Source organism: Pezoporus wallicus, unplaced genomic scaffold (assembly GCF_028554395.1).
Source record: "Pezoporus wallicus isolate ANWC-B61680 ecotype Strahan unplaced genomic scaffold, APGP_CSIRO_Pwel_v1 contig_13614, whole genome shotgun sequence".
In the NCBI taxonomy this organism is placed as follows: Eukaryota; Metazoa; Chordata; class Aves; order Psittaciformes; family Psittacidae; genus Pezoporus; species Pezoporus wallicus.
This window is the reverse complement of record NW_026642178.1, coordinates 68,297-138,665: the sequence shown is the minus strand read 5'-3', so window position 1 is coordinate 138,665 and position 70,369 is coordinate 68,297. Positions and strand designations below refer to the sequence as shown.

Genomic DNA, 70,369 nt, shown 5'->3' with positions numbered 1-70,369 from the left:
AGACAGGATAATTAAAATTGCTAGATTGTTTGAATGTGCTTTTGCAAGGGCAGAACTGTGCCGTGATTTATCACTCATGACCATATGAAGACAACAATGCAAAAACAAACGTATTAGTGCTGCTTTTTGGGGGAGGTGGAGGTGCTGCTTTTTGTCAGTCAGCAGTTTCCTCCGCGCTGTAAGATCCTGTTTACTACCACTCTGCTTCGGAGCACTCGCCTCACTGCTCTGACTCATAAATAATTATGAAGCCTTGGGAATACCAACTTTGGTTGCAGCCAGCTGGTTTTATTTATGAGCAGCTCAGGCACCAGTCACTGTGTGAAAGCTGAAGCGAGCTCAGCGCAGCGGGGAGCAGCAGGGTCCCTGGGGGAGCAGCAGGGTCCCTGGGGGAGCAGAGGGGCTGTGTCCGGACCAGCTCACCTGGCACGTGCTGGCCACTGGAAAGCCACTCGGCACCCGCATCCCGGTGGCATCCTGTGGTGACATCCCTTAGCACTCCTGTGTGCAGACACACCGTGCCTGGCACTGGTGGGGAAGGAGGGAGCCCTCTTCAGAGGAGCCAAGCTGCACTGCCGGGCTGGCATCAGCTCCCCAGCACATCCCACGCTGTGAATCACAGCACGTGTGAACAGCAGAGACAGGAGGGGAGATCAACGGCAAGAAAAGCAGCTGGTGCTCAGTAGCAGCAGCCCCTATTCGACGCAGTGCTGCAAACAAGGCTGACTTCATCTACCAGTCTGTCCTATGGCAGAGTTTGTTAATAAAGGAAATGAGTTCTTATGTTTTCATGAGGTTTGGGCTTGGTTTCTCGTTTGTGGATTTTTAAGTACTCCAGGTTCCCATTCTGTGAGGACAAGCAGGTCCAGGCTGCAGAGCCTCATCCATTCATATCCAAACACCCTCAGACCCAGGCTGGGATCCAGTTCACATACCTGCACACACCTACGTTAAGTCCTGACGTGGAGGTTTAAGCGACCCACACATCATATCCTGAGACTCACCTCCTGACGGAGCACTTACAAGGCGAGAGAAAAAGCCACCCACAGTAGCCTGTGCCAGTCTCCTGCAGAAGCCATCCCCAGGCTGAAATCTCAAGACCACAACCAGTCACAGTGATGGGATGGTGCCGCCCAAGAGGGACAGGGGACCCACACCGCTCCAGCATCAGTGCCACCTCCCCAGCCAGGGGTCTGGCAGAAGCATGGAGAGATCCCTCCTGCTTCAGCTCACCTCCACGACTCAGGTCAGCAATGGCCACAACCATCCGCAGTTACAGTTGTACAAATAAAAGGTGCACATGATCTTTCATCAGTAGTTTGTCTTTGTTTAAGCTTGTAACTCTGCTGAGTGCCTGCAACCACCCTGCTCAGACAGAGGAGAAACACACAGCACTTACACACTCTGAACGCAAGGCACCAAACCTGAACACGACAGCCAAAAGCATCCTGCTTTACTGTTACAAGTCTCAAATGTGTCTGGGCTTCACCTTCTCCCTAATAACCAACATTTGATATTCACAGAGCTCTCACTATGTCTCTGAAGTGTGATGATAGATGACAAAGTGCACTGAGATTCTTGTTTAACTTGGTTAATGCACCATTTCAGACCTTACAGGGGAGGCTGCGCAGAGACAGCCAGCCAATAGCCACCAGAAAGGAACTAATTACACCAGAAAGACAAAGCATCCCCCTGGGAAGCTCTGCCAGCCATTAGGGGAAACAGCCATGCAGGTGAATGGGCTCCCTTTTTCACACCTGGAGGAGATGCATACATCATACTAAGGTGTTTTTCAGGTACAATACTGCAGTGAAGCTTTGGACAGTTCCTTCTCACAGCCTTTGCGCTGTCGTCTCTACAACAGCTCTTTTCCTTCCCAGTGGTACTGTGTGGCTCCCACTGCACACACCCCAGCTCTTCAAGTGCAAAGGTGCATTTTTAGTACTTTCATGGTAGATATAACAGACTCTGAAGTTGCTTCATACCCCTGTTTTGTGGATGGTGGCATAAATATTCATGAAGCATTCAATGAACTGTACAATGTACCCCAAACATCAGAACTAATCGTGTCAGTAATTAAAGCTGTGCTTTATTGCACCTCTGTCAGTGAAGCTTCACGTGTTGACAGGACACCGCTGCCCACAGAAGATGTGGCAATAACACTGCAACCAGAAGCACCACAGATTTTTATGTTCATCATCATTGCTGCACATTGAAGCTGTCAGACCCAATGCTATTAAAATTAGCAAAGCTCTACAAGATACTCTCGGAATTTCCAGGCTGCCACATTCATTTGAAAATCACCTAAATTGGATATTGCATTTCAGAGCATAAAACAGAGCTGAAATCCTCCAAGTACCTTTCCAGGTATTCAGGGTCTGTCCAGCAAGAAAGGCCATGCAGAGTGAAGCATTATTTTACACCTACTCAGACATGTAATTTACTTCAAGCCATGCAACCAGAGGACAGGTAAGCGTTATACCAGGAACTGCCTTAAGTGTTCAAATTCCCAAGAGATTTGCTTCCAAGCAATTTTTTGGAAGAGAAATGCTTCCAAGATAAACACTGATGGTGGTTCATGACCCATCAGCTACACAAAAACCGAAAGATTCTGTAAGTACAACTCCTTGACAAGTATTTGTTAGAGAAAATCATTTCTCTTAAGCCCTTCACATTCTTTCACTCAAGAGCAAACTCCTTTCACTGCTTGTTTAAATACTGAAGTGCTTTTGTGCTAGAACTGCACTGGGTCACGTTTAGCAGTAGAAGGCAGAGTTGCTCATACTGAAGATGCAGTATTTCCGTAACAAAACCTGGCCACTTGTCTTCCTGTTGCTTGCACACAGGAGAAGAGACAGGAGGAAACCCATGTCTGCACTGAGGGCGTGAAGAACTGCATATCTAAACCAGCAAACAACAAAAGGAACCAAGCTCGGCTTCCAAAGAGGAAACAATCCCCATTCCTATTGGCAAAGTGTATGGGAGGTTTCCACATGGTATTTCAACAGGTATTATTTACATCTGTACACCAAGTCCCATCATTTGAAAAGCAGATGCTCCCGGTGCCCATCATCCACTCATGAAGACCGAGTCAATAAAAGCCTGTGCATAAGAAAGTCAGAATCATTCGACTGTCATTTGCATGCTACAGGATAAAGCAGCCAGCCCATGCCCCACTTCCAGAATGTCAGGTATGGACCACAGGGAAAAAATAAATATTAAAGAAATAGAAATAAAGCCACAGCAGAACTCCCGTGTTCCTCTGCATAAGCTAGGAGTTAAAAATGCAGTAATTCAGACTGTTAACAGCCGGGCTCAGTGGTTTGGGGATTTTGGCTGCTGTTTCTGAACAGAGTTCTAGGGGGATCTGAAGAGATGCAGACAGAGATGACAAGCATGAGCACAGCAGCAGCACAGCTCCAGCAAGGGCTTAATGAAGCCCAGGATCCCCTGGATTACAGGGAACAGCAGGAGGATGGATACAAGGCAGCTACATCACAAGTGTCAGAGGAAGTAAGTAGGGAATTCATTGATTGCTGTTATAATGCAGGAATAAGGAGGCATGAAATGAAGTGACAAGTAGGAAGTTAAACTAACAGATGGAGATCCCTTTAACACTGCTCATGGATAAGCTGCACATAAGTGATGAAATACGTTTATGGAAACAGTGGCCTTTGATGGCCATTTTTCTTACCAACAGGGGAAACAGGCAGAGGAGAAAAGGACACACCAGATCATAGCAGCAGGCACTCAGAAAAGAAGGAAACCCAATTTCATTTGTATAGGCATAGTCTAATTAGTACTGTGTTCACTTAATGGCCGCAAAGAGTCACCAACTGGTTTTGTGTCATCCCCATGGGAAATAAACCCTCTCTCTTTGCACAGGCAGAGCCAGTGCAGACACAACAGCCCAGATCTGCAGCATCCCAACATCCCAGTGCCTGTACAGGAAAAGATGCTCCACACATCAGCCTGGCCAAGGGAAAACATTCACCTAAGTTCACACCAAACTGGTTTCCCACTGGAAAATATTACTGCGTTGAAACTGCTTTGAGAGAACCAAGTGACAACATTGCACCAAGCCCTGCCAGGCGAGCCAAGACAGGGAACTCGAGTCTCAGCTCCCATGTTTGTCTTTAATAACACACGGACTCGGCACAGAGAGCATTCGGGCTGAGCGCAGGTTTTTAAACCCTCACTTATTCATCATTCGAATTTCATGCCAAAACACCAGGTTTCCAGCCCTGCCCGAGACCCTTTATGAAGTGGACGTGAACCAGAAGTAACCAGAAGCAGGATTTTCGGGGACACCTTCCTCTCGTGGTACCATCTGTCCCTGCCATGACCCCACAGCACACCCTCACCTCATGCAGACCCCAGCCCATTTCACAGCAGCGAGACCCAAGGCAGGGATTGGCCCCATTAAACACAACCCTGGCCCTGTGGGTAGATTCTGAACAGACAAAACAAAGAATGAAACCAAATTAAACCCAAACCAGCGCTATCTTGTCACCAGCTGTCCCAGCCCTGCTCCCCCCAGCTACACGGGGGGACTGCTTTTGTCACTGAGAGCCCATGCAGATTTAGATCAAGCTTATTCCGTAATGAAGATGAATGGCTTCTGCAGTTAGAGCTCTGCATTGAAATAAAAACATGAGCAAAAAAGGAATCAGTCGTGCTGTGTGAATGACCTCAGGAAGCGGCTCCTCCAGCCTGCCCTGAGTTAAAGGGTCATCTTCAAGAGCCTGCTGGCACAAATTAAAAGACGAGTTGAAATATAAACCTTTCTTCACATCGCAAAAGCAGGCAAAAAGAAATCATATCCTGGGCTTTCCAGGTAATTGCACAAGGGCTCAATATTAACACGGTCAATGAAATTCAATCAGCTGATCAACACAGGTAGCGCTGAGCAGACCAGGCTGTTCTTTCCTGGGGACATTCTGCAGTGAAATAGAGGAGCATTTATCCCATGTACATCCCCTGCTCAGCAAGTGGAGCTCTTTGGAATTGCATGGCTAATGGGATTGTGAACAATCACCCACCACTGCTGGCAATCACCCCAGCTCACAGCCCTGCTCTGACAGGGTGAGCCGTGATCATGGTCATTAACAGGGGGTTTTGTGGAAGGAAAATGGAAAAATCAAAGACAGGAGAGCTACCGTTTAATCCATGATCTTCCAGGCCCTGGGTTACAGTGATATTAAAAGGCAGGATAATAAATCAGTGATAGAATCATTTAGGTTAGAAAATACCTTTAAGATCATGAAGTCCAACTGTTACCCAGCACTGACAAGTCCACCACTAAACCACATCAATAAGTGCTACAAGTCCTTTAGATACCTCCAGGCACGGTGACTCCAGCAGTGCCCAGGGCAGCCTGTCCCAGTGCTTGACAGCCCTTCTGATGAAGGAATTGTTCCTCAGCTCCATCTAAACCTGCCCTGGTGCAGCTTGAGGCCGTTTCCTCTCATCCCATCCCTTGTTCCTTGGGAGCAGAGCCCAGCCCCTCCTGGCTCCATCCTCCTGTCAGGCACTTGTAGGGAGCCATCAGTTCCCCCCTGAGCCTTCTCTGCTCCAGACTGAACCCCCCAGCTCCCTCAGCCATTCCCCATCACACTTGGGCTCCAGGCCCTGCACCAGCTCCGGTGCCTTTCTCTGGCGCAGCTCCAGCACCCCAATGTCTCTCTTGCAGTGAGCGGATGAGAACTGAACACAGGACTTGAGGTGCAGCCTCACCAGTGCCCAGTGTCCATTTATGTGGAGGTCTGGCCCCTTCTCAATACAGCTCATGCTGCAGGCAGCATCACACCAGCAGGGACAAGGGAAGCAGACAATCCCCACTGCAGGGACCAGGGACAGCTATTCCAATGACACAGCTGAGGAGCCAAGCACAAAGGAGATGGTTTTCACCAGGGTCTCTATCTTTCATTGTTCACATATGCAAAGAACAGAAAAGCTGCTCTGGGCTGCAAACCCTGCACAGTGACACACTGGGATGCTCTAACAAAGCTGGGGCCAGAGAGGGGTGGGGGAGAACCCAAAAGATGTCAACACAAAACTCCCAGACGCAATACACAGCTAACGGGATAGAAATTAAAGCATAAATGAGAAGCTACCAATTATTCCTGTTAAAGCAAACAAACAAAAACCAAGAGAGGCGCTTTGCATTAGCTCTGGTTTGTGGGGTCTCATGGTTATGTGAGACCCAGCCTCCTCTTGCAGAACAAGGCCTGAAAACACATGCCAAACACAACTATCACACAGCTCAGAGCAATTTTAGGGAGCTTTGAGCAGTGTCAGCAGAGCACCCGTTTGGATGCCCTGTGAGGGGCAGGAGCATGGCAGCATCACCTAGACCACAAAACACAGACAGAGCTGGTCTTCACTGCATGGCACGAGGCACAGCTCGTGTCCCCTTGGGTGCCCTTTGAATTGTGTCCTGATCAGAAAGCACAGCAGCAAACAGCTCATCAAGAAATGGCTTGGTTTTAACCACAGGAAGGAATCCACTTGCTGAGGAAAGAGCTGCTCTTCCCTCCTCCTCGCCACTGGTACAAAACACCAATTTAATGTGTTCTTGTGAGTGCTGGGCAGGAAAGGGAGGGATGTGCTCACACCACAGGAGAGGGGCTGCTGCTTGTTCTCAGGCTGGTGGGGAAGGAGCCAGTAGGAATAAGCTATTCTGTCCTGCCTCTCTTCAAAGGTGCAATTCACCAAGTAACCAGCTTAGAGACCTGCTCACAGAAAGATAATTACAGCTGTAGGTTTCACACGTACTGGTTTGCAGCTGGGTGTCAGACACCGTGCTGGGAGGTAACAAAAGGTAAAGCTGGGTTTGGCCTTTTTCACATCCTTTGTTCCCCTTCAGCTCATCAGCAGCTCCAGCCAAACCGAAATCCCAAACAACAGCAAAAATGATCTTTTGGTGATATCTGAAGAAGGCATTTCAAACCACCCAGCAGATCCCATGCAGCTGGGGACCTGCCATGGGTACCAGACTGACCCCTGCCTCTGAGCAGCCCATGCCACTGAAGCTTAGCCTCATCTCATTAAGCAAGAAGTGCTGCTTCTTACTGTCAATGCGATCGGAAGAGGAAGGTATTGAACCTTATTTGTGTCAATAGAAGCACTAAAGAGCAGCCGCTGCATCACACGTGCTGCCACGAGGTTACAAATCACTGCTCACAGGCAGCTGGGTGGGGGGAATAATTATGTACTGCACAACTGATGCTCAGCACAGGCCGCGGAGCCGCTGCCGGGGCCCTGTAAACACATCATTGATTTCCTGCTTCCTCCAGATGGTGCAGTTCAAAATTGGTTTTAAACGATGCCTCGCAGACACCCGGAGCAGCGCAGCCAATAACCGGCATATTTCAGGTGAGCGCTGACCTCCTTTCCTCCCCCATCAGGCTAAAGCACCCAAAGCACTGCAAGCACTTTGTATCAATTACCTGCAGCCTGGGAGCGCGAGCAGGAGGCACTCTAATTGGGACTACAGCCTCTTACCTGCGGCTCGGCTGCTTCCAGCAGGAGCCAGAGATGGCCACGCAAACCAACACGGATTAATTGTGATGTTCTGCACAATTCTTCTCCTTCCTTTTAAAGCCAAGCAACGAAGCACACCCAGGAAAAATTACCTCGAGGGATGAGCCCAGCTTGCTTCTGCTTTAGAATGGTCAGAGAGAGCTCGGCAAACAACAAGGAAGAGCAGCCAGGAGCTGATGACCAGAGCCCTGCGGCAGCCCCCTCACACCCAGAGGTGCCAGAGGGCAGCAGCGGGAAGCCTGAGTTTTGTTACCAGAATTGGGTTCAAAACCAACTGGTGGGAAACCTGGAAAGGCTCCGGGGAGCCCAGGATGGAGGCACTGGGGATGGAGGGGCTCAACCAGCAAGAGAAATTACATTGAAATAATACTGATTATACCAGCATTCCCATGTGCTGCAGTGACCATCCCCGTGCAGACTCTCTCTGCCACGGCCACCATGATGTGACTCAAGCCTCATCCAGCCTGGCCTTGAGCACTGCCAGGGATGGGGCAGCCACAGCTTCTCTGGGCACCCTGTGCCAGCGCCTCAGCACCCTCACAGGGAAGAGCTTCTGCCTAAGAGCTCATCTCAGTCTCCCCTTGGGCAGGGTAAAGCCATTCCCCTTGGCCTGTCCCTGTAAGCCCTTGTCCAAAGCCCTCTCCAGGTTCCCTGTGTCCTGTAAATCAGCTCCTCCCAGAAGAACTGACCACGTAACTCCTGTGCCCAGCTCTCAGTGCATCCGGCTGCACAGGTACAGGAAGGAGGGATGCACTGTAAAGCTGCAGCTCCTCAACCAGAGCATCCCCAGGAGCCCGCTGCAGCCTGCAGAGACAGGCACAGGCTCCTGGGGCAGCCTCAGGGAAATGAAGACTTCACTTTCTGGCAGTTTTCCTGGTACTTAAAGGCCCATCTGTAAAGTAGGTCACTGCACAGCATGGAATTTCCCAGATATTTGCACCTTCAAGTGTAAAGCTAAACACTGGAGAGGAGGGATTGAAACTGTGGGTGAAAAATAGGCTCAGGGCCATCTTAAACCATAACAGCTTCCCACCAAACACCCCCAACCCTCTTCTCTTAATGCCCGGATTTATGAACCTGCTTCCATCATTTTATAAAATAAACTGCTGGCAGGGGTTTTTATAACACAACAAAGGCAAAAATACAACAGGAGGTCAAAGCCTAAAGAAAAAGTTACATAAAATCCACAATTTATTGGCTAATAGTGATAGCAGCCTGCTGCTGTGCTTTGGATACAGTCACAGAACTCTCTCCCAGTGGCTCAAACCGAGTTGATGCAGTAGGAAGGGCTTGTATCTAAATGCACTTTTCTGCCTGGTAGAAGAGCTTCAGCTGTGCTCGGATCCTAATCTCTGCCCTGGTTTACTTCACATTTTCTTGTGGTGAGAGGCAACTTGTGGGCCTCTGCATCACCCCAAACACAGGTGCAGCCTTGCTCCCAACAGGGAGAGGGGGATTCACGGGGCTTTCAGATGCAAATCTGTTACATTTACGTGTTAGCAAGAGTTACTGTAGTGACTCGGTTTACTTCCCATGCTGTGACTCAGCGCCTGGGCAGCCCTCACGGAACAGGTCCTGGGTGACCAGGTTTAAGTGTTTTAAAACTCTTTTTGAAACTGTTAAGGTGGTAAAAACTGAAGGGGGGGGGGGGGGTGGAGAAAGTAAAGTTTCCTTATAAACCTCATACAGAAAGTTGATTTAAGTCAGCTCCATCTCAAGCAAGAATTAGGCTACTCAGGGCTTCTCTCATCTCCAGAGCAACACTTCCCTTTATGATACGCACTAGTGAGCACATGCTGGGGGTGTACATATATATATATTTGTGCTCAAGTCAGTCATGACGTGATTTGCAGCAGCTATAAATTGCCCCCCCAAAATAAAAGGCTTTAAAAGCTGAAGCCCAACTAACTCTTGGTGTAGAGAGCTGGCAGCTCACAGGGTAGTGGGGAACTCAGCTCACATGGACTATGACAATGTACCTTCACTGAAGCCAGAGCTGTAACACCACTTAGAATCCTAGGATGATTTGGGTTGGGAAGAACCTTAAAGATCACCTTGCTTCCTCCATTCCTTCCCATTCCCAGGCCAGGAGAGGCACAGCCTTCCTTCCCCCAGGTACCCAGCCTCCACGCTCACCCAGGGGCTGGCAGGGAGCACCCCAAGCACAGCGTGCCACGGAACTTACCCATCCCCTTCACCCCAAGAGCAGAGTCCTACCTGCAATGGCTGCTGGGGCCCCAGGAGAATGGGTGAGCAGAGACCCACCAGCACCTTCTGACCCAAGCAGGATCAGGCACGTACTCCCCATTAGGGGGCAACCACACTTAATGCAGAGGCTTAAATAGACAGGTGGGTGGGTACCTGGTGATGCTCTCAGGTGTCTCCATTGCAGCCATCAGCATCACCCTGACCCTGCATAGCTGCCCTGCTCCAAGAGCTCCCAGCAGCCCCAGGGCTGCAGCCTTAGGCGGGACAGCATGGGGTCCTCTTCCCTTTGCCCTTGCTGCGGCCTCTGGACAAGTGTGTCAGTGGGTAACCCCTAAACCAACTCCATCTGCCCCTACTTGGATCAGCTGCCAGAGCTACACCCACACAAACACAGTTGAAAATGAGATCATTTGATCAACCTGCTGTGCATACATCTTTGCATGGACGGAACATGGCAGGAGCCCCTGAAGGAGGTAGCCAGCCAATGCCCACACACTCTCCTCCCTCGGGCTGTGGACAATGAAACACATCCTTTAGAGCTTGAAATGAGATCTTTGGCTTTTTTTATTTTAATATATAAGTCATGCTCCTGGCAATCACAGAATCATGGAATCATGGAATCCCAGACTGATTTGGGTTGGAAGGGACCGTAAAGCTCATTCAGTTCCAACCCCCTGCCATGGGTAGGGACACATTCCACTAGAGCATGTTGCTCCAAGCCCCATCCAACTGCTCTGCCTGTCCTACCTTCACATACACCAGTCTGGTTTTTCTCCTGCTAATGAAGCAAATGCTTATAGGAGCCCATCAGTGAAGCCAGGACATGCAAGCAGGGGAATAGATTTGTCCTTCCTGTTGTCTCCAGTTGCTGAAGCAAACGGTACATCCCCACTGCTGTGCCCGTCACCTTGGGCTGTCTGTTACATCTTCCCGCACCCTGGAGGAGGCCATGGGTGTTCCGCAGCATCAGTGAGCTCCACGTGTCACCCAAAGGACAAGGGCCGCCCTCAGCCTCGGGAGGTTAAAAGCTTTTCCATTAGCAACTTCGTCAGAGGCATTTTGTCAGAAAGACAAAGCACTGTGAGAAAATAAAGCCTTGTAATTTACCTCCGCAAACAATTCAGGGCTGATAATGAGAGCGAATCAATCAAGGCAGAGCCATTGGGTTGCGAGGCAATCCAAGCGGCATCAATGGGAAAAGCAGATAAAACCCTGGCACTTTAACAGCCTCTGCACCGCCGCAGGAGCCCTGTCACTGCCCTGGCTGGAGGCTCGCTGGTGCTTAAAGCAAAAGAGAACCAGAGGAAAGTGAAAGAGAGGCTTGAAGGAACCACCACCGACAAACAGAGTTTGTGCTCCGAGACAGAGCCCTGCAGGCACTGGGAGAGCTCAGCTCTGAGCAGAGCGCCCTGGGCAGGAGCTGAGCACAGGGGCAATGCAGAGCCTGAGAAAGCTGCTGCGGGACGGGAGCTGGAGGTGAGGGGCTGTCCGTGGCCACGTGTGCTTCAGTCTCAGCTGGGGACTGAAGCCCTCCGCTCCCCGGCTTGGCCCCAGAACTGAACCTCTGCAGCTTCAGGGATGCTCTTGAGCATCTGCTTCCCAACCGAGGAACTGCCAGCCCAGGGAGGAGGGGGAGATGCACACAAGAGCCGGCCACACAGCGCCGGGGAACGTGCCTGAGGAGCAGAACATCCGACTCCTGCACAAAGCGGAGCCAGATCCTGGCATTTGGAACAATTTGCGGGTTTTGTAACTGTGTCTGGCAGTTAAAATAAACCCCAGTGGAAATGTACTGCCTCTTCCCCCAGAGACAGCGTTAGTGACCCGAGATTGCAGTGACGGCCCTTCAAATGTCAGACACATTTAACATGCCTCCTGCTTACGAGGCAACAGCGAAAGTGGCAGGTTTGCTCTGAGCACATCCTGCCTCCCAATGGCAACATCCCTTTTCCCGAGCCTTTCCTCATTGATCTTGGGAGCAAAGGACATTGTTTTCCCTTTGAAAGGATCAGACCATGGGCATCCTTTATTTCCTCTGAAAATACAATGTGACTTGGTTTTTCAGAAGGCAAATACTGTCCACAGCTCATTCAGCACGTTTAAAACTCCATTTCTAAAGAGTACAAAAGCTGAGCCCCAGTCCCCAGGCCTGTTTATCCGGACCCTTTGTTTCCCCAGCTAATGCAAACCAGAGCATAATGGCATCAGTGGATTTAGAGTGTTCCGTGCTTAATTGGCCTCTTGTCTCCCAGCTCCCGCCTGCCAGCGCTGCTGCGCTGGGCTCCGACCAATCCCTGTTTCCCGGCAGAGGCTGAGGTGAGCGGTTTGTTCACTGGGAATAAACAGAACACAAAACAAAGCTCCAGTGAGACTCAGCAAAGGGATGCTGGCAGCAGAAACAAGCACGAGCACAATGCTGAGACTATCTATTAATAATACAATCTTCTGTAATAGCACAATAGCACTACCGCATAGGACAGTGATAGTGACAGGCCAAGGGGAATGGCTTTAACCTGCCCGAGGGCAGACTGAGATGAGCTCTTAGGCAGAAGCTCTTCCCTGTGAGGGTGCTGAGGCGCTGGCACAGGGTGCCCAGAGAAGCTGTGGCTGCCCCATCCCTGGCAGTGTTCAAGGCCAGGTTGGACACAGGGGCTCGGAGCAAGCTGCTCCAGTGGAAGGGGTCCCTGCCCGTGGCAGAGGTTGGAGCTGGGTGAGATTTAAGGTCCCTTCCACGCACAGTGAGCTCTCACCCTTCCCACACTTCCCCCACCAAATCCACTCATCACTTTCCCCACATTTTTCCTTTCCTTTCCTCCTAAGCAGAATTCCCATAAAACCCTTTCATGACCTGCCGCCCTCCCCTGCTTTAGGGCACTGCTCTGCAGCAGGACAGGGCTCGATCTTCCACTGGAACCAAGACCTTTCCTGGGAAAATATCCCTTGTACCAGCCCAGTGCCGGGGCTGCAGCAGGATCTGCCCCTGAGGAAAGGGACCAAAGGACCGTGGCTCTGCCACCCCTGCACCAGTGTCCCACCTGGGTCCCACATATCACAGACTGAAGGACACGAGTTGTGCCCTGGGCTCCTACAAACGTGCTTTTCCCCAAGGCCTTGTTATCCCTCCCAGTGAGGCAACTGATTAATATTGAAGCAGATAAGTGCTCTAAATCTCACCCCTCTCACAGCAATGTTTGTGCCATCAGCGAGACAAACATGAAACAGAATTCACCAAACAAGAAACAAACACAGCAAACACCAAGATGGGCCTGAGAGCCAGAGCAAAGAGTTTGAAATGACGGGTTAGATCATGGCAAAACTATCCTGAACGTCATTAATCCTTGTATTCCGAGCTGTCAGGAGGGGAACAAGCATCATGGTGTAAAGCATCCCTATGACAAGTCTCACAGTTACTGCTCTACACCCACCACACGATATCTGTGCTTTTTGGCCAAACACCATGAGGTTTTTGCTCAGGAAGTCTATTTTTTTTATCGGGGGGAGGGAACCAAAGTCCCCCCTATCAAGAAACGTCACTTTGGAGAAGCACATGGGCAAACGTGCTTGATGCTGCCAGCACACAGCGCCAAGCTCTTCCCCAGACACCGCACGGCCGCTTCCCCAGCACGGAGCTGCCTAGGGTTTTGAGCAGCTAAAGGGACTCTGCTCTTGCCTGGAGGTCAGTGCAATGGGACACAGCATCCTACAGGTGGCCTGAGAGGAGACATCGGGGTGCTCAGATTACTTTCTGCATCTGCAAATGCTTGTCTCCAGCTCAGCATGAAAACACTCATCAGGGAGAAGCAGACACACAGGGCTCTTTCTGAATGCAATCAGATGGGTGAAGGTAACTGCCCACTGGGATTGACCGTGTGCTCGGTACCATGACACCGCTCACTGGGGACTGCGCCCATCACGTCCCCGTGTCCCCATCACCCTGTGACAAGAGCTCCTCAGACCTCCCCTGAGCAGTGACTTCCACTCCTCACAGACTGCTTCTGCCCTGGGGGTGGGGAGGATGGGAATCCTTTCTACCCCAATTCCAATCCACAGTGACGTGAGAATGAAAGTGCTGGTCCTAAATCTGTGCACAGCAGTTCAAACAGATGCAATGTGATCATTTCCTCAGGCCCACAAAGCAGCCACTCAATAAAAATAAACATGCTAATGAATGTGGTTAGTCTTGGCCATTACATTTCATAAATATTGACTGCTCAGCATCCAGTCCCACCTCACAGGAGTCAGTTAACAACCGAAACAGGAAAGATGAAGGGAAGTGTTCTGCTCTGCTGTGCCAACACAAAACAGGGTCATTTCCGGAGGACCATGTGGCGGCTCTTCCATCACAGGATGGCACTTCCCATGGCAAATCTGCACAAAGAACAGACAGGGAGTGTAATGGGGCTGCTTGTCAAGTGTGGTGTTACCCAGCGCCAGTGACGGATGTCAAACACAGCTTGTGCTCTTCTGAATTTTAAATGAAAAGCTTCCAAGAAAACTGTCCTGATGCGGAGGGTGCAGCAAGAGGAGAAGCAGGAGATGGGCACACTGTCAGGATCTTCACTGGCACTCCATCAGCTCCCCTCCAGGTTTCTTCTGCTGCTCAGAAGCAACATGAGAGAAATGCTTTCTGAAAGACCTCAAGTACATGCAAGGCTTGTATTGAGGCATGTCCTTACAGCTGGAAATAACCCTGCAGGCAGGGGTTCAGCAACCAGAGATCTGCACAGAGCCAGGAGAACCGAAGGAAAGGGGGCTCACGGGAGCAGTGACCCTGCCCCACTGCTGCAGCTGAGCCTCGGTTCTGCAGGACAAAGCCTCTGCCCCACAGGATGATGACATGGACAGTGCCAGCGGTGCTGGCACCTCCTCGGGGCTGACAGGCAAGAGGGACTTCAGAGCAATGAGGGCTATTTCTGGTTTGCTGCTCCAGGTTCCCTCACCCAGTTCTGCGTCCCTGGGGATCACGGCAGCAGCAGTTCACAGGGAGACGCTGCTCCCAAGCCTACTCTTGCTCCTCTGTGATGTTCATGATCAGCATTCCCTCAAGCAATACAATTCCTGAGTCCTTTGTGAAAGGTTTGCAGTCTGTGGTCTTCTTTCCTCCCAGCTGTGCATATTAAACTCTCTTCCCTCAGTAAAATGGTACCAGTTAAGTGTAGACAACAGCCATAGAATTCCAATGGCAATGACAATCCGCGGTTCCAAGGAAACTCTTCACAGCTACATTTTCTCCTGCAGAAGCAGAGAAAATAGGGTTTAGAAGAAATTTATTAGGAGGCAATCAATAGCCATTTGCTCTTGTTTTGAAGCTAATTTAAGAGTTGACCAGATCTTCCCTCACAGATAAACCCTGATGATACTACTGCCCAGGAAAAACCCTTAGAACCAACAGCTTATTACCTGGACTATCACACTCATGAGGAGAGGATGAAACACGGGGTGCAGAAGTCATCTTCACCAGCACACTGCTGAGCAGCTCTGGAGCAGTTGGGCCTAACGCTGCTGTAGGTCACTGGTTTTCTTGATAATTCCTCAAAAGTTGCACAGTTTCTAATGGGCAAACCCCCACATTTATCTGTAGGACCACAAGGAGCACACATGCAGGGGTATCCCAGACTCCAACTTTTCCTACCTGTAGAAGGATGCTGTGCTTCCAGCTGCTGTCCACATCTCTACAGAAAAAGCAGAAAGGACAAGACTTGTTACAGCTGTGAAAAGCAGCTCCTCTTCCCAGCCTGCTCTGTGGAGAAGGCAGCAACCTGAGTTCATCAGCCTGAAGTGGACATACCACTGTTTACAGACCGAGGCACTAACTGACACAAGGCAAGACTCGAGGTTTGCCGAGGGAATGTAAGTGTTACTTATTCATCGATTATGCTCACAGTGTGACAACTGCTTTTTCTTTCCTTTTCCTCATAGCACTGGAGACTTTTAGACAAAATGGTGTTGAGGAGAAGGGGAGTGAGAGAGGACTCCATTAAATGAATAAAATACAAAAGGGCAGGTACGAGTCATTGCCCAGTATCTCTTCAGGAAGAAACAACTAAATCAAAGCCTAATCAATATATTCCCTTCAACTAAAGTTCAAACACATAAATCTCAGCCCCAGGACATCAGGCTTGAAGGAGCTAAATTTACACTGAGTGCAATGACGCACTTAGAATGCAGAGCAAACATCGCCTTCCCATTCCACTCTGCACCTCTGCACCTGCAGCTGAAAACCTTCTCTGATGGACCAGCCGTACAACAGCTTCACTTTTCAAAGGTGGAGGCACTGCTGCAGGAACAAGCATCCCCCAGGCTTTGCTGGAAGTCTATGGAGCATCCTGCCCCTCTCCGAAGGAAGCTGGGCTCTTGCCAGCAGACCCAGCCCAGGCTGTGCTGGGAGCTGGGATTTACCCACACATCTGCTCGACTGCTGAGTTATTCCAGAGGGAAGTGCTGTGGGCAATAACGTGGGTGCACCTCATTCAGTAATAGCTTTTCTGAAAAGATAAGAAAAAGATAGTCATAAATGCTGCAATCTTCATCCAAACACACTGCTACAAACAAAAGGGGAAGAGGACTTTATCTCGGCTATTTTTGGGCAGAGTTGGAATAAAGTAAGATAAACATGACAAATATGAGAAACCATAAAATGTCACTGTTGTTCTGTTAGGCATTAAAAATACCCTACCCACAGAACAGGCTCTTCCCTCAGTTACAAAAATAATGATTAAAAAGATCAGTGCCTCTCGTGTCCATGAATGGTTTCATGAATAGTAACTTTTCCCCCTCATTCTATAAAAGATATTTAATATTGCCTGTGTGGATGCTGAGCTTTATTGTTAGCATTCACCAAATTCCATATTCTATTTTCTCCTGCTCTTCATGTAGCTCATCCCCTACCCTGTTTCCTCTGCCCCCTCACATTGCTGCTTCCCATGGTTTCCCTACCCCCTTATCTCCTCTGAGCCTCTCCCAGGGGATGGATGGAGAAGTGCTCTGCTGTCAGTGTTGAGGAGATACAGCAGGAGTAAGTAACATCCTTCCGTATTCCAACCAATTACTCCAGGTGCAAGAAAAGCAGTGCCTTGCTGGTCAGGCCATTAGGAAGGATGCAGACCAGGCACTGGAAGCTAAGAAGGAAATGGAAGCCTGGAGGCATTGTCCTTCATCCAACATATGTTTGAAAACTTTAAATACCACCTTTGTACTGCCATTTATTGCACTGGGGTAAAATGTGCCTCAGACTACTCCATGGCCAAGCCACAGCAGGAACTCATCTAACAGCTTAGAAGACATGAAACGCACCGCTAGAGCTGCTGCCCTGTGGAGAGGGGGTCGGAGGCAGGGGAGAAACCAGGCAAGACTGTGTGGTTACACCAGACCTGGTGCGCTTGTATTTCCTTTTCCCAGCTCTGCAGGTACAGCCAGAATCGCTAAGGGATTTCTAATGCAGCTTTGTAGAGATACTGTGAGCTGGTTTGTTCTATCTGCTAGCTCTGCACTGTCATGAGCCGCAAGACGCGCTTCCCTCTCTCGGTCACTGCTCACAGTGTCAGAGCTGTCTGCTGCTGTCTGCTTTGTTCTTTTAAAGCCACAGCAAAAAGGCATCAAGAGTAAGCAAATGAATAAACCACGGTGCTGCTCAGAGCACGGCTCCTCTGCAGCTCCTGGGCACGGCTTCCCAAATGGGTGCCTGAAGCAGGGGCTGTCGGCCCTGTGCCAGTGGAGAGAAGAGTGTCCAAAGGGACTGTGGGGCTGCCCAGGCACTGCAGGGGGAGAAGAGACAGGGCACTGCTAATGCCACTGAGGAACCAAACCAACCTCACCTGTATTCACCACCCATGAAGAACGGAAACTGGCACAAGGCATGATCTGAACTGTGGACACCCAAGTTGATCTGAAAAATGAATCCATTAGATAACTAAAAAATGACCTGGCAGCATCGACACCCTCAGCAGGCCATGACTGTTACCTGCCAATGTAACTGGGTAAGAACACGGACGTGTGGAGATCAGGTGCAGGAGCTGGATACCATGAGCAGTTCTCCCAGTCACAGGATGGATGTCAAACAGCCACCGCTGGCCTCAGCTGGGGGTAGTTCTTCATTTTGCAGATTCACCATTGTAGGGGACAAAAAAAGGGAGGCTCAGGGAAAGCATTGATCTCTGATTGATTTCTGTAGCACGCAGCTGGCAATGCAGCACCACTACAACAGTCACAGGGAGAAGTCTATTAATGAGAGCCAACTACTAAATTATTGGCCAGTTAAGTACAGCAAATTTGCTCTAATTGTCTTCATGATGGGAGTTTAATTAAACTGTCTTCCATATAAAAAGTCCAGCAACGCTCCTGTTCAGATAGTGTCAGGGAGAGTATCCAGAGCCTGCACGGCTTTCAGAGCTAAATTAAAAGTTACAGCCAACGCAAGGCTCTTCAAAAGAGGGAGCTATTGTAGGGGAGACCTTTTCCATTCCACCTCCAGCCGCTGACACTGCTCATGCATCATGAGCGTGTCTCCGCATCAGGAGACATCTTCTCCCCCTGCACCCACTGCTGCTGGAACCAATTCCCAGTGTTTCTAGCGGCTGCTGAGACCCACGAGCCTGGGCTGTCACAGAAATGCCATCCACCACACAAAGCCCCTGAACCTCGGCAGCAAGAAAGCTGCTGCCCTGGGGCGGGGAATGGCTGCGCTCCCACTATGGCCCAGGTAACACTTCAAAACAGCTTTACTTTCTCCAGGTCCAAAAGTTAAAAGCCCGTCACTGCGTGCAGCCACCACCAGTTACATCCCAGCGCGCTCCAGGCTACAATCTCCGCCATTCAAGTGTAAAATCAGCGCCTTGAGAACTTTTTTGTCTTGACTTCTCTTTAAAAGCCACTTTTACAGAAGTCTGTTGGAAACGTGATCCCTGCAAACGACATCCACCACAGTGAGGCGCTGGGGTTTCACAGCCTGAATAAACCTCTCTGAGCGGTTACCTTCCTTAAAAACTTCGGGAATCACATCCTGGCACGTTGCGATTCTCCTGCAGTAAATAGTCCCTGCGGACAGATCTGATGATCAAAGCAAACCAGAAGGAAGAGTCACAGCAGCAAGTATTGCCATTTCTTACATAAAACCGAAGTAGTGGTAAGGCTTCAGAGCAAAGGCGCAAGCAGAAACGGTGGCACCTTAACAGAGCACCGGGGGGGGGGGGGAGGTTTTCTTTGGGGGGGGTTAAAGCATAACCCGGTTCTGCTGCTGCTTTGCCAGTCCGAGAGCCGTAAGACTGCTACAGGCACCGCGCACTCTGCCTCAGGAGGGCATCTGCATCCATCACGGCAACCCAAGGGCGCCTTCTCCAGCCTGTGGCACAAACACCTCGTTGGCTGTTGCCGTGGTGCTGTGGGTGGCAAAGCACCGCAGGCAGTGGCAGAGCCAGAGCCAGGCTCCACGCGAGCGCAGGGGTCCCTCCTGCAGCACGGGTGGCACTGGTGCACCATGGCGGAGGGGGAGAAAGCTTGAGGACCCGAGCTCCCAGAGCAGCACACGGCTGCAGCTTTAGTTTCCTTCTGTCCTCACCCCAATTTATATTCTTAGGCTCATCCTCTGGGCAAACACGCTGCGTACGGGCTTTACAGAACAGTCCTGGCTCATCGCACGTTTATTTTTGTATGGAGCTGGGCCCAGTGACGAGGACAAAACTATCTATTAGGAAACAAATTACAGTTATTGAGTATCTCTGGGAAAAATAAAGGTCGTCTTTTAGCACCACTTTGCCTTTTAATATTTAATGACCCAGATCAAGAACAGGACGCTACCGAACACAAAGCCAACTGGCAGGCAGCCCAGGTTAAAGACTTCTCCAGGATAAAAGAGCACCTTCTCGAACAGTGGTGGCATTCTGAAGTGAAAACTTCAGGAGGCTTGGTTTTCAGAACTGACAGACACGTCACATTAATAATATGAAGCATCTCCAGGAAAGAGAGCAGAAAAGCACTCTCTGGGAAGAAAACTTGAAGAAAACAGCAACAGCAGCACTAATGCTTCCTTGGATCTCAGGGCAGCCTCACTAACAACTGAAGAGAGCACAAGTGTGGAATTAAGAGCTACCATTAAACCTCAGCTGCAAGACAGAAGGCTTCTTTAAAAGTATGATAAAGAGTTTATGGACTAAAACTTTAGGGATTAAAGCATTTGGGTCTACGCATTTAAAGCCTCTAAGTTTTTATTTCATCCTAAATGAGTATTTGATGACAGTTCCCATGTTAGGAAGAAAGGGGATTATTCCAACGCAAATCCTATGGTACCCAATTCCCACATGGTGGCATAACTCTTTAATACATCCTCTGCACAGGCACGTTACTGTAAGCACCTAACTGCAATCACCTCCTGCAAGCTCATCACTGGGAAACAAAATCCCGTGTGGTGACAGCAGACCTGATCTGACCCGAGCACATCCATCATCATTATGACTGGCACTTCGGGAGTCCTGACTGATAAAGCAAGAGCCTGAGGATCTGTGACCACTTTCTGACTGTCAGCATCCTGCAAGGCCACTCTGCAAGTCTCTCACTCCCGGAACTACAGAACTACCTCCTCATCTGGAAGGGAAACAGCAAGCAATCAACTACAGAACTACCTCCTCGTCTGGAAGTGAAACAGCAAGTGATCCCTCCAAAGGCAGCGACCATGAAAGCCAAGTAGTGCAATGCCTGTGGAGTGCCCGAGGCTCGACCCACACAGCTCACTGTGCTTCCTTCCAGGGGCCTCACATCTGATCCAGAGAGCACTGCAGATGGAAATGATCACAGAAACAGCAAGAAGCGTACAACAAAAGAATGTACTACAGAGAAACCAGGAGCAACACATCTAACAGCCTCAGAATAAGCTGAAAATTCAAATGCTTAATGCAGTTAAAATACTTAAAGTAGATTTCCTCAGTATTGCCTATACGAAGTCCAGCAGGCAGGAACCCCAGGCATGTCTGCAGTGCCCAGCTTCTACTGACATACAACTATTACACAGCTAATTTTAAATGTTATGAAATGTTTCACTCAGCTCTGCAAGAAAAAAACAGGCAGCTACCTGGTTTACCTGTTTTCTCTTCCACTGTTTCCACAGCCATGACGTGTTTCTCATGGGACTGGGATACTGGGATAAAAATGCATAGCATAGATTACCACTGCTCACGTGGGTGAAAGAGAATTGCTGTCACTTGTCAAGTCAGAAGCATTTCCATAGCTTCTCTCAACAGGCATGAGATCCAGACGTTAACACTTTGTGTTCTCCATTCAAGTTAGCAGAAAGGAAGAATTTAGTAAGATTAGTTTAGTAGGATTAGAAAACAAAGGGGAAACCCTGCATAATGAACTCCAAATTGTAAAGCACAAGGTAATTCATTGTACTCAAATCAGACTCAAAGTTACTGTAACCTCCATGCTGATACAAATGCCAGACTAATGACGACCACCAGACTGATGATAAATAATACATGAAGTTTCAGGGAAGGTGGGGAAATTGCATTTTAAGGCTCGGAACAGGCTGTTCTATAATCCAGCTCTACTATTCTTTCTGGCTGCAGAATACAAGTTGATTTTAAAAGCACAAGGTTTTCAAGTCCTATTCTACACAGAAATTGGAGGCTTCTCCACGACGCTCTGCTTTGAAATGGCAGTAGTGGCATAATTGCATTATCGATGTAACTTACACTCTCTAAGGCCCAATCGTGTGAAACAAAGAGCCATTTACATAAATCTTTCACTAAATAGTAGGCTCTATTACCCCAGTATTTAAACAGAAATAGACTCAATTTCCTACACAGCACAGCAAAAGAACATTACAAGTCAAGCAGATGTAATGGCCATGAGAGTCTAACATCACAAAACCAGCGTTTCCAGCCCGACACAGCCTCCCTGCAAGGTTTCTGCTCCCTGGGGGATGCCAAAGCTCACAGCAGCACAGAACAAAGCTCTCAGCCCGGCGGGTCCTTCAGCCCGCAGTAACTCAGCCCCAGAGCCCTCCTCCGCGGCACCAGGGGCACAGGAGCCCCGTCCCTGTCCCCAGGGCTTCAGCCCTGCGGTCCCGTGACCGGCGCACACGAGGATAATGCCCTGTCCCGCGGGGCAGGCTCACACGGGCACTGGCTCCAGTACGCTCGTGCCCCGCTCCTCGCGCTGGGCACAGGACCGAGCACAGCGCTTCCAGTCTGGAACCGCCCCAGGAGCGGCGGCTGCATCCCACTGCTGACCGCGGCCGTGCCCGACCGCCGCTGCTCCCACCGCGCGCGGTCCCACGCCGCAGCCCGGAGAGAAGCCCCGGTGCCGGGAGCGGTCAGGCTGCGGGCCGGCTGCTGCCCCGTGCCCTGCACACCGGGCCCGGGGGTGCGGCGCTGCGCGGCGGAGGCGCGGGCAGAGGCGCGGGGCGCAGCGCAGGCGGGGCGCGCCTCTGGCGGACGGGGCCTCCGCGCGGAGGGCGAGGACGCGGCGCCACCTCGTGGGCGAGCCGCGATCGGGCCCGTCCCGGCTGGGGCTGCGCTGCCCCTCCCCGGGCGCCGGCCTCCCCCCGCCCCGCTGCGGCGCGACCGGAGCTGCTCCGGGCGCCCCAGGCGCCGGAGCCGGGCGGAAGGAAACGGGTCTCGGAGCGCGCGTGCTGGTCTCTGACGGTGAGACAGTCCCGGTGAGGCTGCCCTCCAGATTTGCTTATTTCAAAGGCGTTTCTCCTCCGTCACACGAAGAGGACTCCAGACAAACCGGTGACAGCGGCAGGCACGAGGCGGACTTTGCCTTTGAGCCATCCGCCGCTTCAAGTGACTGTTTTCTACCCCGGCTGCCAGTCACGAGTGTGCCCTGAAGATGCCAGAGCCCCTTGCACACGTACAAGCAAACAGCAGTTTGGAAGCACCCAGATCCCCTTGCCACGGGGGTACCCAGATAGTTACACAGTCCCCGCTCCTTTCACTCCTAGTAGAACTGAAGCACTCCATTCTCCACTTGCAAAAAACAATGAAAATGAGATAAAAGAATTCCTGCGCTCCCATTCGGTCTCCTGCAGGTGTATCGATTGTTTTCTACAAACAACAACGAGCGGAATTGATTGCGTTACTCATTATTCTGAATCCAGAGAATTAAGACCCCCACATACCTTTCCTAACCGGAAAGTGTACGATCATTTATCAAAAGCAGCAGTTCCTAACCATGGTGATGTTTCTTAGAAGTTATTTGAGGGAAACAGCAGGTCTCTAAAAGCAGCACAGTGTTCAGCAGCACAGAGAAATCACTGCAGGTTACAGATAATGATTTGTATAAAAATGAATTATTCCAAAGCAATGAAGGGCTGGTTTTACATGCAAGATCAAATGCAGCTGACATAAATCAAAATGACAGCCTCAAAGACTTGCAAAAATAACAATATTTCAATTCATAAATATTGCCCCTTTGTTTGGGTTTGACTGCAAGGAAATGAACTAGTGACGCTGCAGCATCAGTGGGACCCTTGCAGGGCCCTCCGCTTGGTCCCTGGTTCGGAAGAGTGGCAGTTGTGAATAAACAGAAACAAATATATCTGCCCTTGCACATATCACCCCTGTGGTGAAGGGCGATGAATACAAACCCTTTCCCATGCAGACACACTGATTTCAAACACAAACCAGTTTGTCACACCTGAACCATGCGTTTGACGCACAGTTCACAGGCTCACTTTGAAGTAACACCTGCACTAAGCCTGGAGACGGTGCTGTGCCAGCACATGTGCTCCACAGCCACCATGAGGGGCTGTGTTCACCAGAAACACGTGGCAAATGCAGGATGTTTTCCAGCATATTTCTGAACTGACATACCCAGATACACACCCCAGCACCTGACGTGCAGGCTGTCCATCAGGGTACCACCCAGCTCTCACCCATTCCATGTAACAAAAGCGGAGCACACATCTCTGCGGTGAAGAGGATGTTTCTAGAGAAGCTGGGTGTAATTCTGCTGCAGTGCAGGGATGCTTTAAACCAAACCTGAGACATGCACCAGGGGAGAGGGGTCCAAAACAATATACAGAAATAAGAAAGCCCGTGCTGCTTCCCACAGTCCAAGTGACTTCCATGCTCTGTTGTCAGAGATCATGAATTGTAGCCCACATGTAAAACAGCACAGTCAAGGCAATACACGGAGATGTCCTGAAACAAGCATGCCCTTGAAGCACCCCAAATGCTTTGGTCTGGTGTCACCTTCCCATCCTGTTCTGCAACATAACAAGATTCAAAGGTTCAACCTGCAAAGTGGCAACAGAAAGAACAAGAGCGGGAGCCCTGAAGTCAACTTTAACTGTGGCATTTATGAGTAACTAGGGCAATTATTTCTTCAATCATATCAAATTCCTGGTTAAAAGCATGCAATGCATTTTGCTGCCACATACAAATGAGGATTATTTTAACCTTCCTGCTCTGTGTCGCTGGCTGTCAGAATTAGCTTCGCTGCTCACCTCCAACTGCCCTTCTCAAGTCATATGGACTCGCATATACTACAGAATACAAGTTCCATTTGCATTTGTGCCCTGGTTCGGATTTTTCACGGTCAAAAGCACTGACTCCACTCCTCATCTCACCTCTAACACTCCAGGAGATCAGCCAAAGGTGCCCTGCTTCCTCTGCTGAGTCCCTCCAGAGCTTTCCAACGAGTCTTTCAGCGCACATCCGCGGGTTTGCCATCGTGTGGCAGTCTAAGCCACACGGTCAGCAGAGCTGGCTGCCAGAGCCTGCCAGACACAGCCCGGGATCCCTGCCGCAGGGACACAGGGAAGAGTTTGCTTTTTTACCTTTCTTTTCGTTCAGAAAACTGAAACGGGTCTTTGCACAGTCCTGCTCTAAGGCAAAAGAGAAAAAGAGTAGCTGTAGATGGCTGACGAAACAGAAGAGAACCAGAAAGACTCCAGAGTAAGCGTCTTTGCCTGCATTTACTGTTCAAAGTTCTGGCACTTCAGTTTATTTGAGGTTCTTCCTTCGGAAGTGAATTTCACAGGCCTGACAGTTTGGGTTCTATCACAAGGCAGGACACCACTGCCGGGATCCAATTCTGTTCTGCACTGAGCCATCAACCACCAGGAGAAAACTAGGCAGCCAACTAAAACAAACCCACACAGGCACATCTTGTAGCAATTTGGGTATCTCATCAGTCATCCCCTCACATGAGGGACACTGAGGACCAGGAGCTGACCCACAGAGATCGCGCGCAGGAGCCTGGTGACTCCAGCAAGCCCAGTGTTGTCTTGACAGGCTTCCAGCAAACAGGAAAAACGTGTTATATCTTGGTAGAAGCTCAACATACCATCTTCCACACCTGCCCTAACCAAGCCAGGTTTAGGACCTGACCACTCTTAATAAAAGGTTACTTATCAGGGGCACTCTCTGCCTCCCAGCACCCGGACGGCATCACTGGGAGCTGCACACCACAGGTCACCACAGCACTGCCCGTGAATTGGAGCTCTGCTCTGCAGCAGTCACCCATCACTCGGCTGGCAGAGCTGGCCGCTCACCTTGCTCCGGGTTCCTTTGGGCACTGCCTCTGTCAAAGCCAGACCGCTGCTAACAGCGGGGCGAGAACTGGCAGTGGCTGAGGCAAAAATCCTTCCTTGTGTTTCCAGCTGGCTGCATCAAGGCTGAACTGGCTCAAAGTCAACACTGGTTTAAACATCTTGTCCTGCGGAGAACATTCACAAGCCCAGGGAAATGCCCTGCTTTATGCAGCTGCTCCCTTCTATCCTTAGTGTTTAAACACACGTGGCCAAAACAAACACAATGGAGCCCATGCTGCTCTCCATCGTGGTATTCGCAAACACCAGTCACAGCTAGAGGGCAAAAGCCCAGCACCAGCTTTAATAAAGATTAGAATTAATTCCTATTTGTGTGCTGCTGTTCAAAGGGAAACACCAGCAGAAAGGACAGTGTCGATGCCCTTTGGAGCTCAGGTCTGAAAGACAGCTGTGCGCAGAATTCAGCAGGATGCCGTTTTGCCAGGAGCAGATGCCCCACGGAAAAGCTGTTTACCTGCCACTAACACAGTCCACTGCCACTGCAAAACGTTTTCGGTTTAGAGCCCACTGAACAGCCTAACAACTGCTGCGCTACCAGGCCAAAAGCCGCACTGCACCGAGCAGCGACACAGGGGCCCGCACCCCGCGGGGGCAGGAAAACAGAAGTCATTCTTTTACCCAAGCATCAAGCGAAAGCTCCGACCGACGGGAGCGCAAGCTCTGAGCTGCAGGGAGGGCCCGGCATCCGCACGGCCCCACAGCGGGACCCGCAGGAGAGCTCGCCAGCGCCGCTTTCCCCTCCCTGCGCCGGGGCAGAGCCACCGGTAACGCTGCCGTGAGGCGCTCCCGCCCGGCGGGGCCGGCCCCGGGCTCCTGCGGAGGCAGCCGCGCACCGCCCCGGAGCGGGGGCCGGTACCCGCGCTGCCCGCCCCGCTCCGCCGCCACCATCTTGCGCGCGGCCGCGGGGAGCCGCGGAACGGGGCTGTTCCTCGCTCCGCACCGCTGGCTGCAGCGGGACTGAACCCAGCAGCGCTTCCACCCATCGGCTCAAGGTCGGCCCCCCCGATGCTCAGAGCTCCTTCTCCTGCGAAATAAGAGCGTTTATTGGGTAAATGGAGTCAGGCGTTAAACCGAGTGCGCTGGATGCGCGGGGAGCGCCGCTCTGACCGTGCCGCTGCAGCCCGGCCCCGGGCACGGACATCCCCGCGGTCCCCGGTGCACTGCGGGATCCGGGGTGGATAAGGGGGAAGCTCGGCTGCGAACATCGCCCCGGTGACGCGTCGGGATGAATGGGAATAGCTGACACAGCCAGGAGGAGTTGCAGTGGTTGAGAAACATCGTGATTACCGAAGAACAATAAACACTGATTTTGTAAATGCATATTTGCATCTGGGTCACTGTAAACAGTAAAACTGCCGGGCAACAATTTCACCTGATTGCTTTTCTCATACCCTGCTAGCAAGCTCTTAGGCCCAGCAAACTGAGATCAAACAGGTCAAATTGGAGGGAGGAGATTCACTGGACCATTTGCGAGGTCTCCTCTGTGAATACCCCAAGGACCACATGTGTTTGTATTGCAGATCCTGCTATGATAAATGAAGCCAATCAAGTACCTGCTGTAGATTTATGCACTTTTCTGGAAATTAAACCCTTGGTACTCACTGAACAGCTGCAGGAGGAGGCATGTGGAAGTCCAGGAGCTAAACCAGCATAATTCCCAACCAGTGAAGTATTGCAGAGAAATCTTATAACCTACCATAGGAAAACAGAAACTTGGCCATAAATTTCCCTGTCTAGGCTTGCAACCTCAGCACGAAGTACATGTGAGCAGGCTCTTAACTCATCAGTCCCAGAGGCAGTACACAAGTTAAGGCTGCATTAACATTGCTTGTGAATATATAATGTAATAAGTCAATGCTTTGGGGAAAAAAATACCGTTTCCCCTGTTTGCCTCAGCCTGGTGAAGCCCCTGTGCTCTGTGCCACCAGTGGCAGCCTGCAGAGTACCCCACATCATTGCTTCACCTCACCTAATTAGAGTTTACCTTCTGCAGATTACAACATGGGATTAATATTAAGCAACAGAAGTGCTGCTCACCATCAGCCTGATCCTGAAAAGTGCTGAGCATCGTGCAGGGGAATTCTGGTTCAGCACTTCCACATAAGTAGGCTAAAAAAAACTCCATTTTGTACTAGTAAAGTATGGTACATTTTTATAGCTCCAGGTTTAGGAAGGGCTTTCACTTCCTTCCCACAAATCAGACCCCAAAGGAACCACTGTGCCCACTAAAGTGTATGTAAGGAAGAAAAGTCTTTGGGAAATGCTTGTGACAGTGCAGGGCAGGGACAGTGTTAACTACAAAAGCCAGTGTAATTCTAAATCATTCAGCAAGTTAAACCCAGGGGAGGCACCGTGCTGCTGTGTTACAGACACACTTCGCACCCTGACAAGTACGCTGCCCAAGCTGCACCTACTGCTGCATTCAGTGATGGTACTGATGGGTCGGAACCCGACCTGGCATACATCCACCCTGCAGCCCCTGGGGTCTGGGCTGATTCAGAGGGCAGGCAGGTGCAGACAGGAGGGACAGTTGGTAGCAGAGGCGCAGGATTCACATCCACAGTGAGATGTGCGCAATGTGCCTTTCCCACCTCCTAAACCCTGCGTTACAGCAAGGCTGTCTGCGGGTGGAACAGCTCAGTCTCCGCAGCAGGTCGCAGCGGCGGTGCTGGTCAGGCAGCACAGATGTGGCAGGGCTGCATGCCGCTTTCCTTGCACGCCGGGCAGCGCAGGGCCCGGTAGGACTCTCTGAACCTGTTTGCCAGCATTGAAAACTTGCTTCCATGGCACAGGGAGCAAGGGGCAGAGCCCGACCCCTTACACTGGGAGCACCCATGTTCGTCATCTCCTTCCTGAAAGAGACAGATCACAAGAAAGATCTGTTACTGGATATCAGATGTCAAAGTCAGTAACACGCTTGAAAGAGAGAGTTGCTGTCTTGTGGTCTTGTAAGTAGTCGTTGCTCCTCACATGCCACTCTGCCAGTAACGCTCAGTTCTCAACAGCAAGATCTTCAAGGGGACAATTTGCGGATACTTCTAGAAGATGAGAAGTTAACGTGACAGAGCTCACAACAATACATTCAAACTCATGTTTCTCCTGCCAGGCTCTGCACAGCACCTGGCTTCCTGACATTTAACACATCCCTCCTCCAGGCTCCGCATCCTCAGTTTGGAGCTTCATTCTCTGAGCATCTGTCCTTGCCCTCTCCCCACACATCCCTGACCACTGACAGGCCCAGCTGCTTTCAAGCTGTCCCTTGTGCCTGCACATCCCTCCGGGGTGCCAGACCTCTTCTTTCAGATCCCAGCTCAAAATCCAGTGCTCCCACAGAGCCCAGAGATATCGAATACCTGCACCAGGAAGAGTACAGCACAGTGCAGGTTCACTCTGTTCAGAGTCCTGCATTGTTCCTGCACAGCCATTCTACTTTACATGGCACTATAGAACGAGGGTTTAACTAAGACACAGGGAATTGGTGCCTGATATGCTTCATATTGGTGCCTGCTTATGAATTTGATCATCCAAATTAATTCAGCTCTCGAAAGAATAACCTTGTTGTGGTTTGGTCATCTTTAAATGAATGCTCATAACACTAGAGTAAGTCCAACATTTTTCTTGAAAAATAGGTTTAGGACCTTCAAGTTTTACTTTTTGTTCCCAAACATCAAGAACATAAGTCCTTCCGAGGTTAACAAGTTTCTCCAGAACAATGCCTTACAGGAGCTGCTGTCCTCCAAAGCGTGCTCCTCAGTGAGGGCGACTGGAGGAAGGCAGTTACCTTATGGAGGTCCCTCTCCACATGTATTCTCTCAAACTCGAGGTGATTTTTGATGGCTCAGATAGGTCCTCAGTAGATGAACCTTGGCTCTTGTTAAAGCTCTTACTCTGAACATGTTTCCTTCAAAGCTGGCAAAGGCCAGTGTTGCTCCTCGGTTTCTCAGGGCTGTTGCGGGGTCTTTATGCATGAAGCCACAGGCAATTTTCAGGGGTGCAGGAGGACCAGGGTGACCTGCACCAGATTGGTCTCAGATCTGTGAAACTGGAATGCTTCATGTTTGCCCTTCACGACAACACAATGTTTTGTGGGATCAAATTATGGTCGGACTAATTGGGATTCTGACCAACAAAGACTAATCCATGAGAAACAAGTGGAAGGCACAACCTTATTTCGACTGATTAAAATGTTAGCCTCCAGCAGTCTCAGCCACAGAGCAGCTGTGTTTAGCCTGGTCAGGCTGGAGAAACCCTGGCCTGCTCTTATTCCAGTGGAAGAGGGTGACAAAGGATGGACCTAAGCCAAGCTACATCAACGTCAGCAGCCTCCAGGGGAAGACTCAAGTAGGAGACTTGAGCATCTGGAAAGAGGACAGTGGCCTCCAGAGCACATGCTGCAGTGCAGCATTGGTCAGTTATCTCCCAAATGGAAACAGGAACAAAGCCACGCTTTTCATCCAAATTTAGTTAAGTGCCAGATGCAGGAATAGATGGGGCTTGGCTGGAAATACTCAACTGTAAAACCCAACAGCCTTAGGAGAAAAATAACACTTGCCATTCTCTTACCTGCACATACTGGTTGCAGACAACCTTTTTTTCCACATCTTTTCTATGTCCACCACCAAATCTTTCTTTCTTTTCCCAGTATATGAAGGCCCAGTCGTTTATTCCCTCAGTCTGGATGATTCTTCTCATGAGCTCTTTCTGGTCCATCGGTGCACGGATGATTTTCAGGTTGTTTGTGTAGATGATGATCTTGCCAAAGTCTAGAACTGGGGAAGGCTGGAGAAGGATCTTATCAGTCTCACCTGTACAAATACACTCTACAACCAGCGGTGGTCCCCAGGCTTCCAGACCAGCCCCTCCATCTGGTCATGGGCTCGGCTGGCACTGTGGCATGACCCGCCTCCCCACCACCCAGAGCAGGGAGCAGGACAGGGCCCAGAGAGATGGGCCACAGATCGGACCAGGACTTTGGTCAGGCCTTAGGAACCTCACTTGAATGTCCCCTTCTGGGTGGGGAAGGCTCTCAGGATGCAAGTTCTCATTCCAACCCATATGCAAGAGAAAAACGAAGGCACAATTCTAAGAGCAGTGGTGTTGGCACCAACGGAAAAGCAACCCCTGAACTGGGGACTGACCTGTTGCTTTGAAGGTTGAGTAGTTGGAGGGTGGGGGAGCCAGAGGGGGCTTTCATGGCTGTTGCCAGAAGTCGAAATTCCCCATGAAAGTGACCTATTCTGCAGCCTTTGATGGGGTTTTTCAGATTTAAAATAAAGCTTTTCTGTGTAATTAATGCTGGAAAAAGGGTCAGATCATAAACCATCCTCATTATCTAATGCTGAACTGTTCCTGATACAGAGGAGCCAGCCTAAACAACCATCCCTGGGCTCACTTGGGTTTGTATTCTAGTGATTTGAAAGCAAAGCGTGGTACGGGTGAGCTCGCCTCTGAACACAGCGCTTTGCTACCTGGACCTCTCCCCTCTAGCACTGAGGATCAGGTGGCAGCTCCCACAGCCTATTGCTTTACACACTCTTCCTATTTCCCTCTTTTTAAGTACCTGTGTCAAGCAGCGAAGCAGGAGACATTCCCATAGGGAAACACCCTGCCAGGGTCGCATGGGCCAGCGGCTCTCTTGGGAAACATCACCCACTGCATATTGGGAATGGGGCCGGTGAGGCCAGATCCTGCCCCTTTAAAGAAGGCTTTAAAGCCTCACTGCTGTTACACAGACTCAGTGTCTCCACAGACCGAATGCATGTTGATACTAAACAACACTGATACTGGGCACTGTGATTACTCAAGGTATTTATGGTTATGGAAGCCAGGGAATAGAGGTGAGCATTCCTGAGGAATGCAGGACAAATTCATGTGTGGATAAGATCACATTGGTGCTCTGGCTGCTGGCAGGAGTCATGGTGGTGTGGTGTTTTCAGTTTAAGTAGATGTCCAATATATCAATTAAATGTAGTTTGAATACACGGGTTTCCTACCTGTGTAAGAAAATGAGCATAACCCATGTGTATTAACCGATTTAGCATGTATTACACATGTACTGGCTTTATAGTAGGAATAAAGAGACACTTCTGTATCAATGGCATTAATTATATGCTAACAAAACATTCAGTGAAACTAAGCTGGGATTTCCAAAGTAGCCAAAGGGGAATTCTGATCTGCCAGGGGATGCAGATGCCTGGCTCAGTCTCACCGGTACACACTGTTGACACTAACCTTTTTGCCAGCTGAAGTCATGCACCTTCAGTGTCTTAGATACAGCTAATTAATATCCACCTTACATTTGCCTGGGTTAGATGCATCGGGATTACTATGTACAGATACTTATATATATGGAAATACTGGTCTGCAAAACGGAGAGACGCAAACGGACCCACTGAGAAGCTGGAGCCCAGCAGATGCTGTTCGCTTGCTGCTGGCTGCTGCCGAGCACACAGCTCCTGCCATTAGCAGCGAGCAGAGCACAGCGTGTGCGGGGTAAGGAGGTACAGACCCCTTAGTAAGGGGTACAGACCCCTTTAAGTCCTGGCCTGACCGAACGCGCTTTGCTTGAGCGAGGCTCAGCCCGAGGCTGCTGTCCCGTGCCGGGGTGGGCTCCCTGCCGCCGGTCCCGGCGGGGCGGCAGCACTTACCTGGCAGGAGCTGTCTGCGGGCGGGCGGTCGAGCAGAGGCGAGGCGCTGCCCAGGCCCAGCGTCTGCCCCTCTTTGAATATACTGACCCGCTGCGCGCTCAGCTTGGCCGGCGGGAGCAGCCTGCGCTCGGGCAGCTCCGCAGCACAATGGTCCCCCGGCTCGAAGCAGTGCCGCACGAAGAGCCGGGAGTGCTCCTTGGCCGGGAGCTCCAGCTCCTGCCCATCCTCAAAGACCTGCTTCAACACCCGGCCGCTGTAGGCAGATGATATTTTGAACCTCACTTTGCGGGGCCTCCCCTCGTGCCGAGCACCGAGCTTCTTCTGGGGCTCTTCCATTACCGGGAGTTCTCGCTGCGGCCCCTGGAGATCAACTCCAAGAGCTCTGGGTCCAAAAGAAAACTCTGCCCAGCTTCCCCCAGCCACACAATGCATAATGCAAGGTTTCTGGTAGTTCCTCTCATCTTACAGCAACACTGACACCACCCTATTAAATATTGATAGATATTCACAAAGAGAAAATATCAGCGGTAGTGAACGATGAGGCAGGTGGGTGAAGGGTGGACAGACCGACTTGCCACAGGAAAGGAGTTAACGTGGGGAGGATCAGATTAAATAGGGAACTCTGCCCATGTTCTGAAACCATGGAAATGGTTCTGCTATGCGCTGCGATAAGAACTACCCCAAATACACCATCCCAGCAGCTTTTCACAGCTTTCTGACAAGGTGAGAAGTTAAAAAGACAAGTTCACAGAAAAAGCAATCCAGCTTCACAAATAGCAAATGTGAATAATTCTTCCATTCTTGCACTGAATCCAGAGAGTACAAAGCTCCGTTTCATTTTAATCCAAATATGTTCCTCTACAGGTTGTGGAGATCTAATTAAGATTTTCTCTCTTTAGCTTTCAGTCCCTGTTTGTAACTCCTGCTTCCTTCCAGGCCCTTTTGACCAATCTGGGTTTGCTTTTCATGTTTAACAGACAGGGCCCTACTGAGAGCCGCCAGTGGCCCCATCCGCAGCTCATTTGCCATCTCTCGCCTGTGCTCAGGGAGCTCAGAGCAGCAATGCCTCCATCAGGCGGAGCAGAGGTTTGCCAGGGGGCAGAGCAGAAGAAGCCGGGCCGCAGCCCTGGTCACCCTGGTCAAGGGGCTTTGCTCTGCACCGCAGGGCTCTACAGGACATGGGTTCCAGCTGCTGCATTCAGCTTCAATTCGGGACTGCATCCCCTCAGCACTCACACAAACCTGCGCCTGCGGTACCTCCCCAGGACAGCCCGTCCCCACTGATCCCCACCAGTGACCCCAGACTGGTACCTTACTGGAGAGTGCCTTGTTCACTCACCGAGCCCAGCCCCAGCTGAGCACCTGTGACTCATCTTTGCTTCCAAGGGAAAAAACAGAGTAGGTTTAGTGCAAAATACATCAGCAGAGTGACTGCATCTCCTGGTACCTGTTTGTATCAGGCACACAGAACAGGAGTTAAAATCCCTCTTCTTTCACCTTCCATGATATCAGTACATTTCCACTATTAGATGTGGTTTTGTTGAGTGGGACTTAATCTAAGCTTTCTGCCTCCATTCTGCCAAGGCTATCTGCTGGTAATCCACAGCCGGTGCTTCTAAAGCTCAACATTCTCGATAGACTAATCTATTGTGTTTATTAAAATTTGCTCTCCAAATACCAGGACAGCAGCTCAGAAGGCTGGAGGCTAAGAACACACAGCACAGACCCCCAACCAACAGAGCAGCCTTCGTGTGCCAAGAGCAATTTCTGTCACGACAGACACTGCTTGTGCAGGTTCCTGGGGCTCACCGTAAGCACACGTAGGAGATGCGTGTTCCTCCATGCAAACATGTATGAGCACGCCTGGGTAAACACTCCGCCACAGAGACGCCCTTTCCATTTCCAAAGCGCTATGAAAAGGTCCGTGTCAGTCTCCCATCCTATCTCAAACAGGTGGAGCTCACATTACACAAAACCCCTGATTTGCATGAATCAAACTGGGCTCTCACTACACTCGGGAAGCTCGATCCACCCCTTTTTCTTGTCAGCCCCATGTGACTCAGGCCCCAGCATTGCTGCTTTTCCAAAGGCACACAGCAGTCTCCATATGACACAAACGCTGCTGTGCCAGATACCTTAATTGAGGTCATTTTCTTTTGATTAGGGGAACAAAGAGGAAGTGAAGTTCAAAGCAGCAATGAGGGAACACAAGTGCGAGCACCATGGCTGCGAGACGAGCAAAGCTACTTTCCATCCCTTACAGTTACTTACAGGTGCTGCCAAAACACAACAGGTTTGCCCTGGCCCTGTAATCTTCCCCTTGGAATGATCCCACCCTCCACTGTGCTCTTGGCTGGGTTTGCTGCTCACTAAAACCCTTGGGGCTGCAGCAGGGGTGAAACTCATCCTTTCACCCCACAGTCCCATGCAAAGCCGTGGTCAGCATGCAGAGGCTGTGATTTAGGCTTGCTGCAGGGGTACCCCACACTCAGAGATATAGGTATGGCCTTCTCTTTATGTCCCTATGCAGATAAATCTTGCAAAGAAAAGACTTCCGAACAGCCTTTCTGCATTTCCTACTTGTTCTGAACAACCCAGGTCAACCTTCCCACACTAAACACCCCAAGCAGGGACACTCCAGGTGGTGTTGACCTGTCTCCAAGCCATACCCCTCTCACTCCAGCACTGGGGGCAGGCAGCAGAGCTGTGAGCACTGGACAGCAGCAGGATGGATGGATGAGCTGCAGCTGTGCCAGCACAGCAGCATTCATGCTGCACTCGCATGTCAGTGTGGGCTTCTTTCCCACAGCTAGCACAAGTCTTGCTAAAAATACAATAATCATTTTGCATTCAACAGTGAAATCAGTAAGTTTCATGATCTGGAGCATCACTGCACTATGCTTTGCTTCAGACTGTTCCACTGTATTATAATGGCATCTGTCTTTCAAGAACAGAGCCTCTCTCCACCCTCCTCCCCACATCAGCAATACCAAGCGACTGTTGGAAGCTGCAGGAGGCTTTGCACAACAAAGACAGTCCTTGCCCTGAGGAGTGTAATGTTGGTTAAGATGTATTGCAACAAGGCAGGGTATGTACAAAGAAGGACAGAAAAGCCATTGGGAAGTGGACAGCAAGGCTTTGAAGGCATGTTTCCACCTGCAAGTTTTGCTGAAAAATGTTTGGTTGTGTTTTGCTTCCTCCTCAAGCAAGCACTGCAGTCCTCCTCCTCATGAAAGCAGAGGGTAGGCGCAGATCAGGATGAGGAAGAGCTGCAGCAATGCCCAAACCCTGCTATTCCCCACTGTGCTGTATTCTGAGCACACACAGAATCTTAAAGCAAGGTCTGTGGGTCACTGCTGGAGAAAAGAAAAAAGGGGCCTGAGCAGCATCAGGGGCCACAAAGAAGGGCAAGAGGTCAGGGATGAGAGGGCAAGCTGGATATGAAGGAAGTAAAGGAAAAAGGTAGAAGCTTAAAAACAAGGACACAAGCATAAAACTTGCTTCTGTGTGGGAGTAGCAAGCAGAAAGATCAGAGCATCAGGTCAAGAAGGTTGGTAACTTAAAGGAGTTAGAGCAGGTGCTGTGCGTGATGAAGAGGCCAGCAAGTAAAGGCAGGAGCAAAACTGTGCTGCATGGAGTCATAAACAGAGCTGCTTGCTTACAAGCTAATGACAAGGTTTCATTTTGGAGCTGCAGTAGGAAAAACTCACTCACATGTAGACACCTCTTGGATGCAGAGAGAAAGAAGGGAAGGAGTTACTAGTTGCAAGACTTAATGGTGGGAAAGGTATTGGCATCACCCCAGTGAACGAGGTGGTGTGAGGAGTACTGTCCTTCAGCTTCTCAGTTGCTTTTTACCTTTGATGTATTCAGAGGTGCTGATCACCACCAGCCCCTGGTGAGCAAACCCTGCCATGAGGGTTCTTAATCATCTCTCATCCTCCATCCAAACTTCTTGTTACAAAGAGGACTGAAACCTGTTGTCAGTTCACCCCATAGAGGCTCAGGGATTGGGACACAGCAGAAATGACGCCGGTATCGTGGCAAAAGCTGTTAGACATGCATGCAGCAGCTAAGGGAAGCCTGATTTTGTGTGGGCTTAGCTCATGGCTGGATTCTCTGATGTCTGTTAAGATACAAACATCCTCCCTTGTTTGAAGCGCATTTAACGTCTCCCATGGGGAGCTGTGAGCATCTAATTAGAGTTGAAGCAAGACGCGAAGTCGCGGCGCATCATCCCCCTCCACCGAGGGGCCGACGGGGCTCCCTGCCGCCGCGCCAGCCGCCCCCTTCCGCGGGAGGCGCAGGACAGTCCCCGCTGATCCCCCCCGCTGACCGGCGCTCACCGGTTACACGGTGCGGGGCTGCCCCCGCGCCTCCCCGTCCCCGGGAGGAGCCCAGCTCTCAGGGAGGCAGCGGGGAGGTCTCGCTGCGGCGCTCGGTGGGAGCGGGGCCGCATTCCTGCGGGCTGAGCTCAGCGCCCCCGGAGCAGCGCAGGTCCTGATGAAAGCGGCTTAGCCAGCACCCACCTCAGCCCCGAGACTCCGACCCGGGCAAGGAAGAGCCCTGAGTAAGCACAAAAGTCTTGAAGTCACAAAGAAACAAAAACCAGGAAAAAGCGCTTCAAAGCGGGGAATTCCCGAGGGCTGAGTTTTACCTGGGGAGGCAAAACTGCTCTGGCTCATCCCAGGCAGAGCAGCCCGAGTGGAGCTGGAACACGTGTGTCCTGGGCAGGGAGCAGAGCAGCAGCCACAGCAGAACTGCCCAAGCACCACTGGACACACACAGTGGGGAAGAAGCCATGTGAGGGCAATGGACCATTCTTAGAGAACAACCACCAGCAGGGATGAGCCTTGAGGGACACTCACCTGGGCCATGGCTCCCAGATGCCTGCAGACATGGAATCTGGTCTGCCCACATGGAGTAGCTACCCCAAGCACTCCAGCTCCACTGTGCCTTTCCACAACACTGCTCTTCACTGGGCTCACCAGCAGCCTGGATCCTGCTCTCCAGACCCCATTCCACAAGGAGCAGTGCTCCACAAGCAGAAGGTGGTGGGAAGCAAACTCAAACCGGCCCCCCAAAGCCACACCATGACCAACCACACCAGCACACAGCTGAGCTAGCTCCTCCCCAGTAAAGCAGAGACCTCCACAGTGGTCTATTACATACCCACACTCAGAGCCCCCGAGCAGTGGTTTTATAGCTGGGTTGTCTGTGCTGGCCAAGCTGTGGGCTCTGCTCTGGGCTGCAACACTGCCAGAAGCACCGGGGAACACTAAAAGGTGATGCACCCTTGCAAGCAGTGTATTTGCATCTGTGTTTAATGAGGTAATTGAAACCTGATGCTTACCTGTGATCAGACCTGCATGAAGAACAGCTGAGAAGTGCTCAGAGCAGCCTCCAGAAGTCTGTTAGGTGGTGTTCAGGTGTAGTGCTACTTGGGAATCCTTTATCTTCCTGTCCTAAAAAGTGAGAATTGCATCCCTGCAGTCAGCCTTTATCAGACAAACCCCAGTGACGCAGGATTTGGTGGTCCGTCCTGTGGCTCTTCACTGCACTGTAGGGAAAAAGGGATGAATGCAGCAGAAAGCAGAGCCAGAGCCATGGCAGGATGGTGGAGTGGAGCCTGCAGCAGCCACCGGCCTGGCTTTGGTTCCAGGGCACTGTCTGCTGGTGCAGAGACCAGGCAGCAGCAGCAGCAGCAGGAGGAGGAGGTGAGGGTGACCTCCATGGGTGCAGGGAGGGTGGTTTCCATCCACTCGCTGCTGCCTGGCCCAGCTCCACCGCCAGCTGCTTCTAATGACGCTTCAACAAACACATAACATTCTGTCTTAAGGAAAATCACTGAATAAATTCCATTTAAAAATACTTCTCTATTTCTGGGTAGGCGCCACTCTGCTCCAGCTACTTCAGAATAGCTGAAGCCTTCAAGTTACCCAGCAGAGAGACTGCACAAGGCTGTTTTGGGCAAAATACAGCACTCGGCTCCCCGTCAGACTAATAAACAGCTCTCTGAACCACTCCTCCTGCAGTGGTGTACATGGCTTCCCAGTGTTTGGGCTTTGCCCACCAGCTGCCGCACACCTCAGGAAGGGAAGGAGGTGAAGGACAAAAAGCAGCAGTGGGTCCGTGCAGCTGCGGGTCCCTCCTGGTCGCCCTGGGTCACTCCTCCCTGGGAGCCCCCGGTGGAGAGAGCAGGGAGGTGTCCGCTGGCTGCTGCCCTCTGGGAGATGGGAGGTTTTGGGGAGGCTTTTGCTGTGCTGGGGGCAGGACCCAGTGCTGGGCACATCCCTGCAGAGCTTTGATGGCCCCATTACAACTTAGACTCATAGGGTGGTTTGTGCTGGAAGGGACCTCAAAGCTCCTCCAGCTCCAACCCCTGCCACGGGCAGGGACCCCTTCCACTGGAGCAGCTTGCTCCAAGCCCCTGTGTCCAACCTGGCCTTGAGCACTGCCAGGGATGGGGCAGCCACAGCTTCTCTGGGCACCCTGTGCCAGCGCCTCAGCACCCTCACAGGGAAGAGCTTCTGCCTAAGATCTAGCCTGAAATTCCCCTGTTTTAGTTTGAACCCATCACCCCTTGTCCTAGCACTGCAGACCCTGATGAAGAGTCCCTCTCCAGCATCCTTGTAGCACCCTTCAGACACTGGAAGCTGCTCTGAGGTCTCTGCGAAGCCTTCTCTTCTCCCAGCTGAACAGCCCCAATGTTCTCAGCCTGCCTCCATACAGGAGCTGCTCCAGCCTCTGATCATCCTCGTGGCCTCCTCTGGACTTGCTCCAACAGCTCCATATCCTTCTTATGTTGAAGACACCAGAACTGCAGACAGTGCTCTCATGAGAGCAGAATAGAGGGGCAGGAGCCCCCTCTTCAACCTGCAGGAAGTGTTCCTGCCCCTGTCTTCAAGCAAACGCAGTGATTTCCTCAGTCTGAGGATTAGCCTCATCCCATGCACCAAGCACAGTGCCACTCCTTGCCACAACCAGTGGCGTGTGGTCCATGGGGAGCAGGGCAGTGGGTTCCTGACCTGATGCTGGGGTGGTCCCCATTCCCCTCCTGACCCCCAGGGGCATGGCTGGGTCCTGCCATTCACCCCTCTGCAGCTGCAGCACTGGCGCTGTGCCTGGGGGTGGGTAGAAGGACAAGCTGTTACCTTCTGATCCATGATTTATAGCAGCTTGCAAGAGGCACCCCCTCTGCCTGCCCCCCAGGAGCTATAAACAGCCTGAAAAGTCCCTCTTCCCGGAGGAGGAGGCATGTGGCATCCACTTGTGAGATGCAGAGGCTTTTTATAACCCCAGGAAGCGCTGCCGGGCCGTGCCCTCTCCCCGCACACACGCGCCAGTGCTGCAGCATTCATTCAACCACAGCCCAGCTAAAATATGTGCGATTTAGAGCTGGGAAAAGGCAAAACCTTTTCCCTGGTGCTGTTGTGAGCTGGAGGCTCAGCCCTGAGCTGGTGGCCCCAGGGGAGGAGGAGCTGCACGCACTCAGGTGAGCACAGAAATCCCTCTGACATTGACCCAGAGGAAATAAGCGGAGGAAGGTTTGAGCGAGGTGGTGGGACACACAGAGGCTCCTGCAAGGCACTTGCCACGACAGGCTGGAGAGCACAGACCTCGTACTCCTCACCATGGCCCATCTTGCCGGGCCTGGGGAGGCAGCAGCAAGAAACTGCCATCAACCCTCCGTGCTCTCAGAGTCACAGGGCTCATCTCCACCACGCTCTGTGCTGTGGACAGCAAGCCTTCCCCTCGAGGAGCACATGGATGCGTCCCTGCATGGCTGGGCACACTCAGCCTGTCCCCTGGTCACGGACGTGCTCATGGACAGCATGGCTCTGTGGGACAATGGGGACAAGGTGCATTTGCTGGTTGGTTTGGGATCCGTTTGAGCTCTTTTCTGACTCTACCTTGGAGGTGGGGAAGCCGCAGCTCCCTGGGCAGACGCTTATGCGCAGCGAGGACAGCACATCAGAGCAGAACAACTACTGCTCTGTGTCTCCCAGTTTCCAGCTTCATGATAAACCTCTTCAATGACGAGACTCGGGCAGTGCATATTTCAGCACTTCCATCCCTTTGGTACAAGGCATCCTGGCACTGGTGAGTCCAGGAGGCCTCCTGCAGCCAAGTGGATGGGATGCAGCCGGTCACACGTGGCTGAGTCCGGGCAGGAGGCTTCTGCAGCATCCTCCAGAACAGGCACCCTGCTGTGTCCAGCCACAGTTAATTACAGCATCGGCAGCAGACAGAGACGTTCTAAATGAAAGGGAAGCACCTGCAGCTTCCCAGCTCTGCCTTTATCTTCTAACCCCAATTACGAGATGCACTGCGAGGGAGAGGCGGTGGTAGATAATAAAGTTCAGTGGGATGGTCTGGGTGTTCAGTGGAGAACCAGGAAAGCCTCGCATCCCAATCCCAAATGGGACATTGATATGCTCTCTGTGCGTCCCCTGGTTTTCTCCAGGTAAAGTGGGGGTGATGCTTAGCCCGAGGGGTGTTCCAAGGAGGAATTAGCATTTGGAAGCGCTTTGAAGATTCGAAGTGTTACATAAATGCCAAGTGTTAGCATGACCAGCCTTTCTATTGCAGCAGAACCCAGAGACTGCAATCAAGATCAGAGCCTTGCTTTGTTGTACCAGGCAATTTAGAAAATGCTGGTTGGAAAAAGTCCCTGTCCCAGCCCCAGGCAGGCGGGAGAGGGGCTGGAAGCACTGTCAGGGGGATGGAAGGTGGCATCCTCAGGAGAGGACAGCACAGCGCTGCAGCAGCCAGGGAGGGGATGGACCCAGCTCCTTCAGGAGCCCAGAGGGTAACCACTGCCTGCACCAGGCAGCGCACACCAGATCCCCCTGGAGCCCTTGGATGCCCTCAGCACGTGGGATCCCTGGGATCCCTGGCCTGGGCCCTCCTGCAGTGCCCATGAGGTGACTGGGGTTTCCCTTGGGAATTCTCTGGGAACCGTGTGTTGCGAACACAGGCTCTGCTTCTCACAGCAGAGCTACAGCAGCCTGGCCCTACTGGATAGGAAAAAGTGAGCAAGTGCTCACAGGACAGATCTGACCGGAGATGAGCATGAAGCAGCGTGCACAAAACCAGCCATCCAACCTCATTTCCATCCCCTGCCCACCACAGGGTACTTCGTCCTTGTTTCCTTTCTAACCAGATGAAAATACAGCATGAGTGTTAATCAAAGGGCACAAATAGGGAAGAATATGTAAAAAGGAAAAACAACCTTCCAACCCTTTGTTTTCTCTCTCATTTATGTCATGCATTGCATTTAAAAACGCCAGCAGATGACATGATGCTATTTGCAACATCATTCATTAAAAAGTATGCGCTCAGCCAGCCAAGCGCAAATCAACAGACTACAAAGAAATACCAAAGTCAAAGGGAACTTGAGATGAAACGCAGTGAGGTCACTGGTTTCTGCATTATCCTGAAGATGTTTGTCAACATTTTAATGTAGTCAAATGGGCACATTCAAAAAATAATAGAATGAAAGAAACCCCTTTATTCTGACAAAATGGTGATCCAGGGGGAAGAACCTAGAACCGTTTTGAACCGTTTCCAGTCTGCAACTGTGAATGAGTCCTCCTGAGAAAAGGGAAGGGAAGTTTGTGCAGTCTGATGGCGTTATCTGTGAGAGGCTCAGGTAGAAACCACTCCCTCAGGTTTACAGCCTTCTCCTCTAACATTTGTAGCACTTGTAGGTTGTAAGCACACCAATGGGATGTAGCAGCGTTTGTAAGGAAAACTATCTCAGGCCTTTGCACATCTACTGCTCTCCTTTGGCAATCCATCAGGAGGTGCAAGGCAGACTCCAGACAGCGATTCAGCTGAGAAAGTGCATGGGAATCACAGGTCCCACGAAACCCCCCTGGCCTGCCTGTGCCATGGCCAGAGCCTCACTGGGATGAGAAGGAGCCTGTATCAGACCCTGCACTGCTGCCGCTGGGGTCTCACTGCAGCTCACGGGAGCGCTGGTGGGTGCTGAACACACTCAGTACCCAGCTGTGGCCATCCAACCCCAGCACAGAGCCATCACCAGGAGCAGGACAGCTGGGTGCTGCTGGAGCCCGCAGTGATGGCACTGACACACACCTCTTGTCCCATGGAGCAGCTGCTGCTGAGGCGAGCATCCCTAGGAACAAGTGCTGGAGCAGTCGCTCCCTGTTTGGAGCCCTGGGCAGAGAAAGCCAAGGCTAGGTCAGGTCTGCCACTCGCTGCCCACCCCAGCAGCCACCCCAGCACCTCCCCATGCAAAGGGTCCGCTTCGGCCCCTCGGCACACAGCAGGCACTGGCTTCCCATCGGCACTGCGGGGCCACACAGCCACCACAGGCCCGGACTTGCATCCACCGTGGCGTGTGCTTCAGCCCCAGCCAGCGCCGGGGGAGCTGAACAGGTTGAGTGACTTCAGGCTGTGGGAGGAATAATCGTCTTGGGTTGCTTCAGAGAGCTGAGGCAGCCAAACCGGGCGAGGATGGCACTGCGGAGCGCCTCAGCCTCTGCCAGGTACCTCGGAGGGTTTGTGTTTGAAGGGTTTTTATAGCTCTGCTGTCAGAACGGGTGGCGAGCGAGCTGAACTGGGACCAGTCTGGGAAGCGAGGCAGTGGGTGGGTGTATGAGGGATGCGTGCAGCGAGCGGCTGCCTCCAGCCGGAGCCCAGCCTGAGCAGGTCCAGTCTGATGCTTATCGGGGACTCCTGTCTCCTGAGCTGGTGAATTCTCCACTGCTGTGTCAGTTGTGATCCACAGACCAGGGAGCACTAAAGACACCTTGAGAGCAGCCCCAGTAAGGCTGAGTGTGCCTGTCCAGCTCACCCCGCTGAGCCCAGCCAGCAGGACCTGTGCTCCTGCCCCAGTGCCAGCCCTGACGCTGCCCCCTTGCTATCCCCTCAAACACCATCCATCCCCTCGCACGCACTGAGTCACAAGTGACTCACTTCAAACTTGGATGCGGGCGCAAAGTATACATTTGCAAATTGGCTGGTGAGGCAGCGCTTCGCAATGTAGGTGGGATGTATTACATACTCCAGCAGTCAAGTTGTGCTCTCTCCTCCCTCCTCCCTCTCCCTCCGTGCAGGATAGCTGCCTCAGCCCAGCGTGCTGGTGCGGTTCTCGCAGGCGCAGCAGGGTGCCTCAGCCTGCTCCAGTGGATGTGGCGTGCGGATGGCTCCGGCTCCACGCTGCACTGAACATGGATGATTTAGCTCTCCTCGACCTGCTGGAGTGCCCTGTGTGCTTTGAGAAGCTCGACGCCACGGCCAAGGTGCTCCCCTGCCAGCACACATTCTGCAAGCCCTGTCTGCAGAGGATCCTGAAATCCCAGAAGGAGCTCAGGTGCCCCGAGTGCAGGACCCTGGTGCTCTGCAGCATCGAGCAGCTGCCCTCCAACCTGCTCCTCATTCGCCTCCTGGATGGCGTCAGGTGTGGACAGAACGTGGCCAGGTTTGGCTCCATCCAGAGGACCGGGCTCTTGTCATCGCCTGCCTCCATCAGGAGAGTCCCCAGGGGGCTACAACTTCATCAGCACCGGCTGGCGACCAATCCCAGGCTCCACATGGAAGGGGTAAGGAGAGTCCACGTTCTTTACTGTGTCCGTGAGCAGACAGCTTTCTTCCCGTGTGCCAAGAGCTATGAAACTTCCCTGTTAGCAGCCTCACAGAAATGTTTGAAGTGAGGGAGATCACTTTGCAAATCTGGCGGCTGTGTCCTTTGATATTTGACTGTTTCGGGTGCAGCACAGCAGTGATTGCATTGGCTCTCAGGCTGACACAAAGCCAGGCTGCCCTTCTGACAAAACCTTCATAGATCTGTTTTCCCCAGGAGTTTTCAGGTGCTTCCTGACTTCTGGGGGGCATTTGAGGCACCTTGACTTCAGGGCAATATACTGATTTGTGAGTGATAGCAATTAAATCAGTAATTGCAAAGCTGTGACTGTTAGAGGTGGAGAAAGGTATTTCCTATCACTGCACCCCAGTTTCCCCAGCATTAAAAAGGAAGGAACGTCTAATGGTGCTTGTGTCCCTGGCACAGTACTTTGAGGTTCACTATTGAAAAGCATTAAACTTGAGTTACTAACTGTATCTAGGGAGGTTTTTAAGTTGTTTCTGTCATTTTCTTCAACAGTACAAAAGCTTTTCTTAACTAATGAGGACATGATATTAGAGCTGTTCGAGGAGGCTGGCTCAGACGGAATGTGGGGTAGAGACTGAGATGTGGCTTCACCTCTCCTGCTCTGTATTCCTGGGTTCCCATTTCTCCCACCTGAACTATTCTATGCAGCATCCGTACAAACCTTTCCATAACATTCAAAAACTTGGCTCAAGTGGCTGTTCAATGCCAGGGCATTTTCAGAATTGCAGAGCTGTAAATGTCAATGCAGACATAGGGCAGGTTTCCCCCCCCAACGCTGCTGTGGTTCATGTGTGTGCTTGGATGTGGAGTATGGAGAACCCCTGTGTCCCGTGGGTGCAAACCGGTGTGTTGTCCCAGGGAATCTCTGTGGCGTTAGTAAGTCATCCCAGGTGGATCACACATCAAAACCAGACACAAGCATAGAATGGTTTGGGTTGGGAAGGACTTTAAGAACATCCACTTCCACCCCCTTCCACGGGCAGGGACACCTTCCACTGGACCAGGTTGCTCAAGCCCTGTTCAGCCCCTCTCTGGTTTTCCAATTGGAAAAGCAGCACTGGGACACATCAGGGAGAACCCTTGCCATGAACCAGCTCTGCAGGGAGCGGGGATTGCTGGTGTGTTCGTGTGAGGTCGAACACTCAGACAGCAACAGCTCTCTCACCCGTTTCACCTTCCCTTTACCAGTTCTCAGGACAGGCAGGAACTTGTTGCTGATGCTGTGTAATGGCAGCATCCACTACTGAGCTCCCAAAAGCATTTTAAGACCAAACTTCTGGGAAATTCTTCCCTGTGAGGGTGCTGAGGCGCTGGCACAGGGTGCCCAGAGAAGCTGTGGCTGCCCCATCCTTGGCAGTGCTCAAGGCCAGGTTGGACACAGGGGCTTGGAGCAAGCTGCTTTAGTGGAAGGGGTCCCTGCCCGTGGCAGGGGCTGGAGCTGGAGGAGCTTTAAGGTCCCTTCAACCCATCGCCGCTGTGGTTCTATGAATCGGCAGAGCTGCTGCGTGCTGGGTGGGGGCTGTGACTGCGAGTGGCTCCTGCAGTACCAAGATAGCCTCCGATTTCAGGTGCTCTGTGGTGGAGCGATACAGAAATGCGCTACACTGAAACACTCTTAGCCCTAATTAGTTAATTAATTAGAAAACACCCTGGAATCCTCAGCTGCAAGGTGAAGAATGCAACGTGTTAGTCACGGTTTGGTTTGGTGGTTTTAAATCCCTGCAGATGGGAGCAGACGTTACCTGTGGTGCTCCAATGGGATGCTGCTGCATGCGGACCCTCTTCAAAAGTGGTACCTGCTGACAGCAAGAGCCAGGACTCCTTTGGACAAGGCAGGGCTGAGGGTGACTTGTGTCCTGCACCGTGGAGTGCTGGAGCTGGGGTATTCACCTGAAGTGGTTGGGGTGAGCGGTGGCAGAGCAGGTGCTTTTGTCAGGAATCTCAGTGGGAACAGCTATCGGGAGCCTGCTGCACCACAGATGATCCCACAAAGCTGTTTTCCTGGCTGCTCTTAAGTGCAGCATTCATTTGCAACTACAATGCAAGGTGCTCACCAGAGAGACTGTCCCCATCTCGCAGCCTGCTAATTACTGCTAATGCTATACAGCACTTCATGCTACAAAGCAAGTAAAATTAGGGTGCACCATGCTGCACTGCAGCCAGATATGCCATCCAAAGCAGGATGCAGGACTTGTTTTGTTTTTACCAAAGAAGCTGTTCTATAAATAAACTTCCTTTACTCCATGGAGCTGAGAAAATCTCAAGTTTGATCAAAGTTTCTCTGCTCAGCAGAGGTGTTTCCTTGCCAACTTTTTGCTCTTCATCCTCGTGAGCATCCATGAAGGCCAAAAACTGAAATAAATCCCCTCATCACCAAGCAAGCCAAGATCTTGTACCATTCTGAGAGGGAAGCGTGAGCCAGCTGCAGCAGAGCTGCTGAATTAGCAGCAATTCAATACCTGGGTTTCAGTCAGGAATTTCACAGAGCCAGTCCTCAGTAAACAGGCAATATTACAGTTACAGCCCATCCCAAATCCCAAACTCCTCATTTGCTAGCACTTAAATCACTTCTGAATTCACTTCCTACTTGCTAATCCAAGGTGGGCATAGCCTGGGTTTGTGCCCATGGGCCCATGTGTATGTCTCTGTACCCAGAATGTGCCTCTGTAAAGACCGACAGTGCTGCACCGCGACCACTGGCACTGCCCAGTACCTGCTCCCAGGACACCTGTCCAGGCTTTAGGATCTCTAGCATCTATGCAGAGAAGCCAAGACTTTGGATTTTCAGGATCTCCTCATAATAAACTGTCTGGAATTTAAGAATAAAAGGATTTGCTAGGAGGTGAATGTGTAAATAATCTACGCTGAAGCCTTTGAACTCTTAGGAACCGCCCCTGGCGTGTGCCAGATGTGGTTACGTCTTGTGCTGAAGCATCCTTCTTATCTGGCTTCAGCCCCAGTGTCAGCTAAACACAGCTCTGCCGCAGGTGAGAGAACAGAGGCTCCTGTGTGCTGAGCTGTACACGAAACTCCCGTAGTCCCTGAGGAGCAGCAGGCCTAAACTGTACCGTACACACAGCAAAAATCACCCAGGCCACTGAACAGCTATTTGGATGATGAACTTTGTCATGCAACAAACAGGGCAGTGAGCCAGAGGAGCAAAGCTGCGGGTATGACAGCTTGCCTTTGGAAAACACAGACCACACAAATCTAACTGTGACTGGCTATTTTCTCTCTGCATGAACTGAGTGCTGTAACACCCCCCTCCAGCATATCATGGGAGATAGACAGATAACACCTCTATTGAGATAAAAATACACTGCACTCCAACGTCGCCACCTTCACACGGATGTCTATACATAGTGCTTGTGTCTTGGTATTTTCTTCTCCTCCAGAAACATCTCCAGCTCCTTTCTGAATTTGACAGACAGGGCTTGGATTACTGGATCTTTTTGAAACCTTATTCAAAGCAACCTTCACGTTTGCTTTGAAGGAGGCACTCACTGTGCAAACCACCCTCCACACCCCCAAAAACACCCAGCAGTTCCTGTGCAGTCACAGTAATGACCTCATCACGCGTGTCATACCATCTTGGGACGGACACACGTTAAACCGACGTCACAAACCCGGGACTCAGCACAGGAGCATTGGCACAGGATACCATCTGCCTTTTTTGTCCCTTGCATGTAGTTTCAGCACTTTTATCTACTGCAGAGAGTGAAGTCACCCCCATACAGATTGCCTGGTGATACACACCCCAAAAGCTTGTGCGCAACAACAACAGGTTCACGAGCACAGAAGCAGGAGGCTTTGCAGTAGCTGTAAGCACTGCTGCAGCCATGGGGAAGGGTTGGTGTTACACACAGCGGGACGCTCGTTCGATGCCGCAGGGACCTGCAGGCCAGCCCCAGGAGGCAGTTTCCCTGGGTTCACACCATTAGGTACTGAGCTGCAAACACAGGAAGTGTTTTAACTTGTTACCACGGCAGTGAGTCAGGCTCAGATGCGAGTCAGAATAGAACAGCAGGGCTCTGCGGCGCACTCACCTGCTGAGCATCCCGGTCAGCCAGGACCATGCAAGCCGGAGTCCTCCTCTCCCTGCAGGCTCCCAGCTGGCCCCGGGTCTGTGAAGTTGGTCATTGGCCTAAGCTTGTAATTGGCCCCTCTGGAGGGAAGGGAGAGGAGCAGACACGTTCATGGGCAGCACTGCCAGTGCACCAGGGCTGGAGCTAAGAGGTGTCCTGAGAGCTGAGGCTGGACCTTGGTGGGGAGAAGGCCCATTCACTGCTGCCATCTAAACCTTGTCTTGTTTCGCTTTACTGCACCCTGGGAAAACTGCAGCACCTGCACTTAAACACTGCACTTTGTTCTGCTGTTACTGATCCTCAGGGATCCAAACTCCGTTCAGCACCAATGTGTGCAAGGCCCTGGGAGAATTAATAATACATGAGCTTTGTTTTTAAGAAAACCTTTTCTCTAGGAGCTTGTAAGTGGACGTTTGAGCTGCTCCTGATTTGGGGAACCTCCATTTTGCTTTGTTGTCAGGATGGGAGACATGGGTTAGGATGCTGGTTTTGACAGACAGGCTTGTGTCCTTTATCAACCCGACTTCTTTGAGAGGGTTCCCTTTGGGCCGTCAAGAACTGATGAGCCCAGAGCTTCTCACTGGCTTTGCAGTGTCCAGCCCCAGGTCTGGGCAAGACGAGGATGCCCAAGGCCAGGCAGGCAGCGTCCTCCCAGTCCTGGCCAGTGGCTCAGGCAGGGCAGAGTGGTGGGCGCTGTTTGATGCTCATTTACCATGGGGATGGCATAGATCGGAGGCAGCAGCTCATGGGAGATGCCTGTCACTGACCACACACTCCCCTGCGACCATGTGAAAACTGAGCCCTGGGTTGCTGGGCAATCGGGAGGCGTAGGGCAGCTTTGAGCACAGGCCCCCTCTGCAGGCCTGCTGCCGGAGGATGGCCACCACCATCCCTCGTCCCCTCCTGCCACCAGCCCCATCCCGGTGGGCAGGGCACCAGGATGCGGCTGTGCCCGTGGGCCAGGCCTGGCAGTGCTGCCTTTACCGGCAAAGGAAGGGCACCAGCCAGCAGGGAGAGGGCTCGGAGCAGCAGGAGCAGGGAGCGGGATGCAGGTTTCCTCCCTGCACAATAAACAGCCACTTCTGAGAACCGCGGTGCTGAGACAGGGCATCATGACCGGGCACGCCGAGGGCTGACACAGTTTGTTTTCCGTGCGGCTTAAAACCATGACACACAACTTAACCACTGCCCGAGATTGCTGACTGCAGCAGAGACACAAACATCTGATAGCAGCAGCAATGAGTGCAAGAGGCATGAAGAGGTTTCGCGCAGACACTGCAGCTCCAGCACACTGGTCCCCGGCAGCACCGGCTGTGCCCGGCGCCAGCAGCACCGGCTGTGCCAGCCTCCCTCCTGCCTCACACAACAGCTCACCAGGCCCATCCCTGCTCTGCCCATGCCGGCACCAAGGAGCACATGTCTGCAAGGCAAAGCCAGCTCGGGTACTGCTCCTGCCTTGTGTGCACCTTGGCCCATCTCCTGCCCACGCAGATCTCTCGTGGTTTCACACAGGCAAAGTACAGCCTGATCCAACACTGTCCATCAGGCCACAGGGACGCTACTGACAGGCAATGAGGCTGAGCACCTGCAGCGCTGCCCCAGCCATCACTGGTGCGGCACCCGCTCGGCCTCCCGTGGCAGAAGCTGCTCTGCATTCCCGTTGTTTTCCCCATTTCCCAGTTCATCTCTGCAGTGCAAAGCCAGAACCACAGCAAGCAAGGATGGGAAGCGCCCTATGCCTCAGTGCGGTGGTGTTTCAGAGGGGTGCTGGGTAGCAGACGGGGTGAGGGCTCCGGTCACCGCTGCCACCGCCCCTGTGCAGAGGTGGCAGCACAGAAACCAGCCCCAGCAGTCCGAGTGACAGGCTCCAGTACCTGCCTCTGCTGACCCCTTTGGTTGCTTTCCATCTCCCTGGTGTGTAAATCACACCCACTTACAGCTGCTGCTGAAGTCTTTGTCCAGCTAAACCTGTACAGTTTGCCTCTCCAGCTCCCCCCGGGTGCTGGCTCACGGTGCAGGGCAGCCACCAGCTTTAGCCAGGACAGCACTGGCCTTGGGTCCCGGTAACCCAACCTGGAACTGGGTGAGCTCCAGTACTGACATGAGCAGGAGGGGCCTGACGCTGTTCTCCCTGGTGCACACAGTCTGCTTGTGCTTGGAAGATGGGAGCAAACCTCCTCAGAGAAATAATGCAGAAACCACCCAACTGACTGAACCTTTCGAATATAATTATATGAAGAGCTTGAAATGACAAGCTCACTTTTGATGGTTTTGTTCTCTGTGACAAGGCTGAAGTTATCTCCTCTGCCGAAAAGCAGAAAAAAAGAATTGTAATGGAAATTGATTTACATTCAAATAGCTCTTTTCATCTGACTGGATCCTAAAGAGCCCTGAAACTGTGCTACTGGAACACACAAAGAAGACCATGTGGGGCTCATTCATCCCGCCAAAGTGTGGGCAGTCGGTGGCAGGATGCTGAAGGCAGTTTGCAGGAAGTTAGTAATCAAATCAGGCTGTTGTTACCGACTGAAAAGCCAGCGTGCCCTTTGGTGTCAGTGTGCAGGTAACAACCAGCTCTCCATTCATGGTGTGTAAATCACTGCTCCTCGGGAGCGTGGCCTGGGCTGTGCTCTCAGATCTGTCTGGGGTCACTGTATGCCATCCTGGGACACCTCTAGTGCTCACTTGTGATCTTGGGCCATGAAGCATGCCCTCACCTATCGCATACCACCTCTTAGAGCAGTGTGATGGAGTTCAGAGGCTCAGCAGGATCCAATTCAATGTGTTTCCCTGTGGAGCAAGCCCTGGCGAGTCCAGCCCTCCCCTGTGCCAGTCCCCTCCAACCAGCAGCAGCCCGGTTCCAAACAGCTCCAAAGTGAAAAGTAATCAAAGCCCACTTGCAAACTGAACCCGCAGTACCTACTAGGAGAAAAACAAACTGGCAGGCATCCAGGACCGGATTCCTCTTCTTCCTGGCACCATCCTACAAATAAACAGTTGCTCTCAGGGAGGCTGTTTTGTGCTACCGGAGTCGTGTATGTACAGGAATATCGCTGCCTCTGCACAGCACGGGTTTTAGCTCCTGCACAAATAGCGCAGTGCCGGGGGTGGGAGGCGAGGGCAGAGCTCGTGCAGAGCACGGGGTGCACCAGCTCCCACCAGGGCCCTGCGCCGGGGGCAGCCGGGGCCCTCCTGCCTCTCACAGCTCCCCTGCAGGGTCCCGGGTCCGCTGTGGAGGGGCAGCCCCTGAGCGGCCGCGGCTCCGGGGCTCCACGGACGCCCTGCACCAGAGCTCAGGTCTCGGGCTGCATCCCTGCGCATGGGGCGACACTCGCGAAACCCAGATCAGGATCAGGCCCTCGGCACCCACTGCAAAGACGTGGAGCTGCGGGGGGAGGAGGCCGCATGCTTGGGATGGCTCTGCCTTCGGGACACAGCGGAGAGCGGCTCCAGGGCATTCCCTGTGCGGAGTTACGAAAATGAGGGCTGGGAAACCACCGGGTGCAGGTTCAAACCCGTCCAAGGCCATTCCCGCTCCTGTGCCAGCTGCCTCCTCAGCCCCACGGGTCTGTCTGCACCGCTGGAGTCAGCAGGGTGCTACTGAGGGTTGGGGGGGCCGGTCCAGCACTGGGTTGGGCAGCGAGGCAGGAACAGGGATGCCCGGAGCAGGCAGCGCTCCTGGAGCTTGCTCCTGCCCAAACAGCTCCTGCCGCCCTCCCTTTGGCAGGCTGTAAATCAGAAGGAAGCAATCCTGGACATCAACAGCTAATTCCAAAGATTAATTTGTCACTCATCCCATGCGACCATCAAGGTAGTCATGGACATCAGAGAAGTCAGAGCACCTGGGAAGCAGGAGGATCCCGTCTGATGTCATCAGCTGTACCTGGCTGAAGCTGTTTGAGATGAGCCTTGCTCGGAAATGGGTGATGGACTGAATGAACCCCACGTGCAGGGACATTGACGGCCTCGTGCAAAGCCCGGGGTATTGCAGGCAGCGGCTCGGTCTGGTCACACAGGCAGCATCACCACGGGGCTGTGCTGCTCATCTGGGTGGTGTCAGATGGAGTCCCCTGGGACAAGGGTGACGGGCTCACAGCCTCCATCAGAGATATTTCCGCTCCGCTGCACCCCCCGGCTTTGCTTTCCTCCTTCCTTGACAGCTCCCCATGTCTGTCCCTGGTGCCCCCTCCCCAGCCAGCCTCACACACGTCTTTCTCTTCTCTTTTCTTTTGAATACCAACGCTATGAGTGTGTGGTCTTACATTAACCCGCTGCCAATAATGAGGAAGTTATAACTAGCTCATTTAGGATAATTATAGTGTGCGTTTCTCCCAGCTATGAGGGATGCTTTGAATCGCTTCCTCACACACATGTACATATTTTTAATTTGCTTTGTTTTGTACGGAGGGAGACTCAGATGTCTTGGATGGCTGCCCTTGCACAGCTGGTGCCAGACACCAAAAATAGCAAAACATCAAATCCTGCTCACTTATGGGCCTCAAAGCACTAGGAATTGGGGCAAGGCATTGAGAGGCATCTGCCACGGCCAGCATTACTACTGCAGCTGCAGTACTGCATGGCAAGACTGGGAAAAGAAGCCTTCTCCATTCACCCTGATGTTCTATCTCTATATTGCTGCCTCTCTGCTACCGGGCTTCCTGTAGTGTTTTCCCAATGGAACGTAATGACAGGCACTGGCCCCGCAGCTCGGGAGCGCGCCAGGAACTGCAATATTTGGCTGAACATTTTGCTGCCACAACACCCTACTACATCAAATGCTGCTTTTGGATTAACAAAAAGCAACTGGCAATGCTAACGGGAGGAAACTCCATCAAAACAAACCTGGTCCCTCCTCACCCCGCGTGCAGGAGAGCCGCTCCCTCTGCCCGCAGGGAGCTACCTCCAGGCACACCTTGTCCTTATCGCAGGGCTTAATTAGCACCACAGTTTCTGCCATTGCAATTAACCCACTTTACATAAAGCCAAGCAGATGCCTTGCAGAGGATCCTGCCCATCCACGAGTGGACAGAAACCAGCCCAGCCTGAGAACGAATTCAGGCTCGAGCTGCACCCGCGGCTGCCCGCGCTGTAGCACCAGCGATAAGGCGCGAGCTCAGGTGCCCATGAGGTGCCTGCTCAGCCCGGGTGTTGCTGCTGGGACTCTGATGCTTTTCTGTGCCTTTCCTGCACCCTGTGCACACGTTACACAACGGCAACCCTGATGCACGTCTTTTGGAAGGCTTCCTCTGGAAGATGCATTTTGTGCAGGGCCTGTGAAGCAGGAAAGCGCCCAGTGCAGTGCAAACCACATGAGTTGCTCCATGTGGGCAGATAAAGGCTTGGTTTATGCCCTAAATAAAGCTGGGAATTTAATGGGATATTTTGGGTTCAGTATCTGAACATACAAACAAAATCAGTACAAAAAGGCAACAGACCTTGGAAAAAACTGACTTGGGCCATGAAAAATCACCTGAATTGAATGGTTAGGGGGTTTATGAAGATCTTTAAAATGTTCAAGTGAATTTTAGTTGGTTCCAAACCAAAGTGCTTTGCCTTGCTGTGGCTTTTAAAAATCCTTCCTCTCTTGGTTTAAATTACCCTGATTTTTTCTGTTAACAGAGTCTTAAAATATTAGAGGCCCAAGTACAGGGAGATGCTGAACCCATCCCTGCAGTACAGGAGCTCTGGTGGGGAGGGAGCGGTGACAGTCAAGAACCACCACCAGTACATGAAGGACCACACCAGTGTTAGTTACCTGGAGAGCGTTCAAACTTACCAGCAAGCCCCAGAAGACCCACGTTGTGAAGGTTTTTGGGATGCTAAAGAAGCATGTAACATCAATATGAACTGGTCTTCACTGATATGCAAAGTTTTGCACAAATTTCAATGAGCGAATCCAAGTGCTCTATAAAATGAGGGGTGAGCTGATATCAGTGGTCACTGCAAGCTTCAGGAAACAGCAGTGGGAAAGAAAACCAGGCTTAGAGGGAAACCTGAAAACAGAAGGGGCTGAGATTTGAAAGGGCATGGAAGAGGGAGGAAAGGGTTAGAAAGGAGGTGAAGGAGTGAAGATTGTGACCAAGGTCAGAGGAAGACACACAGGGATGAGTTTTGGCCAGCCCTAATGTCACAAACTCCCCTATCCTACCTGTTTCTGCTCTCTATTCCAGCCTGCCCTCCTGTCTCATCTGTTTCCTTGCTGAAGAAAGAATATTCCAGACTCTCAGCACCCCATGGCTTGCTCACCTTTCCCAGTCAGTAGCAGGCATGCATTTCATTTCAGAGTTTCTCTTATTTTTAATACATTTCCATAACTCGTTCTTGGTGCCTTTTATGTTCTGACGATTTTGCTGTGCAGCCGTTCCCTCACCATCCCATCTGTTTGTGCTTCTCCTTCACAAGCCCTGTGTTTGCTGTTTGCACGAGCCTGGTTTGTTTTCTGGTGGCTCCTGAGGCAATCAAAGCTCTCCTGTGCTCCTTGTCCTTGTTTAACACCAGGGACTCTGTCACTGGCTTTCCAAAGGGGAGCCGGTGCTCCCGTAATCCCGTTCCCACAGTCTGTTTTTCCTCTGGGAAGGTGCGTACGTCCAGGCAAGCACCGGCAGTGGGAGTTCAGAGACTCACAGGATGGGTTGGCTTGGAGGGGACCTTAAAGCTTATCCAGCTCCATTCCTTTTTTACCAGCGATATACTTTCAGTGTCACAAAGCCAAATGTTTGCTATGAGCAGAAACTAACAGGCAAAGGGAGTTAATTAGAACTAAGCATTAAAGTAATTGCTTCCTGTTTCAAAAGCTTTGAAGTAAACACAGTACATCCAATTTATACAATTTTTCTCTTCTTGGTTCCTTTTCTGTACCAAGCATCAGTGTTTGGCAGTGCTGGAAAATGTTTCCTTCCCAAAAACTAAATTTCCATGGAAAATTCAGTCTTTTCCACGCTCCAGGAAAACAAATGGCGGGTTTCGCTCTTCCCCCTTCCTGACCTCCCAGAAGTGGCTGATGGGGGTGAGTGAACTCTGCAGAAATCCTGCCTCAGCCCTGGCCACGGACACAGGTGGATTTGGGCAGAAAAAGGCAGGCAAAGCCAGAGTGTGTCACTGGTACAATGGCGCCATTCCCACGGGACTGGCGGGCTGTTGGTGGTGATGGCTGGGAAAACAGAGCAGGGTCCTACTCATAAGCCCCCAGCACTTGGCAGCATGTACAAAACTCCGTGTTTTGCCCACGGGAAGACTGGTTTAAGGCTTTAACTGTTTCTTAATATTCTAAAACAAGTTCAGCCTGCTTTTCATCTTGATACAAATTTAGCATAAGTATTTTGCAGCTTGTCTTCATTAGAAAAAGACATCAAGAAAGGATGTGGGTAGTTAATCCCAAGAAATGCATGCTTGAGACATAGACCTCTATGTTTTCCCCAGTAATTAGGGATGCTTCTGGGGAGTTCTGTCTGTGTTCAGCATCGGATGAGCTCAAGGGCTGTTTCCCGCCCCTCAGGTCCCGCGAGCCAAGGCGCTGTACACGTACCGAGGGCACAACCCTGGAGAGCTGCGGTTCAACAAGGGGGACATCATCGTGTTGCTCCGGCAGCTGGACGAGAACTGGTACCTGGGGGAGGTGAACGGCGTCAGCGGCGTCTTCCCGGCCAGCTCCGTGCAGGTGATCAAGCACCTGCCCCTGCCCGTGCCCCTCAGCAGGGCGCTCGGCAGCTTCGACGCCAGGGGCAGGGACAGGACCGAAAACAAGGAGAGCCTGACCCTGCACAAGGTAACAGCAGCACCCAGGGCTGGGCCGGGGCCTTGTGTAAGCTGTAGGGTGTCCTACCCACCCCGCCTCCGTGGGAGCTCCCTGTTGGATACCAGGCAGTCTCCCAGGCCCCCTCAGACCCTGCTGCAGCAGTTAACCCCCCAGGGGCACAGGACCAGGACCAGGACCAGGGATGCAGGTTCCCGTCACAAGCAGTGCCTGACCCCCTTTCCCACACTGCTGTCGGTGATGTGGAGCAGCTGATGGTGGCAGTCCCCTGTCAGGATCACAACACTCCGAGCGCTCCTCTAAAACACACCTACTGACATAGCTAAAACTGCCTCCATGACTGGGGATACATCGTTTACACAGCACACGTGCCTGGCCTCCTGTGGTGCACATTTACAGAGCAACACGTGAGCTTGCAGTGCTCCCCTTTGTTCCCCAGAGGCTACAGAGCTGTTTACTCCGTTAAAGGACACGCTCTGAGTAACTGCACCTCCCAAAGCCAGCTGTCCCTGCAGTGCCAGACAAGGCGAGGCACAGCAGGACAGAAAGCACTGCCCAAAGGCATCAGCGTCCTCAGAGAAGTGACCTCTTTCTCCATCACACTGCTGCCGTGTGCTCCTCGTTCTCATGGATGGGAAGAGGAGGCAGGAGAGGAAGGCTGTGGGCTGGGTGTCCCAGGGGGTCAGAGCTGGATGGGGAGTGGTTATAACAGGAGCTGGGAGTCAGCTGTGGTTGCTGACTAAGGGGAGGAAAGAAGGGAAAAGCATCACTTAGGAGCAGCATCACACTCACCAGCAGCTCTGTGAAATGTGGGTGCTCAGCCTCCCGGTGAGGAGCACAGAAGCCAGGCAGGCAGCAGCACTCCCTGCCATGAGGATTCACTGACTTGCAGGAGGCACCTTCCTCAGTTTTCTGCCACTTGCACTGGTTTGGGTTTCACTCCATTTGCCTTTGTTGCACAGCTCACTGGGAGGTGTCGTGGTCTCTGCTCCCACAGCAGAGTTCACAAGTGGGGAGTTAACACACATAGAAAGCACACAGATGCTTCTACAGAGAGGCAGGAGCATCCTCTGATCCCCCAGCTCTGTGACAGCCATTGGCTGTTACCATCTGAAATGACACAGGTTGGGGCAGTTACTGGTAACTGCCTCCACAGTATCCTCAAAGCAGTGCCAGTGCCAGGTCCTCCACTGTTCAGACATACAAATGAAAGCAAAGAGCCCCTTACCTTACTGCAGCAGTAGTACCCCATCTCCACGAGTTCAGATGGAGACACTGTGCACGTGTCCTGCACGGGGGTGAGTGGTTTGGAGCCTTCTCTGAGCCTCAGCCTTGGAGTCAATAAAACTGGAGCAGAAAACTGCACATTAGTTCAAAAGGGAGAAAACCATAAATTCTCTTTACTTCCCCTCCCCAGGCAGGATCCTTCACAAGATGAAATGAAAACATCATAAAACTGAACAAGATTTAACTCTTCTGGGGTGCTCAGAAATGTCTTTCCAAAGAGATCTAGCTGTCAGTCAATACAAACCAGCTGCTTTCCTCTGCAATAGTCCAGATACCTGCACCCCAGCACTGCCAGGTTATTTCAGCTCCTGAAACAGACCTGAGCTGCTCAGCATGGCAGCAATTGCCCCAGTGCTTACACAGGGGTTTTCTCTCAGTTTATAGCTAAAATGCCATTTGCATCATTAGCTCTGTGTGTGGCAACTACAGAGGCATTTCCACAGGACGGAAAACCTCCAGCGAGTCAACAGCTTTTCATGTCCTCACCCTCAGACCCGTGTCCACGGCCCCGACCCAGCCACGCTCACACCTTTAAATTAAAGCCAAGCTTGAGCATTGTGCTGAGTAAGGCCAGAGGTGCTGGCGGGTCAGAGCGCATCTGCACGGGCTCCGAGCAAGCTGCTCTAGTGGAGGGTGTCCCTGCTCGTAGCAGGGGTTGGAACTGGATGAGCTTTAACGTCCCTTCCAACACAAACCACCCTGCGATGCCGTGAAAGCCGCGCTGAGCAGAGGACGTGAGGCGCTGTTTGATGCTGCTGCTCTCTGGAAAGGCAGGATGAGCCCCTCGCTGCTGTGCTGGTGCCAGGCTCTGCTGGTCCCAATGCCCCAGCCTGCCCCAGCGCCAGCTCAGCGCAGCACAGGAGGCATTCCTGGTGCTAATTGTATTCCTGCAGTTTGGCGTGAGATGCAGGGTGTAAGTGGCACCAACAAGAATTCCTAGAAATAAAATTAATGCTTGTAATCATCATAATTACAGCAAGCCCTTCTCGGTGCTGTTTTATAAAAGAACACAAGTAAAAGATCTTATTTGAAGCTCTAATATATTTTGTAAAATGTCTTTTCATTTGCTGAAATCATTTTAGCTTCAGAAATTACTCATTAAGCCTGGCGTTAACAGAAGTAAGTTAGTTAGGGTAAAGGCACCAAGGAATTAGAAATTAATTATGGAGAAGGCAAGGGCAGGTCTGTTTGGGGAGATGCAAGGCTTGTCTTGGCTTTGACACTTAGGTGTCCTTTGGCTTGTCACTTGGCTTGACATTTATTGCATCTCCTGGTGATTGGAGAAGGCAGAAAAAAGTTTCCTGTTCAGGCTAAAGTTTAACTGCATATAGAGCTGACAGCATCGCCATCTCACACATGTACACACGCACACATTCAGGTTTAAAGCTTGCTTTCAGGAGCGAGGAGAAGGGAAATGCAACAGCAAGCCCTGCTTTAAAACACAACCACTTGAAGCCTCCCGCACCCCCCCTGTTGAGAGCCAGCGCTGCTGGTCCTGGGCGCGTTGCCCTACACGAGTGGGTGAGAATCTCCATGTTTTGCAATTCGTTGGTGTCAGCAGTAAATCAGGATTAATTCCTCTGGCAGCCATCGTGGTACAAACACTGTCACCACATGCCCTCTGCTATTAATACTGCCTCATCAGCAGTTCCCAGCAAGTGCTGTTTGAACACTGCCCGTATGCAAACTTCCCTCATTAAGCCCAATCCTCAACAAGCAAGGCCTTTTCCAACAGCAGCAGGATCAAGCCACCAATACTGAGGCCTACAGAGATGGCATGGGGTGGATCTAATGCTGCTGGGAAAGCCATTGGTGCTCATCAGCTGCCAGGCTCCATGTCCTGCTGCCAGGCAGAGGGAAGATGTACCCAAATGTCCCTTCTAAGTTCGAGTTCAATGTATGGTGGCACTGCTGGAGAGCAGCCAGCTCTCCTTGCACCCCAGCAAGCCAAAGGCTGTCTGCAGCGTGCCGGGAGAGCGCTCGGCCTTGTAACGTGTCGGCTAAGCAACAGCTTTGTAAAACAATTTTAATTCGCTGTTAGCCTTGCAGCAGTGATTTTGCATCCGGCCTTTGTCACTGAAGACAATGAGGGAAAAGGCTGAGGCACGTGTTGGTAAAGAGCACCTGTAACATCAGCTGAAATCTGCTGCTGCGTAGGAAAAGGGAGGAAAACAGGAAAACTGAGAACCCAAGGCGTGACTTGTGAAACGCGCCATCATCTCCCGCTTTGTCTCTTCCAGCCAACCACCACTGCAAGGCAGCTCCTGCAAACCAGCAAAAGCCACTGGTCCCCCCAGTTTAAGTGCACGTCCCTGCGAACGGCGTCTCCCAAAACCAAGGGCGCGGATTCTCCAGCGTTCCCCAAGGTGCCCGACTCCCGGCGGAAGAGCCTGCGGCAGTTCTCCATCACCACGGCCCTCAACACCCTCAACCGCATGGTCCACTCGCCTGAGCGGCAGGCGCTGGAGATCAGCTCCCCCGTGCTCATCAGCTCCAGCAACCCCACCGTGGCCACCCAGAGCAGCGAGAAAGCGGAGCTTCCCTACAGCACCCCCATCCAGGTAAGGAACCGGCGGCAAGAGTCCGAAGTGCAAATCCTGGGTAGAAACACGATGCACAGCTGACAGCTGGAAAAGCTAAAGCACAAATGCTCAGACAAAGCACCATGCTGCCAGCCCCACTTAGAGCTGTCATCCGCGTCAGGCTGCTGGGATATTTTCCTATCCTTTTGAATTGGAAAGGTCTGTGAGAGCTCAGGGGAATTCACCAAAAGAGAAATGAAGCTATCAGAGTAACTGAACGCGGATAAAGCGCATCCTCCATCCCGACTCCTGCAGTGAGCCCCAGGGGCAAGGGGGTGAGAGCAGAGAGTTTCTCTTATCAAATGCACTAGCTTTCATTTCAGAAAGCGCTGCGGGGGGAGCAGCCAGGGGCTGTGCCCTGAGCCAGGCCTCTGCCTGCAGCTGCACAGCACCTGAGCAATAGCTTCTGCCAGGGAGGACAATTACCTGAGCCCTTCCCAGGCTCCAGTTGGAACCTGGGGCCGTGCTCAGAGAAGCCCGGTTTGGGTCAGAGATAATAAATGCAGACGGACCTTTACTTTAGGAGGCAAAAGGGTCTCAATTCCTTCTTCGCACTCTGACTAAAGATCTCAATAGAGAATCTTCACACATCATCTAAGATGGGAGGAAAAAAGGGTTTGTTTAGATTTATATGACATCTTTCATATTCAAGGTTGCTCTAACATTTTACAAAGCAATAAGCCAGCCCCTGGCAGTTCAGTGTCTGTGCAATAAAACCCAGCAGGCGTTTTGTACTTAGCAATAGCTTGCAAAGAGCCTTGGATGTTAGATCCTGTTTTATGTGAGAGGAAATGAAGCCTTACAATAGAACCATAATTCAATTGCAATGGTATCGTCTCACAAACCCAATATAATTTTACCAGGAATGTCTCAGTGTGAACTATTGTCAACAGCAGAAGCAATAGAGGGAATGCATTAACACTTTGCCTTCAAAGGGCTGGAATCTCCTTTCCTCTGAACAAGTTTTGCTCCTGGAGGGTCGCAGCAGGATCCGTGTTATTCACGGGGCCATGCAGGGTGCAGCTTCCCCTTCTTCCACCTCTGGGTTTGGGTTGTGATGACTGACTGCAGAGCTGAGCTGATGCCTCCCCAGGCCCCGCTGAGCACTGCCAGCCTGGGCTGCGCTGGCCACATCCCGCTGAGGTCACTCGTCCCTTTTCCTAGTATAAATCAGACGGAAAAGCTGCAGGGATGAACCTGTTGATGAGGCAGCTGCATGATCAGAACAAAGATGCAGGACTGATGAGTAGTGGGAGAGACGGGAGCTGATGCTGATCCCAAGGGCTGGTTTACCCGGCTCAGCAGCTTCAGTAGCAAGTGCTGAGACTCTGGAAAAACAGCAGCACATCTCCAAAAGTGTGGTTGTTCCATGCAGCTAACCGTATATACACCACACCACGTGGAAGGAAAAGGTCTGTGTTTCCTGTAGTTTACAATAGTCCAGGTAAGACAGAAGAACGAAAGTAAAGAAGTTGTGTGCTGCTGCCAGCCCTGAAAACTCAGCCCAGAGTACAAGTATCAAGCTGTTATTAGAAACAGTAAAGAAGAGAGTGGGTTGAAATGCATCCTCAATCGATGTGTTTCCATGTGATTCCTGTGTAATTTAAAAACAAATGCACACATTTTGAGTGGATGTTCATTGCTGTCCTTGGAGTGAGAGTAAAAAGAGAGGGAATTTTCCAGTACCTTGTAGTTATTACATGAGACTTTCCCTAAACTATGAGACTGCAGACATTTGAGGGAGACCAAGGAGATCTTTTGTATCCCCCGAAGCACAAACAATGAAGTGTCCTTCGGTGCAACCCTTTGCTGCTCGTTGAAGGGGGCTGATAAACCTGGCACCTGCATCCAGTGCTTTGGGCTTTTCTAGGTAATAAATAAGCTGATCTTGCAGGACCCAGCTGTCAGGAGCACCAAGAGCACCAACAGCCCTGTGGTGGAATGCAGATCTCCCTCCCCATGAGGCATCTCACAAACCTCCGGACAAGGAACTGTTGGTGTCAGCAGAGTACAGAGGAGGAGAGCTGGAAATCCCCTTGGTGACAACCTAGATAGGGAGATGGAGCAAGAGAGGGATTTTAGGAGAGGCAGGAAATAAAACTCCTTATACTTGTAAGGGATTGAAAGGTACTCACAAGAGATCAGCACAAGTGAATGCTGAAATCAGTCACACGTGCCTGGAAAATCATTGTCTTTTTCCTCTCTGTTGAAAATACAAACACAGCTTTGATGCAGGCTCTGGAAGGATCGCTGCTTCCATGCAGAGGGGTAATAGAGAGATGGAAAACATGAAGCTCTCCACTCAGAAGTGGACATTTCTCCACAGTTCCATCAGGAGAAACAGCAATAGTTTGTTATTTTGCTCCAGTGCAAGGAAAAAACCCTCCAAATCCCCAAATTTCAAAGGTTTTGATTTTGAAGATTACTAAAACAGAACTGTAATTTCCAATCAGCTTCATTTATTGAGAGCCTGCTCTGCCCCTGCCTGGGCTAGAAAACGAGGGCCCAGAGCTGGTTTGAAGCTGAGCTCCAGGTCTGGAGACAGACTTACAGCTGCTGGGGTTTAATTAACGTAATTCACCGGGGAGCAGCAGCGCCGGTGAGTCACTCCCGCTCTGCCCCGGTCCTTGCTAAGCCAGCGCTCCAGCTCTGTGTCACAGACGTGACCACTAGAAATTAGATTGGAAATGAAGGAGAGATTAAAGCCCTGACAATCTCCTCATGAAAGGTGCTGTGGTCTTTGCTGGCGAGCAGGGCTGCCAGCCACATCCCAGCCCAGTGACTTTCCCTGGCCTGAGATTCCCCAGGGATGCTGCTCTGCCTTGCTGGGAACTTCGCTTTCGCATCCCAGCAGCAGCCACAGTGCAACCCAGCTGATGCCTCCCAGCATTCCAATGGGGACGGGCGGCTGGCTCACAGCAGCTCACCCTGGGGTTCCTTTTTTGTGCTTTAGGAGGGATAGATCAGCCCTGGAGCAGCTCCAAAGCAGAGCAAGGTGACGCAGACCCACAGGGCATTACAGCCATGGCTCCAGCCCCCCGTGGGAGGGACCACCTCTGGATGTGTCCTTGTTCCCACTAACCCTCCACCTCACTGCTGGGCATCCAGCGGCCAGCCAGGACAGGTCAAAGAGTTCTGTTTTCCCTTGCCATTTGAAAGGCAGCTGGGCTTTGATGGGAACGGGAAGGGTCACTGCCTTCCTGAGGAAACTCCCAGTTTTCATTGAAAGACCTTGCACCCTGACTGCTATGTATGCTTGCAACCAGCAAAAGAAATACTTCCTTTCTAGCACACCTTCACACAGCTCACAGCAGGATCCAGCCAGCGCCTCCCTTTGCTGAAACACAGATACCCCCCCCCGCACTGCGAGTCTCCTGGCCAAGGGGGAAGATACCAACACATGGTCCAGATGTGGCCCCAACAGGGGAAAAGCACAGAGGAGACACTTAAACCTCCACGTGTTGAGGTGATCACCTTTGACAGCAGAAACGGAGCTGAGGTTCCTCCCCAGAGCATGAACCCCTACAGGAGGGCAGAGGGGGCATCATGGTGACCAGTACCTCCCTGCGGATGCAGGGTGACAGTGGGAAAGGGTCACCCCAAACCAAATAAACCCAAGCAAGGAGCCTCTGCCCGCGCTCTCACGCTGCTGCTCTTCCTGGCACAGCCACAGCTCCCTGTGCACACAGGGCTATGGAGCAACTCGGGGCGCCACAGACATAGTAAAGAGCTTTAATAACAGTTATTAAAAGATCACTGGGCAAGGACTGTATTATTTGGGGTTTAGACAATGCCAGTACTCCCAGCTAGAGCTACATAAATAACAAGTGAAACAGCAGCGATTACAGCAGTCCTCACCTGGCAGGCGGGACGCTCTCCTCCTCGTCAGCAAAGTCTGGGTTTGAAACGCTTCCCAAACCCCCTTTCCTCCCTGGAGCAGGCACCAGGATTTTGTCGAATGCTCCAAACTCTTCTTTCTCCTCAAGCAGCTTTGGTTGTCGGCTTTTCTGAAGGGTGGATGAAGCCTCTCGAATGCCTTTAGCTGCTCTCCCAGTGGCTAAAGTCAGTTCATATTCGGATTAACACTTGGTTTTCCTTGCTTTCCTTCTCCCTGTAGGTCAGTGCATCCTACTACCCTGCGCCAGGATCACTGGGGCACTCAGCGGCCATCGTCACTCTTCCCCACCTGCAGCACCACATATCGACTTACATGTACGTACAGAAACCCATACACCTTGGGGGGTGTCATGTAATTTTTGGTCCCCTCACCTCAGGCTTATCCAGCCCCAGGCTCTTGGGAGCTGGGAGGTAAGGGCAGAGCAGGGCACAGCTCCCGTGCACTTGGATCCAATGCAGATCCATGCAGGAATGTGCTTGGCTGGTCTAGGCAGGGGCTCACAGAGACTTAGTATCAAGGTTGAATTGTTCTGTTCCCAGCTGGTGAACTGTCCTTGCACCTCACTACCTCACTTCAGTATTTATAGACATACATAGTCCTGCCTATTAGTCAAGAGTACGTTTTAGATCTTTTAAAGAAACGAGTTACTGCTGAAGTGCCTCCAGGTATTTCTTTCGAAGCAGGTCAGTGGTGTTTTGGATGATCCAATCTTTTAAAACTTTCCCAGAGTTGAAATCTGCAGCCGATGTATTGCAGTGATTTGTTTTCCCCTAGATAAGATTCATCAGCCTGGCACTGTAGTGAGCTGCCTAATGACAAGAGCACAGCAACACGCTGCCTACATGGCAATTAGCACCTCCGCAGTATCGAGCCCGACCTCTGGAAGCACAAGTACATGAGTGATAGCTGCAATCTGTGCCACGCTCGTGATGTTTGCTATGTCCATGCATTAGCATAGGGCACCCAAGACTACCACACGCCCCTGATCGTGAGCACAGGCAAACTCCTCAAAATAATTTGCAGGGAGATCCTGTTAAAGTGCCCAACCAGCTGCCTCCTCGGCACAGCTCCTTCTCCAGCCCTGCAATAGCAAACCAGCATCTGCGTGTCCTGCCCCTCAAGAGACTCCTGCATGAAGTGATAAACCTGCACAATCAGAACTCCCTTAGCTGAACCTCGCCTGGCCTCTGCAAGTCAAATCACGATCCAGAGACAGGCGTGCAAGGCGAACTTTCACATGGTTGTTCTGAACAACACCCAGAGAAAAACCTTTCAAAAGGCACGGGGCAGCCCTTGCCTATCGGACACTTGTCTGTGGTGTCTATTTTCTAGATGCTATCTGGTAATGGCTGTATTGGTCCATAACTCAATGTCTGGGAGCAGATCACATTCCCCTTGAAAACAAAAACCAAACCTACAGTGCAATGGAATGCGTTGCACTGGAGACTTCAGGTTCCTTAAAGACCAATATTGGGAAAGTTCTGAAAAATATGTCATTTTCTTGTGCTCGTGGTTTGCTGTGGAGAGCAAAGCTTCATCCCCTGCTCTAGCCCCAGAAAACAGAGCTTCAGAGGGGATCTCAAGTGAATTTCCAGCCCAGTGTCCTTGCTAGCCAGGAGAGGAGCCATGTGCCTCCTCCCTTGCCCACTTTGTCCTCAAAGCCCTGGTGGCAGCAGCTGAAGTCCCAGCATTACTCTATTCTGCTCCCAGAAGGAGGAGGACGAAAGGGAGGAAGATAAGGTTAACATCCAGGTTGCTGCACGAGCAGTGCTCCTCCTGCACCTCACACCTCCAGATGATGCTCAAGGCAAGCAGATGCATGGCCTCTGGCTCACCACCTGCTTCAAAGGCAGAATGTATTCTCAATGCTGTCAGTGGACACAGCATCCATCCTACCTGCACTCTTTCATGCTGCTTTGCCTTAGGACAAGTACACATGAGCCCTTGATCAGTATTTTCACTGTGAGGTGGAGAGCACCAGCTCTGTCCTCCCTAACACTTGTCGCCCATGGCTGGCTCGGCTGGCCCTTGGGACACAAAGCACTGACGGGCTCTGCTTTGTTCCCCATTCCTGTTGGCTCTTCTCTTATTCACACCCCCTTTGGCCTGAAGTCCAGGACAGTTTCTTCCCTGTGAGTTCAATCCACAATGACAGCAGCACCCAGACAGTTGATGGGGTCTGGCTCCAGAGGCTTCCATAGCACAGTTAAACCCAGAGCCTCGGGATGTGCTCCGGCATCCCCCTCCCTCACCCTGTCTCCTCAGGTGCGTGGCTCTCCATTCCTATGCGGCTCATGGGCCGGACGAGCTGGAGCTGCAGAAGGGAGAAGGGGTCCGTGTCTTCGGGAAGGACCATGATGGATGGCTGCGGGGCATGTCCCTGGTCACCGGGAGAGCGGGCGTCTTCCCCAGCAACTACGTCGCTCCCCTCTTCAGGTCTGGCTTTTCCTGCACGATACAAGGACATGTGGAGGGGAGTGGGTAACACGCAGGATTTGGGGTTTTCTTGTTCCCCCACAGAAATCCCTGCAGGGGATTCCTGCAGCACTAACGGGAGCCGGGACGACTCTCTGGGTGGGATGACTCCCGGCAGCTCTCACCCCTTTAGTTCCTCTGTGTCCTAACTCAGCTGCACCAGGTGGGAATCACATCTCCCTCGAGCAGCCAGGGCCATGGCAGGGAAAGGGGGTCCAGCAGCATTTCCTCAGGGGCCACACAGTCGGGATGAGGGAACAGCACAACATCAGCCTTCATCCACTTGTCTGTAACCTGGGATGTCGACAGAGGCAGCAGCAGCTTCTCCCATCACTGTGTAGTTCAGTCCAGGAGCTCTGGCAGAGGTAACGCACCAGCACTGATGAGTTAGTGTGGGAGCCAGGATGGACAGCAGCGTGTCTGTGCTTGGACTCGCCTTTATTCCTTCTGGTTCATTCCAGTCTTTCTTTTTTCCTGCCAGGAAGGAAACCACATGTTGAAGGCTCTTTTAGAGTCAAAATAGTGTTCAGAACTGGCATTTAAGGACTGGACGCCACTGATCTCACCAAACAAGCATGCATTATGAACAGCAATAATTAAAATACTGTTTAGGAGAAGGATAAAAACTTGCCTGTGCCCCCGTTCCCCTGAGACAGGCTCAGGCCAGCCAGGGAAACAAGGAAGTCAGTTCAGAGCAGAGGTCCCAGTGCTACCCTAAACCCAGCTCTGCCCCCTGCACCCTCCCCATGCCCAGGAGCACCAGGGATCAGTCTCCACCTCCCCAGCTCATTTTTTCACCACCAAGCTTCCAGTAACACCACAGCCCCACCTCACCGAGAACAGCACCAACAAATAATGGAGAGCAGAGCCCTGTCACCCTAAATAGCCTCATAAAGTATCCCAACCACAGCACCGGGTTTGGAGCTGCTATTCTACCCTTCTTAGGAAATGTCTTCATAATAGATTGATGCCTGAGTTACTTGATGAATCACTGCTCAGTTATCAAACCATAAATCATTCCTCCACCCCCAAAAAGGTGAAGAATCATCAGAGGGATGTTTTCTCCTTCCCTAAGGAGCTCACAGGAGGATTTCACTGTGGCCCACTCACTCTCTCAAGGAATCCGGAGCAGTGTTTGGCCTTGTGCTGATGGGGAAGGCTGCAGAGTTTGGACAGTTTAGTGGCTTCAGGTGAAAATGTGATGGTGATTTCCCTAGGGAAGGCAGGAGAAATCGCTGCCCCTGCACCAAGGCTGCCTCTGACAGCACTGCTGAAGGTGCTGCCCAGCGCAGAGAGGGATGGGAATGGGGTAGCGGTAAGGGCAGGGGGCTTGGGCAAAGCACAAAGGCAGGGTTGGTGTCTGGAGGCTCCTTTTGAAATGCCACGGGGTTTGTGTAACGAATCCAAACCCTGCATGGGAATAATTTCTTGTAAATCAGGTGCAGAATGAAAGCCCTCGTTCCAATGGAACCAGAAACCTGGTCCGCGGTGCTCCCCACCAGAGCCCTGGCCTGGGGCGGCGCACGCACATCAGACCCCGCAGGATCCCTGCTGGGCAAACCCCGGGCACCGCGCGAGCTCATTGCCTGCTCCTTCCCGCACAGGAAGCCGAACCTCTCCGACTCGAAGATGCCTTCGCTCTACGCCACCTGGACGCTGTCGACCTCCTCGCTGTCCTCGCAGGGCAGCGGCCCCGAGCACGGCCCCCGCCAGAGCCGGCCGCTGAAGCCGGCGCTGCTGCCCGTGCCCGTGCCCTCGCCCGGGCGGAGCGCGGCGGCCCCGGGACCGGCACCGCTGCGGCGCGGCCGCGGCAGCGCCAGGAAGAGTAAGTGCTTGGAGAGGGGGGGGCTGGAGGAAGGAGCCCGTGTCCGGTCCTTACCTGCTCCTCGCAGCGCTGCCACAGCGGGTCCTCAGCTCGGGAGCCGGGCGGGAACGTCCAAGCACGGCGTGCTGGGGCTCTGCAGCCCGTGTTCAGGGTTAGCGCACTCCAGTGTGCGCACAGAGCGTGTCTGCAGGCCAGGAGAAGGCAGCGCAAGCTCTCAGGAACCAGATCGCTCCTGTCCAGGAGAATTTGTGGCATTTGTTGTGCCAGTACAGGGGGATTGAGGGGTCCGAGTTGCTGGCTTTGCCAGAGCCCAGCGGTGGCTGCATCCCCAGGAGAGTCTGCGGACGCAGACGGTGCTGCTGCACATGGGGTTACTGCATGCGCTGAGCGCGTGGCTATCCCTGGGAGCTACAACCCCATAGCATCCCCCTGGAGGGGGCTGTTGGTGCAGGGCTGTAACCCCTGCTCACTTCTGCCTCCGTGCTTTGTCTGTGCCGTGCTCAGTCCTGCTGACTCCTTTCCAACTGGTTCTTGCTCCCCAGACGGATCCCTGCAGAGGCCAGGGCAGGCGGGGACCCCCGTCCACGTTGCCAGCTCCCTCCGGCGTCCTCTCACCACGGTGCTGCGGCCTCAGCAGATTCAGCTCTATCCGCACCTCAGCCCCTTGCCGCACAGCATCCCCTCCGAGGCAGGAGTGAGGACGAACTTCTCCCACGACGTGTCCCCAGTGCTCGTGGTCAGAGGAGGGGAGAGCAGAACCCCCTCCGTGTGCAGCTCCCTGGTCCTGGATGCCAAAGATCCCCCGGCAAAGAGCGAGGCAGCCCCAAAGCCGCCCGCTTCGGCCCCACCGTCCATCCTGGTGAAGCCTGAATCCTCCCGCAACAGCGCTGAGAAGGTAGGGCCAGTGGGCACTGCGGTTCTGGGGCCCCCAGCCCGGCAGGTGCTCAGTGCCAGCCCAGATCCCACCAGGGCTGCACATTCCCAACACGTTTTCTAATGATAGAAATTACTGGGATTGGTACATATGTTAAGAAATGGGGTATTTGTGTTGCTGACGCTGCTGACCGAGTTAAGCCCTTTAGAAAGGCAAGATGCTGCAGAGCCTCTGCATGTAAACTCACACTCAGTCATGACCAAATCTTGAGACTATTCTGAGGTCTTAAATCAGGCAGGAATCCCACTGAGGTCCCTGACAGTTTGGGAGTGAATGAGCAAACGCCACAGACCTGGGTGCTAGACCTCACATCAAGCTGGTCTCTACAGAGCTGCCCTCATCTTCCTTTGCTTTGGCTGAGCCATTTGGAAGGGAAAGTTCTTTCCCCTCTGGCAGCCAGAGGGCAATTTCGTAAAGGTAAAAGTCATTCTGCAACCCGCCCTCGCGGCAGCTTTCCCTTCCCACAGCACCAGAAGGGCAAACTGCTTCTCAAGGCCCCGAAAGCCCACCCAAGCCCCCAGGAGCGCACCACCAAAGCGAGACGGTGGTGGGAGCACCCCGGCTCCCCAGGGCGCATCACAGCGAGGGGGGTGCGCGGCTGCTTTTCCCACGGTGACTCGGGTCCCTTCTCGTTGCAGCAAGTGAAGACGGTGAGGTTTCAGAACCACAGCCCGCCGCCGCCCAAGCGGCACAGCCTGCAGCCGTCCCCGAGCCTGCCCCGCGCCAGGACGGAGCCGCTGCCCGAGCCCGTGGTGCTGGAGGCCGGGCTGGCGGGCCCCGAGCTGGCCGTGCTCTACTCGCCCAGGCCCAGCGCCAGCCCCCTGCCGCAGCGCCGGGCGCTGCACCCCAAGGCGCTGTCGCTGGACCTCTCGGGGCAGCTCACGTTCCCCATCCGGAAGAGCTACAGCGTGTCCACCAACTGAGGGCGACCCCGCTCGGCCTCCCTCGCACGCCTGCGCCCGTCCCCGCAGCATCCTGCTGCCGCCGCAGGTATCCCCAGCGTCTCCCACCACCAGCACCCTCAGCACCCACCGCTCTGGGGCTGCAGAGAACTGGGCTTGCTCGCGAGGGAGCGGGACGGGACAGGACAACGTCTGTCCCCCACGGGAGAGCCCTGTCCTGGCCCTGCCGAGGCGGGATTGTGGCATCCACAAGACTGATGCTCCCTGGCGCCCTGTGAGGCTACCGACAGCAGCAGAGGAGGAGCGGGAGGGGGAAGAGCACGTGTGGGAATCAGGAATAGTTAAGCTTGTTTTGATCTCCTCCCTGCTGCAGGGAAGCCCGCAGAGATCAAAACACTGGTTCATTACCCTCCTGCTTCTGCTGGGTAAAGAAACCATAAATCACAATCAGCCAGCTCCTGGCTAATGGCTCGTGGTGCCTTTGGAGGGGGAGTCACGCAGATTATTTTTGTGTTGGGTGGTTGCTTTTCTGTTTGATTTTAGTCCAGGACTTCCAACCAGAACACAGTTCCAAAGGTGATTTGGAGAGGAAAGGGACAATGAAAGGGACGTGCCGTTACACAGGCAAGACTCTGCAGAAGGGGTATCGAGTCTTGCTTCTCCTCATTGCCTGATCTCTAATTACCCATCAGCTACCTCCCAGCAGTCCACAAGCTCCCTCCAACTCCTTCCCATTTCGATACCGTTTTTGTAAATACCTTAAGGGGAATTCATGGGTTCAAGGCTACATTAAGATGCATGAAACACCGTGTGACAGAGCAGAACCCAGCACCGGCCATGCCACAGCCCAGCCTCTGCCACCGCAGCACCAGCTCCAGTGTTCAGCTGGCCCCAGTTCAAGCCTCCCCGTGTGAGCCCTGGGGACACAGGACCTGGGCAGGGCCGCCCCCAGCAAACCCCACACAGCAGCTCCTGGGGTTCAGACTTGGATTCATTGCCCATTTCCAGACCAGCAATTCCTGCCCTTGCTGCAACCA

At 52.2% G+C, this 70,369-nt stretch overlaps 2 protein-coding genes across 2 annotated transcripts; one reads left to right on the top strand and one right to left on the bottom strand.

Moving 5' to 3' along the window:
* Positions 1-27,958: 27,958 nt before the first annotated feature.
* GRXCR2 (glutaredoxin and cysteine rich domain containing 2) lies at positions 27,959-32,958 on the bottom strand. The gene is made up of 3 exons (XM_057427831.1): positions 31,951-32,958; positions 29,867-30,082; positions 27,959-28,155 (listed from the first exon to the last, which is right to left on the bottom strand). The coding sequence occupies exons 1-3, from the start codon at positions 32,380-32,382 to the stop codon at positions 27,976-27,978; spliced, it is 828 nt and encodes a 275-aa protein (XP_057283814.1). The 5' UTR covers positions 32,383-32,958; the 3' UTR covers positions 27,959-27,975.
* Positions 32,959-42,059: 9,101 nt separating this feature from the next.
* Positions 42,060-69,353, top strand: SH3RF2 (SH3 domain containing ring finger 2). Its single transcript, XM_057427829.1, has 9 exons — positions 42,060-42,467; positions 43,038-43,523; positions 55,172-55,441; positions 58,957-59,277; positions 63,416-63,510; positions 65,462-65,632; positions 67,276-67,496; positions 68,039-68,391; positions 69,069-69,353. The coding sequence occupies exons 2-9, from the start codon at positions 43,152-43,154 to the stop codon at positions 69,351-69,353; spliced, it is 2,088 nt and encodes a 695-aa protein (XP_057283812.1). The 5' UTR covers positions 42,060-42,467; positions 43,038-43,151.
* Positions 69,354-70,369: the final 1,016 nt, after the last annotated feature.

Bases quoted from the DNA above. Each gene is read 5' to 3' on its own strand.
- GRXCR2 (XM_057427831.1), bottom strand. From the start codon at position 32,382: ATGCATTGTGTGGCTGGGGGAAGCTGGGCAGAGTTTTCTTTTGGACCC. The intron at 30,083-31,950 runs GTAAGTGCTGCC...ATCCTTCTCCAG, and splicing joins CCGCAGACAGCTCCTGCCAG to CCTTCCCCAGTTCTAGACTT. The intron at 28,156-29,866 runs GTAAGAGAATGG...TGTCTCTTTCAG, and splicing joins TCTGCAACCAGTATGTGCAG to GAAGGAGATGACGAACATGG.
- SH3RF2 (XM_057427829.1), top strand. From the start codon at position 43,152: ATGGATGATTTAGCTCTCCTCGACCTGCTGGAGTGCCCTGTGTGCTTT. The intron at 43,524-55,171 runs GTAAGGAGAGTC...CCCGCCCCTCAG, and splicing joins CCAGGCTCCACATGGAAGGG to GTCCCGCGAGCCAAGGCGCT. The intron at 55,442-58,956 runs GTAACAGCAGCA...TGTCTCTTCCAG, and splicing joins AGAGCCTGACCCTGCACAAG to CCAACCACCACTGCAAGGCA.